General features: G+C 32.3%; 2 pseudogenes; both read right to left on the bottom strand.

Annotated features, from left to right (window-relative positions):
- Positions 1 to 48,070: 48,070 nt before the first annotated feature.
- Positions 48,071 to 49,162, bottom strand: LOC150037752 (uncharacterized; annotated as a pseudogene).
- Positions 49,163 to 49,852: 690 nt separating this feature from the next.
- Positions 49,853 to 50,988, bottom strand: LOC150037751 (uncharacterized; annotated as a pseudogene).
- Between the last annotated feature and the right edge of the window lie 21,101 nt (positions 50,989 to 72,089).

The following is a 72,089-nucleotide window of genomic DNA, read 5'->3' as shown; positions in this document are numbered from 1 at the left end:
CTACCTCAGTGGCATTGGAAATATTCTTCTCATACAAGGCTCTAAATGCATTAACCATTAGACTAAGTTGATCTCCTAAATGTTTCAAGGCTGTCTCATTCTCTACCACTTAGGCTACTATGCTATCCAACCTCCTCCTCTATTCCATACAAAACCACCTAAATTAGGGCTCTAACATAAACTCCTTTATTGGTCCTCAAAGAAAGTTTCTCCTCTACTGAGGTTGGATAAATATAAAAACTCCTATACTTTCTGGGATGGATAACTGATGGTATATGAGGATGGGTTGAAAAACATTGGTGTTGGTGGTGGTGTTGGACCTAAATTAGGTTGGTAAAACCCATAAGGCCACCCAAAATTATAATAAGGCATGATAAAGTAAATACCACAAGAAATCACACAAGAGAAGACTTAAATAAAAAAATTGAAACAAAATAAAATGAAAAAAAATAATCTATAACCTAAATTAAGATCAGTCAAATCTCTTAAATATTAAAAGATATCAAAACACAATTCTCCGACAATGGCGCCAAAAACTTGATGAAGCGCAAGCATATGTGTCAAATTATAATGTAGTAAAACGGCCAAAAGACCGAGTATCGTCCTCTGGGAAATTGGTTTGACTCTTTTAGCTATTCAGAGATCCTTCTAATTTTATTTTAAGGGACCAGACTGTGATGAGAATCTAATTAATCTACTCCTAAAAAGCAAATAAAAGATAACACCGAGGAGATACTAGACAAAGACACGTTATAGGGTATGATTTCGTTAAATGGATTAACCAAATTAATTATTTTGACTTTAGATTGATTTCATGCAAATTATAGACCTAGGAGTCTTATGTCCAAGCATCCTCTCTCGAGCTTAAGTTTTTCTAATAACTAACCATCGATCCGAATCTCTTCTATTACTTGATTAGTTACAACATTAAATTCCTCCATTAACAATCTCTATTAATCTCCTATCACTCTTATGCATACTTGATTAACAGTTTAACATGCTAGATCTAACCCAACACCCTCTCTCTCAAGCAAGACATTAAGTAAAGAACATTCAAACAGTGGCTAATTGTTCGCAAGTATTAAGAACAAGCATGCTAAAATAATTATGCAGAAATCCAATCCAAGAAATAACCAATTTAGTTTGAGCAATCCATAAAACTAGGTCAACACCCTAGAATAAAAAATAAGTCACTCATGATTACAACACAAACATAGACCATTCATGAAGTTTCCAAACCAAAGGAACAGAAAATAAAAGAAGGAAGAAGATGCAAGCCATGTTCTTGACTCTCGTCTTTGAATCCAGAATTGCAACCCAACGAACTCTTCAAATCTTCGATCCTTTAAAGCTCCAAGATGCCACCTCTGTCCAAAATTACACTCCACAAGGAGGCCTCGCCGCAATATCAATTGAAGCTCTCAAAACCAGACCTAAAATCGCCTTCTCTCCTTAGTTCGACTCAACACTGCATTTATAGGCATTAAAACGCTGCGAACTAGTGTTGCAACGCTGGCGTTAATTTATACGCCTCAGCCATCGTAGCACCGCAATGTTGCAAGGTAGTGTTGCGATGTTGCCCTATTTCATGCTCTCGAGTTTGCAACGTTAGGGGGGGCAACATTGCAACGGTCGCTTGACGCTGCCTTGCTCTAGTCTTCACCCTTTACTTCACTTTTTCACCCTTTAATCATCGCCTTAGGTCAAAGTTTTGACCTTATTGGGGTATTTTGGTCATTAATCCTCAAAATATGTTTGTTTCGATCAAATTGCTCGATTTTCTATAATTAAACATAAAAAGCATCAAAGATCTCATATTATGCATAAAACTAAAAAAAATCTAATCCTAAAGAATGCACTTTTGGGGTGTGTATCATACAACTAGGCCAAAATTTCAGTTTGCCCCTACATTACATCTAACTCTTTAAGTACAATTGATCCCCCTAATGAACAATAAGTTATAGTTCAACTATGACCAAACCCCTCCCGAGCCAAGAGAGGGTGTGGTGTCACATTGTTCAAGTCCTGGATTCAGACTTTAAGGGAGCAATTTATCTACTTACCCCGACATTAGGGAATGAGTGAATTTCGTCTTGTGTAGCTGTGTTCCCAGCTCCTTAATCAGATGAATCCCCAAAATGGTTCATATTGAGTCGGCGATCTGGCACTCTCACCCATGCAAATCAAAGGACCGCCTTCATAGACAAAAGTTCTGAACACACTCAGGATTCAGGTCATGTCATTTATGGTCATCCTGGTGAAATTTACATCTCTATTATTAAGGGCGTTATATAATAAGACTATTCATTTCTTGATCTGATCTTATACAAACCCTTTTGCATAAAACACCCCCGGTCACATATGTCTACATGAATGATCAGGATCAGATCATTTATAGAATTTACAACAATTGTAGTGTCACCAAGATAAGGTATCCAACCTTATCCACCTACTATAGACCATTTGGGTTATCACTTACACATGATCCACATATATGTCTCTACATACATATTTAAGCAACAGAAGATAACCCTGGATGTTAGTTTATTTGTTTTGTGGGTTAATGCTACTAAATGTCGAATAAAATACCTCATATTTTATTAAATAAATAAATTATTTGTACATTACAATTACAAACTACAGGACCCAAGAGATTTAGGACATCAACAACAACAGTATTCACAATGTTTGACATTCTTTGATGTCTAGACTACTAGTCCTCACAATTTAAAAAATGAGTTTATTTATATTGGATTGCTTCTTTCCACATAAGTCAATCTTTTCTATGTCGATATTTTTCATACTCATTTTCATAAATAATATTGTGAGTAACATTGTATGCAAAAATATTGTCAACTTATATGGTTCCATAGTTTATTGAGATCTCAATGTTATCCTCATTTACTTCAATATCCTTCTGAGTACTCGTATCTAGGATTTATTCTAGAACATCCATATTCTTAACTGAGTCATTTATTGACTATTTCTTTTTCAAGGATTTTTATCTTTGAATGGTCTATCATGCTTTTGACATGTCCCTGACTCATTAATGACAACTCATCGCATTTTATGGAGCATTTGCAGCCATTTTCTTAGCATTTATAAATGGATCTGATAACTGATTTGCTATTAGCAAATGAATTATTTTCTAAACTTCAGGTTCAATTTGATCTATATGGGGACCTAAATGAGATAATAACGATGCATTCCATGTAATTTCTTTTCCCAACTTTTTAATTCCTCCCCCTAATGTTGAAAATTTTGTCTCATTAAAATGACATTCAACAAATCGTGCAATAAATACATTACTCATTAGAGGTTCAAGATATTTAGCATATATTTCTAACCTTCTTTAAGGACCCATCTTAGTACATTGTGGTGGAGCAATTGATATACTGCACATTAAAAAATTCTTAGATGGGAAATATCTGGCTCGTGGCCATAAACCAATTATTATGGTGTGTACTTATGATAAGTTACTGGCCTAATGCGTATAAGTGATGCTGCATGCAAAATAAAATATCTACATGTAAATGTAGGAAGCTTAACTTTTATAAGCAATGGAATAGCAATTAACTGCAAACGTTTTATGAATGATTCTGTTAAACCATTTTGTGTATGAACATGAGCTACAGGATGTGCAACATATTAAAGTTAGAAAACACGCAACGGAAGAAAAAAGGATCATTAAGCATTCTAATTCATTAATTTTGGATTTAAATTAAGCATACTCATAAACTAATAAGAGGGTTTCATAACATACCTTTGAAGAAATACTTGAATCTTGATTCTAGCTGCAAATTTTCTCTAAATCACTTGTAAACCATCGCAAGGCCTTCCCTACTATCCTCTTGGTGCCTTAGATTGAGTTATGAGACTCAAAATAAGCTTGAATTGAGGGAAAAGGAGAAGAGGTTTGGGTTTATTAGCTGAAGACTCTTCTTCAACCTTTTGAAGTTTTTTCCAGCTTAATCCATTTAAATGCATGCTAAATTCTACTGAGATTCTTCAGTATTCATTGCATGACTTTCATGCAAAGGAATTGTTGCATGAATTGCAATTCATGCTTGGTTTAATGATTGAAAAGTATGGTGGAGTGTGTGTGAGCTAGTTGAATAGAAAGTGGAAAAATCCACTTTTTGGGATTTTTCATTTTCTATTCTTTACAATTTTGATTTTGTAATTGATTTCTAAACAATTTTAGTATCAAAAAATAAAATCTTTATTAATTTTACAAAATTAATTCAATAATTAATTTTCTAATAAAATTAATAATATATAATTAATTAAAAAATTTAATTAATTCTTATTAATTCAATATCAAATACTAAATTAATTTAACACTAATTCTACCATCACGAATCCCTATTCATGAATTTAATATTGAATTCATATTCAAATCTTAATTGATTCTCCAATTTCGTTTAATTCCAAAATTAAACGCGTAATATATCACATGTAGTTACTAATTCCCTTTCTAAGTTGAATGTTTCAAATTAACTTATCACGCTACTCTAAGGTTAATACATTTGTGAGTGTAGGAGGGCCTCGTGGACCTACATATCATGGACTCCAACAATCCGAGATTAATTGGCTAAACTCTTTACATTGAATTAACCTCCATTCGTTAACTAGTGGGTCACTCCATTAAAGACTGGAGTTGCACTCCCCTCATTATAGATATATTATGTCTGCTCGATATAACCATGATTAGTAAGTTAATCCTTCACAGATTGTTCGTAATAACGGCTGGGTCAAATGGCTATTTTACCCCAGAGATTACCTCTTGTTCCTTAAGTTCTACTGATCCTCTAATGAATAATTGGTTTGTGATTCGATCAACAATCCGAGTCCCTCCCGGGCCAATGAGAGGGTTGGGCCCCTTGTTCAAGACCTGGAGTCAGCATTTAAGGGAACAACCTCTCTACTATCCTTAAAAGTGGGTAGAAGCGAACTCCATCTTGCACCCTATGTCCCCAGCTATCTACCCAATCTTACCCTTGAAATGGAGGTTTATTGAACTGGCGCTGTTGAGCCAATCCTCACCTATGAAAATCTAGGGATAATCCCGAATAAACAGAGATTCATAGTTAGCTCAGGATTAAGGTCAAGTTACCTAGGTCATCGTTTTGAAATAGTCAGTCTTAAATAGTAAACAACATTATAAAGTAAAAGTGACTTATTTTGTGATCCGATCTTGTGCAAACTCATTGCACAGGACGCCCTCACTACTCATGTCATTACATATATGAATTAGCATCACTTCGTCTGTAGCACTTTACAACTCCTTGTAACAACTACATAGTGGGCTGCAACCAATAGTGTTACCAAAATAAGGAACCCAACCTTATTCATATATTATAGATCATTTTGACTATTTACTCGAACCTGATCCACTTTTATGTCTCCACATAAAGTTCAAGTATTCATGTAATAGTTATGGATCTATTAGTTTATTGGATTTATTTCTTAAACGAAATAAACAATTCTTATATTCAATAACAACTTATTGAATTTTCAGAATAAGTTTAATTATTCACAAACCACAAGTATTATAACATAACATTTATCCCAATTGACATACAATAATTATCGAAAGATCTAGGATATGAATTCACCAGCATTATCAAGACAAATGGTCTTAAATGTATAATTAGAAAATTGTGTTCTTAACTTAATTATTTGAGCAAGTAATCTTTGCAAATGCAAGATTTCGACTTGATAATAAGCACACAAGTGACCATCCGTTGGATGCATCTATTAATACCATAAAATATCTACATGGTCCACTTGGTGGGTTAATAGGTCCACATATATCACTATAAATTCGTTCTAAAAATGTAGGGGTTTCAATTCCCACTTTAGCTAGTGATGGTTTAATTATTAATTTTCTTTGAGAGCAAGAATCACATGATAATGCATTAGATTAAATAATCTTCTGGCTCTTCAATGAGTGTCTATTTGAATTCTCAATAATTCTTTTCATCATTATAGACCCTGGATGACTAAATCTGTCATACCAAATTGTAAATATGTCTGGATTCATGAACTTCAGGTTCATTATTGCATATGTTTCAATTACTCGTATATGAGTATAATATAATCCAGAAGATAAAACAAACAACTCTTCTAATATACGTTTTTCATATGAGATTGTAGATATGATATAAAGATACTCCATACTATTCTTTCTATCAGTCTCAATATGATAACCATTACAACATATATCTTTAAAACTAAGTAGATTTCTCTTTGGAGAACAATGTATTGTCAATTGTAAATTTTGTTCCTCTAGGAAAAATAATATTTTTTTTTCCAAATTCTTCAATCAGGTTCACCTGATATTGTATTGAATTTTGCTTCCACCATTGTTTGTTTGAAAAAATATTTTCTACTTATAAGTATTGTATGTGTAGTTGCACTGTCTGCCAGACATAGATCTTCTTTACTCTTTTTTAGTCACCCAACATATAAAAATTATCCAGGTTTCTTCATTAAAAGAAAATAATTACAATAAGAAAAACAATTTTGGAATATACAAAGTTTAACATCTTTTAAGAGGAAAAAAACATGGAGATGAATAAAAAAAGCAACATTAAGTCTAGATATTTTCAAAGTCAAATCTTGATGTTCCATCAATTCTACTGATTTTCTCTTAAGAAGATTCAAAAAAGTCTGTCATATCCAAATTTTTCATATGGATGGGTCAAATATGTCATTATCTTGGTATGCAAAATTTGCTTCCACATTTTTCTCTTTTTCCTTTGCTTGATCAACTAGTGTTTTGTCATACGACAGGTAATATAGTATTAAAAAAAATATAATATAATATAATAATAAAATAAATTAAAAATAATATATTAATAAACAAAATAAAATTAAATAGCAAAATATAAAATAAGAAATTTCTCTAAATTCTCCACTTTCTTCAAGTTTCATGGAATTTGACCAATGTGTCTTCAAAAACCCATCAAATGTCACTATATATAGGCAATTTGGCAAGTAAAAGGTGGATTACATGGACACTAATAATGTGTAATGTTGAGACACATGGCCTTTGGTAAATGGAGCATGACACATGGTCAATGGATACTAAGCATGAGCATCTAATGGACATCTATTTTTATAATATTTATAATAAATTTAATCAAATTTGAAAAAAAAACTAAGGCCGCGTTAAAAAAAAAAAAACTGTTTAGTAACAATTTAGGCCGCGTTCTATAATATTGGAGTTTTTTTTTTTTTTTAGAATTTATGATTTTGGCAAAGTTATTTAAGGGTTAATTTGTGCCTGGATCAAACTTATTTTGTACTATCCTATTGGAATTAATGAGTCTGGAATGATTTTTACACTATTTTTGGTTAAAATTAGAGCCAAATTAGTGAGAATTGAATGTAATGTATATATATATATATACACACATATATATATTTACACTATTTTTGGTTAAAATTAGGAGCCAAATTAGTGAACAATGAATGTAAAAATATTTTTACATTCAACCTCTTATTAATGTGTAAATAACATTTTTTTTTTAATTTCAAATAACTCTTTCAGCATAATTACCATATTTTTATAATCTTAAAAAACCTATGATTTTATTTTAAAAAGTCCAATGATGAAAATGGAATTATTGAGAGGTCACGTGCTAGACCTTAGTGGTTTGATAACCATTTATCATTTTTTGGACTTCTTATAGATTTGACAAAATAAGTTTAAAAAATTAGGTCATACCTTGGACTTTCACAATTTGTTCATTTTGTAGGTTTTGTTTTATTGACGACTGTCATTCGAGCTAATCGATTGCTATCCTCTTTTGTCCATCGGGGCATCCGTTTCCAGGAGTCATTTCCAACAGTGGCACCATGGTACCGAACGTAATAAGTCTTTTGTAATGACTTAGCCAATGCACTCACAAATGGCTCCCAAATATTGAGCCATAATGTAAAACAAAGCTCTGATTAGAGAGATTTTTTGAGCTAACAACATCCCAAACATCACCGCCAGATGAATATGCCCACCTGCATTGATGAATAAACAAGAGTAATTTGACAAATTTAAAAGAGAGAGAAACAGAGCAATATAAGAAAACTAAACTCACCAGAAATTCCAATGGTGCAGTAAATAAAGACGAAGATCATGCCATCGACAGCCCAGAAAATGCCCAAAGTGCCGATGTCGCCGCAGATATTGGCGACGGAGTGGCTGAAATTGCCAATGACAGTAAGAAGAAAAATGTACAAGAGCAAAAACAAAATTGAATATTCAGATTTTTAAATCTTATCATATCTGCAAAATAAAAAACGATAGTGACACGCTTGCTAAATAATATTTTTAAATTGATAGCTATTACAATTTTTTTTTGTTAATGTTAATTTATAAACATAATTTCTACCTCTAAAATTCTTGCTTTGTTATATCATTTCTATCAGCGTTTTAAAAAACCAAACCAAGTTCTGAAACTAAAAATGTAGCCCCGTTTGCTTATCGATTTTTGGTTTTTGAGAATTAAGTCTATTTTCCTCCCTATTTCTTATAATGGTTATCATCTTTGTCAAGTAAATGTTGAATTCTTAGCCAAATTCCAAAAATACAAAAACTAATTTTTTAGACTTTATTTGATAATTATTTTATTTATTATTTTTTGTTTTTAAAAATTAAGTCTATTTCTTTTTTATTTCTTACTATGATTTACCTCCTTTTTAAATATAATGGTTGAATTCTTTTAACTCGTAACTTACATTTTTGCCAAATAACCATATTCAGATTACTCCCAGAGATATGATTGCAAAATTAACTTTAGAAAAATGCACCAATCTAAGTATAGCAAAGTGTTGCACATTTAATTATATTTCTGTTTAAGTCAGTCTCTCGTGTACAACGTTTATTATAAAAAGTGAATTCTAATGTCCAAGTTGAAAAAATGAACTCTCTTGTTATTATTAAAATGAAAATTAAAGAAAAGTTGTTAAACACTTAAGCAATTATATGTGTACATTAATTATAGTAGTTATATAGTTTGGAATCGATAATTTTATTATTTTTTTTTTAAGTATAATTTAGGATAGTAGAGCCACAGATCTCGTGATTATTAGCACACTTGAATGTTAATTAAACCATGCTTGATTTGACAATAATAATTTTATTTATTAAATCGGTAAATACTAAAACATAGATTCAAATTTTCAACCTAACAAAAAAAGTACCTATCCTTTGAAAATTGCCATTGTTTTATATTTTATTTTGATATATATGCAATCAAAACAAGAAGAACAAATCTAGAGGATTTTAGAAATTAAGAATAAAATTCTTCTTAGTATAGGATGGAAGAATTCAAACCACAAACTTTTAAGTCGTTAATACATATTAAATACTAATTGAGTTTTGTTTGATTTGAATCCCAGATCTTGTACTTACTAACACACTCGTATGCTAATTGAACTATGTTCGTTTTTAATGGGTATATACATGTATAAGTATCTTGAATGATTTTTCAATTAAGGAAAAAAAAAAAAAACATCGATCTATAAATTATTTTGGTAGACCTTCGGACCAATAATGCACACCAGATCGTCAGACTGATTTATAAATTATTTAGAATTTATCTAATAGAAAACGTACGTATAATTTTAAAATATAAAATAATAAATATTTTACAAAAAAATATTCAAACGATCTTAACAAATCTCATATATTTATGACTTTTTCTTGATTTCATTTTCATATATTTCTTCTTTAGAGAAAACTGCATGTGTTGCACGCATGCCCATGCATTTTTTTCAATGTTTTTAAATATTTTGTAAGCAATAATAGAAATTTAACAATTTTTTTTATATAGTTATATTAAATTTAATGTTGATACTTATAAATAATGTCACATTTTGAGCACGTTCAATATTTAACCTATGACAAGTTGAATTTTAATGAAAAGTATTCTAGGTGTTTAAATAAATGTTTATGAATATATAAAAAAAAATGTTTAAAAATACTTAGAAAGTCAATCCAAATGGACCCTTAAATCATCTGAAAAAAGAAAAATATTTGGCAAGTTTGAAATTATTTAAAGTGTTACAATATTTTAATTTCATGTTTACACTTGGTTATAATCCATGCCTAATTTTCAATTGAGAAAGTATATTTCCAAAATTTAAAAAAAAAATGTAAAATGGGTAGAAAATATAATATGTTGTGAACTTGAAGAGTCCAACGAGAATAAAATGCAAATAAAATATAATGTTAAAATAAATATAATATAATAAAATAATAAATTATTAAATATTAAAATAAACTAAACATAATATAAATAAATAACATAAAATAAAATAGCAAAATATAAAATAAGAAATTTCTCTAAATTCTCCATTTTCTCTAATTTTCATGGAATTTATCTAATGTGTATTTTAAAACCCACCAAATGACATTATTTATAGGCAATTTGGCAAGTAGAAGGTGGATTATATGGACACTAATAATATGTAATGTAGAAAACACTTTGGGAAATGAGGCATGATACATGGTTAAGGGACACTAACCATGAGCATCTATGAAGTATCTATTATCATAATATTTACAATACTCCCCCTTAAATGCCCATTATATATATGAAATATGTCTCATTAAAATCTTACTAGGAAAAAACCCATAGGGAAAAAAGTCCTAGTGAAGAAAAAAGAGTACATATTTCATATAATCTAATACTCTTAAAAGAATACAATATATTTTCTCCACTCATGAAACATCACTTGAAATCTCTTAATCGTCACATTCCAATATTATGCACAATTTCTCAAAGGTTGCAGTTGGTAATGATTTTGTAAATAAGTCTGCTAGGTTATCCTTCGAACAAATTTGTTGTAGAGTGATGTCATCATTTCCTCCAGGATCATGAGTGTAGAAAAACTTTGATGAAATATGCTTTATTCTATCAACTTTAATAAATCCTCCTCTGATTCGGGATATGCATGTTGTGTTGCCTTCATATAATATCGTTGGAAGATTTTTACTAGAAGACAAATCACATGTTCCATGAATGTGTCGAGTTATTGATCTTAGCCATACACATTCTCAACTAGATTCGTGAATTGCAAGAATTTCAGCATGATTTGAGAAAGTGTCGTTATGGTTTGTCGTCATGGTATAAAAATTATTCTCCATGTACTAAGTAACTTGTTTAAGATCTAGCTTGTATGGGTTAGATAGCTAACATGTATCTTCGCAACCAACTAGATCATAATTAGATTTATTAGAATAAAATAAATCAATGTAAACTAATTCTCAAAGAAAACGTACCATATGTTTAACTCTACTCCAATATCCTCCTTTTGTAGGAATATCATATATATGTAACAAAATTACTGAAAAATAATACAAAGTGCAGTGTATAAACTAGTCAAGCTATATAAATGCACTTATTTCTCAAAATTTATGGTTCTTCAGGACCTAACATTCTTCATCATCTTTCTAAGATCAGATGATATATCCTTTTCATATCGAGTGAATGAACCACCATAAGAGTATTCAATGATGTACATAATCCACAAAAGAACTTTAATGTATAAATTGATGCAATTCCATTTGCTCTATGCTTTATTTGCAAGCTACGGGAAAATTTATCATCTCAATTTCTTTCTTCAGAAATTATACTGTCTTTGAAATCTCTTCAAGAGTTTCTGCTCAAATCATCAACATATAGTAAATCTCAAGTTGTGATTACTTTATAAAATGATATGGACAAATAGGGGTATTTTGTACCCTTATACCAACAAATATTTAATAAGATGATTATATCACATTCATCAGGAATATTTTATAAGAATCATTGTTAAGAGATTCATATAAATGTGATATGATTGCATCTGTAAGATGTATATTATGTTGGGGTTAATGCCTTAAACTCTCGTTGGGTTCTATAGGTTGTAAACACCTGTATTGAACAAATGCTTGTGAGGTAATAATATATGATATTTTCTTCACTATTGTCTTTGAAATGTGAGATGTTTTATTTAGTTTACTACAAACTAATAAACTAAGATCCCTAGTTGTCGTTGTAACTTAGGCATGTATGTGGAGACATACAGGTAGATCATGCCTTAGGTGAAAATGGTTTGTAGTATATGGATAAAGGAGGGAAACCTTATCTTGGTGATACTACGGATGCGACCCGCTTTGTAGATTATTACAAGTGTTGTACATGCTACAGGTGGTCTGATCTTGATCATTCATATTGAGAAATGCGAGTGGGGGCGTCTTATACAAAGGAGTTTGTATAAGATCGGACCATGAAGTTTTTAGTCTCGTTATATAACGTCGTCCATGACAGAGACTTCACCTCACTAGGATGACCATAGGTAATATGACCTCAATCCTGAGTGATTTGGGAACGCCTACCTTTGAGGGCGGTCCTTTGATTTGCATGGGTGCAAGTAACCAGATTTCCGACTCAAACCTACCACTTTGGGAATTCATCTGATTTGGGAGTTGGGAACTCAGCTACACAAGATGGAATTCACTCCTTCCTCGAAGTAGGGGTAAGTAGATAGATTGCTCCCTTAAGAGCTGATTACGGAGCTTGAACGATGTGGAGCCACACATCTTCTCATGGCCCGAGAGCTGTCCACTCATAGTAGGACTATAAGATATTGTTCATTAGAGGGATCAGTGGTACTTAAGAAGTTAGATGTAACTACAGGGGCAAAATGGTAAATTGGCCCAATTGTACTTACGAGCATCTATGAAGGGTTATCGTACTATTGATTGGTTATATCCGATGGACACAAAAATATATCTGTGGTGAGAAGAGTGCAGTTATCGGTCTTTAGTGGAGTACTCGACAGTTAACAGATGGTGGATCTCGTGGCTAAAGAGTTTAGTCCGCTATTCACGTATCGTTGGAGCTTTAAGCTACAGGTCTATAAGGTCCCCTTGGTAGCTCAATGGATTGAAGTTGAGATTTAGTTTTTGGGTCAGTGTGTTTAAATTAACAAGAGGGAGTTTGATTATATATGATATGATTAAACTTGTCAATTACATATGATATAGTTGACATGTCGTATGAGATACATTAATTGGAGGAAAATGATATAAATATGATTTATACCAAGTAAAAAAGAAAAGAACCATGGTTTAAATGTTGCATATGATATGATATTAAAACTATAGGTTATAAATATAATATGATAAGTTATTTATTATATTTATTTATAATTTGAGATAATTGTTGGTGGTTTTCTCCATAATCGTACATGAAAGTGGGAGTTTACATTCAGTTTTCATAACTGAAGGATAAAATGAAAAATATTTTCATTTTGGATGGGATCGTGGTATTGCTTAAAAAGTAGGACATTGCCCATCGTTTAGCTCACGAGAGCCTATACGACAGCCTCAAGTGTTTCCTAAACGATCGTGAAAACGCATGATGTTGTCTAAACGATCGTGTTGTTTTTACTAAACGATTGCGCGCCTACGCGAGATTTACTAAATGATCAAACCTGTTTTCTAAACGATTGTGTACCTTTTTCTAAACGATCAAGCACCGGTCTATACGATAAGCTCTAAACTTCTCCCACTTGCTTGGTCGTTGAATACGATCGTTCTTTCTTCCTTCCTTATACCAAATTCATCAGAGCCCACACATCTTGGATTCTCACTTCAAGAATACCAAGATCATTAAGTGGTGGTGTCCAAGTTGCTGCATGTTCGTGGAGAAGTTTATTCGTGTTTGAAGCGACAGAGAGAGATTTGGATTGTCATTGGAGCAACAGCAAGAGGGGTCGTTCTTGACGAGAGCGAGAGATAAAGAGAAGAAAAGTTCTTCAAAGGTGAGTCTCTTGTTCTTTTGTATTTAATTTGTTGAAAGCATGCCGTAGTTTATTCTGTGATGCATAACTTATATGTATGTTTGTGAATGCTTGTATTTCCGTCACAGTGGTTTGGAATGATCTTGCTTTCGCTCATAGGTACTCTTTGATAAGAGTTCTTTCAATTGGTATCAAAGTCAGGTTCTAATATTCCAAATCCATTGTTGTATAAAATAACATTTACATTCTTGGTGGGTAAAGCATGTCTGCATTCTGTTTAAGTGTTAAATAGTTTTGTGGATGTAGATTAATGGAGTTTTTTGGGATGATGCCTTTGGTTATTAAATTCTTTTTCATTCAAAGTTAATTGTAAGGGCCCAGTGTTTTTTGGGCATATTAACTTGCTATCAAGTCTGTAAATTCAAAGTGTTTGAGTTTCTGTGAGTCGTTTTGATGAAGCTTCAAGGCAAGGAGTTGCACTATACTTCGAGGATGAAGACGACCAAACATTGGTCAGGTTGTGTAAACGATGGGGCGATTGTTGAGTATGAGATACTCAGTAGCAAGGTGAACGCGTGCACACTAAACGATCGTGTAGCTTAATAAGCTTCATTATTTAGTCATTGACTACACAATCGCAGAATAAATGTTACTTAAGAATTTTTTTCTATGATCATCTAGACGATCGTGCTTCACAGCAACGTTGTCGTCTAAATGATCGTTTAGACTTGCGTGTTTGAATTTGGTGCACTAAACGATCGAGTGCCTCATGCTTCATCGCATTGTAAATTGTTCTCGATCGTAGCTAAACGATCGTGGATACTTGGCCAGCTTACTAATCGATCAGGGAGGCTTCGCCCAGGCGGTTCAAGACCCAATTCACCTGTGAACCCTTTTACTCGATGGAGTTATTTAATGGATAGAATTTTATTTCTAGTTTTGATACTGATCATCCTGGTTTATTAGTCTTTAGTGAATGTACATAAAATGTATGTTTGACTATATGTCATATGGTATGTCATATAGTTGAAATCCTACCTTAGGTTATGCATTAGTCATGCATCATCTTTATATTGTAAGAGTTATGATATAGTAGTTTGTATGACTTAAATTACATAAGAGTATGCTCATGCATCATATAATATAAGAGTTATATTTATGCATGCATTAAGCATAGACATGCATCATTTTTATATTAAAAGTGTTATAGTATAAGGGTGTATGGAAGCATGTTTGCCTAGTTCATTACAAGTATATAAGATTTATATATAGTAATGAATGGACATTGCATGAAGCATGACACATAGGTTAAATTTATAAGAGTTATAAATACCTAGTTATGCATGGCAATGTGAATGAGTTTTGGTTATTTCTTTTATAAGTGTTATAAGGGAAATTATAACTAAAATCAATAAGAAAGACATGTATGTGAACTTAGGATTGAATCATGGTTTTAAAAGAGTTTTAAAACTTGGTGGAGATAGACCTAAGATCACGGTTCTAATGGGATTAGCAACCTAAGGTTTAATCTTTTAATCAGTATAATAGGATTAAATTGACTAATAAAAGATTAAATATGTAGCAAATCTATCTATACGGGATCTTTTGTCTAAGGCGGGTTCTGTCTAGGCTGGGATATTTAAGTTGACGGAAATGGAGCACCCCTACTTGGGAACCTATGATGAATTAGATAGATTTGATGCATGCATGCAAATTTGAGGATAGACGGTTAAAGAGTTTAATGGGACTACTTAAACTTGTTTAATTTAAAAGACAAGAGTTGTTTTTTAGCAAATTAAACTGACTTAGATAAAATCAGTAGCCGGATGGTCTAAGTTAATGAACCCCTAGGTAGAACATTCAGTGGGAGGTACTTGGGGTATATGATACTTCATTTAAACCTCTTCGTATTTCTCCCTATATGTTCACACCGTGAGATCTATCCTCGACCTCGTGGTACCCTGGGAATGTCCCCCTAAAGGATGGTGTTTAGGTAGGTCAATATCAAGGTGAATGGAGAGAATGTTCATAGTAAGTGGGACAGGGACATGCAACAACATATCCCATTGTCTCTCTCGTTAGGTTGGATAATGTTTCTATGCATCGCCTCGAGGCACCCTAGGAGTGTCCCTCTATAGGATGAAAATTCTGCACGACTCTTTATCTGATCTCCTGTATAGGATAAGGTCACTTTAGTCTCTTGTCCTAATCTGCTTTTTCCCTTCGGTGGCCACATTAGGGCGGGACTCTAGAGCCGAAAATGAGGGGTTACACTTCGGAATTGTTAAAGGTTAATAGTTTTGGACCAAAAAATGGTGACTGTTAGGGTCAGTTACAAGAGTTTTTTCTGCCTAATGGTTGAGAGTGTCTCATCTCAGTGAAGGGGCATTTGATCATCCCACTAGTGACGTTTGTCCTTCCTCGTTGGAGCATCATTGCAGAATAGATATCTTTTCACTTAGGGTACTTGGAAACTATTTTGCTAAAATTAAAATTGGTGTTAAAATGTGGTATTGCATAGACTTATTAAGTTTGTTAGTTTTTCAGCAACATAAATATGGCTACAGCCACATTAGCTTTTTTAAGTGCTGATAAATTGACTAGCGAGAACTACGCTGGTTGGAAACACATGATCACAATAATTTTAATCATCAATGATTTATGGTTCGTCCTTACGGAGGAGTGTCCTCCTATTCCACCTCAAAACGCCACTCAAAACGTTCGAGAGGCTTATGAGCATTGGACACGAGTGAACGAAAGGCTCGAGCTTACATTTTGGTCAATTTTAACAACGTTTTGGCCAAGAAGCATGAGTCTATGGTCTAAGCGCGTGAAATCATGGAGTCTCTGTGAGGGATATTCGGACAACCGTCTGAACAGCTCAAGCATGAAGCTCTCAAATGCATCTTCAACTCTAAAATGGAGGAAGACACCTCTGTTTGTGAACATGTGCTTAACATGATAGTCCACTTCAATGTGGCAGAGATGAATGGGTCACGCATCGATGAGGGCAGCCAGGTTAGCATCATCCTGCACTTGTTGCCGAATAGCTTCCTGCACTTTGTTAGTAATACGATACTGAAGAAAGTGAAATATACCCTTACAAATCTCCTCAACGAGTTGCAGACATTCCAATCCTTGCTGAAAAATAAGAAGAAGAAGGTATGTGAGCAAACGTTGCTTCATCTTCAAAGAAGTTCCATATAGGTTTAACCTTAGGAACAAAGTCTACACATTCTACTTCTAACATTTCCAAGTCGAAGAAGAAGAAGGGTGGTAAGGGGAAGGGGAAGACACCTGCTAACTTACAGCTTGTCGTCCAGCGGGGAAGGTGACCAGCGCTTATTGAGAAAGGAAAATATTTCCATTGCAATCAAGATGGGCATTGGAAGAGGAATTGTCCTTGCTGGGTCAAGGAGAAGAAGAAGGCTAAGGCCAAGGAAAAACAAGGTAAATATGATTTACTAGTTTTGGAAACTTGTTTAGTGAAGAATCATGATTCTGCTTGGATTATTGACTCTGGGGCCACTAATAATGTTTGTTCTTCTTTTCAGGGGGATTAGAGCCTGGTGGTAGCTTGAAGCTGGTGAGATGACGATGCGAGTAGGCATCGGGCACGTTGTCTCAGCTTTGGTAGTGGAAGGGCTCCAGTTGACTTTACAGAAGAAGTTTATCATTCTGAATGATGTTTATGTAGTTCTCGAGTTAAAGAGGAACTTGATTTCTGTAAAGTGTCTGATTCAGTGTAAATATACTCTAAATTTTAATTTGAATAAAGTTATTCATAAAGATGGAGTTGAAATCTGTTCAACAAATCTGGAAAACAACTTGTATGTGCTAAGGCCGTTAGCAACAAGTTCCCTCCATAACATAGAGATGTTTAAAACTGTCATAACTCAAAATAAACGATAAAAAGTTTCTCCTAAGGAAAATTCTCAACTTTGGCACCTTCGATTAAGGCACATTAATCTCAATAGCATTGAGAGGTTGGTGAAGAATGGACTTCTAAGCTAGAGGAAAATTCTTTACCGGTGTGTGAATCTTGCCTTGAAGGCAAGATGAATAAAAGACCTTTTACTGGAAAATGTTATCGAGCCTAAGAGTCTTTAGAGTCAGTGCATTCTGACCTTTGTGGTTCGATGATGTGCAAGCCAAGGGAGACTATGAGTATTTCATCACTTTTACTGATGATTACTCTCGGTAGGGGTATGTTTATTTGATGCAACGAAAGTATGTATCCTTTGAAAAGTTCAGAGATTTCAAGGCTAAAGTTGAAAACGCATTGGATACACGGATTAAAACACTTTGATCGGATCGGAGTGGAGAGTTTTTGGATTTAGAGTTCCAGAACTATATGATAGAACATGGAACCGTTTTCCAACTCTCAGCATTGGGTACACCTCAACAGAATAGTGTAGTGGAGAAAAGAAACAGAACCTTGTTGGACATGGTTCGATCGATGATGAGTTATGATTCCTTACCGGACTCATTTTGGGGTTTTGCAATGGAGACTGCAGTGTATATCCTCAACTGTGTTCCTTCCAAGAATGTAGCGAGAACACCCCCAGCAGATGTGCTTGAGGCTAATCCAAAGAAATTGGAACTACGTACCCAGGTACACGAGGGGATTACTTTTATGATCCTACGGAAAACAGAGTGTTTGTGTCTACGAATACTACCTTCCTTGAGGAGGATCATATGAGGGAGCACAATCCACATGGTAAGATCATGTTGCATGAGCTTTCCAACGAAATTATTGAAACTTCAACAACAGTTGTTGAAGGGTCTGCTCCATCAGCAAGAGTTTTTTATGATAGTTCATCTGGTAGGTCAGTTCCACCTCAAGAGTTGAGGGGACCTCAATGTAGTAGGAGAATTGCAAACCTACCTGTTCGCTATATGGGTTTCACGGAAATCCTAGCTATGGTAGCTGATGGCGAGGTTGAGAATCCATTGTCTTATCAGAAGACAATGAAGGATATTGACCGGGATGAATGCGTCAAAGTCATGGATCTCGAGATGGAGTCGATGTACTTCAACTCAGTATGGGATCTTGTAGATCAACCTGATGGGGTAAAACTTATAGGTTGTAAATGGATCTACAAGAGGAAATGGGGTGCGGATGGGAAGGTGCAAACCTTCAAGGCTAGACTTGTGGCAAAGAGTTATACCCAGGTGGAGGGAGTCAACTATGAGGAGACTTTCTTGCCTGTTGCCATGTTGAAGTCTATCCGCATCCTTCTGTCTATTGCCGCTTATTATTACTATGAGATATGGCAAATAGACATCAAGACTGCCTTTCAGAATGTTAATCTTGAAGAGACCATTTATATGGTGCAACCCAAAGGATTCATTGCCCAAGGTCAAGAGCAAAAGGTTTGTAAACTGAATCGATCCATTTATGGGTTGAAACAGGCGTCTCAATCTTGGAACATTCAGTTTGATACTGCGATCAAATCATACGGCTTTGACTAGAATGTTTATGAGCCTTGTGTCTACAAGAAAATCATCAATAGTTAAGTAGTTTTCTTAGTGTTGTATGTAGGAGATACCCTACTCATTGGGAATGATGTAGGTCTACTGATTGTAGTTAAGAACTGGCTAGCGACCCAATTCCAAATGAAAGATTTGGGAGAGACTCAGTTTTTTCTTGGTATTCAGATCTTTCGAGATCGGAAGAACAGAGTGCTAGCGTTGTCTCAGGCATCGTATATTGGCAAGATGTTGCTAAAGTACTCGATACAGAACTCTAAAAAGGGCCTACTGCCTTTTAGGCACGGAGTTATACTGTCTAAGGAAATATGTCCTAAGACACCTCAAGAGGTTAAGAAGATGAAACGGTCCCCTATGCTTCTGTCGTTGGCAGTTTGATATATGCGATATTGTATATTGGACCATACATCTGCTACGCTGTGGGGATAGTAAGTAGGTATCAGTCTAATTTAGGACAAGGTCACTGGACTGTAGTCAAGAACATCCCCAAGTATCTTCAGAGAATGAGGGACTACATGCTCGTGTATGAAACTAAGGATTTGATCCTTACTGATAGACTCTGACTTTCAGACTGATAAAGATTTTCGGAAATCAACTTTAGGGCCAATTTTCACTCTTAACGGAGGAGTTGTAGTGTGGTGAAGCACTAAACAAGGGTGCATCGCCGACTCCATGATGAAGGCCGTGTATGTAGCGACTTGTGAAGCTGCTAAGGAAGTCGTTTGACTCAGGAAGTTTCTGATTGATTTGGAAGTTGTTTCAGACATGTCTAAGCCCATCACCCTCTATTGTGATAATAGTGGAGCTGTGGCGAACTCTAGGGAGCCCAGGAATCATAAGCGCGACAAACATATAGAGCGGAAGTATCATCTCATTTGCGAGATAGTGCATCAAGGGGACATGATAGTCACGAAGATCGCTTTAGAGCACAATGTTGCTGACCCATTTATGAAGGCTCTCACGACTACAATTTTTTAGGGTCACCTTTAAAGGATGGGTTTGTGGCACCGCCTGCGGCTGGACTAGGACAAGTGAGAGATTTTTGTATTGGGCCTTAGTACCCTAGTTTATTGTTTTATACTTGTTGTTTTGTACACCCCACTCTCTTTAAGACAAGTGGGAGATTGTTGGGGTTAATACCCTAAACTCTCGTTGGGTCCTATAGTTTGTAAACACCCATTTTGAACAAATGCTTGATGTAATAATATATGATATTTTTTCACTGTTGTCTATGAAATATGAGATGTTTTATTTTCTTTACCACAAACTAATAAACAGAGATCCCTAGTTGTCATTGTAACTTAAGCATGTATGTGGAGACATACAAGTGGATCATGCCTTAAGTTATAACCAAAATAGTCTGTAGTATATGGATAAAGGAGGGAAACCTTATTCTGGTGACACACAGATGCAGCCCGCTTTGTAGATTGTTACAAGTGTTATGACGTGCTACAGATGGTCTGATCCTAATCATTCATGTGGAGACATACGAGCGGGGGCGTCTTATACAAAGGAGTTTGTATAAGACCGGACCACGAAGTGTTTAGTCTCATTATATAACGTCGTTCATGACAGAGACTTCACTTCACTAGGATGACCATAGATAACATGACCTTAATCTTGAGTGAGTTGGGAACTTCTGCCTTTGAGGGTGGTCCTTTGATTTGCATGGGTGTGAGTGGCCAGATTACTGACTCGAACCTACCACTTTGGAGATTCGTCTGATTTGAGAGGTGGGAACTCAATTACACAAGATAGAATTCGCTCCATTCTCAAAGTAGGGGTAAGTAGATAGATTGATCGCTTAAGAACTGATTCCAGGGCTTGAACGATGTGGCGTCACACACCTTCTCATGTCCTGAGAGGTGTCCACTCATATTAGGACTATGAGATATTGTTCATTAGAGGGATCAGCTGTACTTAAGGAGTTAAATGTAACTACAAGGGCAAAACGATAAATTGGCTCAGTTATACTTACGAGCATTTGTGAAGGGTTATCGTATAGTTGATTGGTTATATCCGATGGACATAGAAATATATTTGTGGTGAGAAGAGTGCAGCTTTCGGTCTTTAGTGGAATGCCCGGCAGTTAACGGATTGTGGATCTTATGGCTCAAGAGTTTAGTTAGCTATTCACATATCGTTGGAGCTTCAAGCTATAGGTCCATAAGATCCCCTTGGTAGCTCACTGGATTCAAGTTGGGATTCAGTTTTTGGATCAGTTTGAAGTGTTCAAATTGACAAGAGAGAGTTTGATTATATATGATATGATTAAACTTGTCAATTATATATTATATAGTTGATATGATGTATGAGATACATTAATTGGAGGAAAATGATATAAATATGATTTATATTAAGTAAAGGAGAAAATGACCATGGTTTAAATGCTGCATATGATGTAATATTAAAGCTATAGGTTATAAATATAATATGATAAGTTAGTTATTATATTTATTTATAATTAAACAATTATCAGATAATTGTTGATGGTTTTCTCCATAACCGTACGTGAAAGTGGAAGTTTGCATTCAGTTTTCTTAACTGAAGGATAAAATAAAAAATGTTTTCATTTTCAACGGGATCGTGGTATCGCTTGAAAAGTAGTACACTACCCATCGTTTAGCTCATGAGAGCTTACACGATAGCCTCAAGTGTTTCCTAAACGATCATGTACACACACGCTGTTGTCTAAACGATCATGTTGCTTTTACTAAACAATTGCGCGCCTGAGCGAGATTTACTAAACGATCAAATCCGTTTCCTAAACGATCATGTACCTTTTTTCTAAATGATCACGCACCAGTCATACGATAGACTCTAAACTTCTTCCACTTGCTTGGTCGTTGAATACGATCGTTCTTTCATCCTTCCCTCTACCAAATCCAACATAGCCCACACCTCCTGGATTCTCACTCTGAGAATACCAAAGTCACTAAGTGGTGGTGTCCAAGTTGCTTCTTGTTCGTGGAGAAGTTTGTTCATGTGCAAAGCGACAGCGAGAGATTTGGATTGCTGTTGGAGCAACAACTAGAGAGGTTGTTCTTGAAGAGAGCGGGAGATAAAGAGAAGAAAAGTTCTTTAAAGGCGAGTCTCTTGTTCTTTTGTATTTAATTTGTTGAAAGCATGCCGTAATTTATTCTGTGATGCATAACTTATATGTATGTTTGTGAATGCTTGTATTTCTGTCACAATGAAATTGGAATGATCTTACTTCCGCTCATAGGTACTCTTTGATATGAGTTCCTTCATATTAAACTTTTCATACATAATCAGATAAATTGAATATCTCCTGGTATTGTATATCGACCGTTAGAGAGTATGTTTTCTCATAATTAATAATAATCTATTGCGAGAATTATTTTTGGATTTGTCTCGCTTTATATCTTGTGACTTCACTCTATTTGTTTTACAAATACTCTACCTGTATCTCACATGTTTGACATTCTCTGATGTTTGGACTGCTAGTTCTCACGATTTGAAAAATGAGTTTATTTATATTGGATTATTTCTTTTCACATAAGTCAATCATTTCTATTTTGATATTTTTCATACCCACTTTCATAAATAATATCGTGAACAATATTGTATGCAAAAATATTGTGTACTTGTATGGTACCATAATTTATTGAGATCTCATTATCATCCTCATTTACTTCAATATCCTTATGAGTACTCATATCTAGGATTTCTTCTAAAACATCCATATTTTTAACTGAGTCATTTATTGGCTATTTCTTTTTCGAGGATTTTTATCTTTGGAACTGAATGGTTTATCATGCTTCTGACGTGTCTCAAACTCATTAGCGACACCTTATTGCATCTAATGGAGAATTTATAGTTGGTATATGTGACTTAGTCACTTTCTTAACATTTATAAATGCATCTAACTGATTTGCAATATTTGCAAATAAATTATTTTCTGAACTTCAGGTTCATATTGATTTGTACGGGTATCTAAATGAGACAATAACGATGCATTCCATGTCATTTCTTTTTCCAATTTTTTAATCTTTCCCCTAATGTTGGAAAATTTGTCTCATTAAAATGATACTCATCAAATCATGCAGTAGATAAATCACCCGTCAGGGATTTAAGATATTTAATCATTGATTGAGAATCATATCCAACATATGTTCTTAACCTCTTTTGAGGACCCATTTTAGTACGTTGTGGTGGAGCAATTGACACATATATTACACATCCAAAGAATTTCATATGGAAAATATCTGGCTCATGGCTATAAGCTAATTGTAATGGCAAGTACTTGTCATAAGCTACTAACTAATGTGTACAAGTGACGTTGCATGCAAAATAGCATGTCCCCATACAGATATAGGAAGCTTAGCTCTTATAAGCAATGGTCTAGCAATTAACTGCAAATATTTTATGAATGATTATGCTAAACCATTTTGTGTATGAACATGAGCTACAGGATGTTCAACATTTATCCCAATTGACATACAATAATTATCAAAAGCTTGAGATGTAGATTAACCAGCATTATCAAGAAAAATGGTCTTAATTGTATAATAAGGAAATTGTGCTCTTAACTTAATTATTTGAGCAAGTAATCTTACAAATGCAAGATTTCGACTTGATATAAGCATATATGTGACCATATGTTGGATGCATCTATTAATACCATAAAATATCTAAATGGTTCACTTGGTAGGTTAATAGGTCCATATATATCACCATGAATTCCTTTTAAAAATGTAGGAGATTCAATTCCCACTTTAGTTGGAAATGGTCTAATTATTCATTGAGAGCAAGCATCACATGATAATGCATTAGATTGAATAATCTTCGGGATCTTCAATGGGTGTCTATTTGAGTTCTCAATAATTCTTCTCATCGTCATAGACCTTGAATGACCAAATTGTCATGTCAAATTACAAATATGTCTGAATTCATGAACATCAGTTCATTGTTGCATATGTTTCAATTACTTGTATATGAGTATAATATAATCCAGAAGATAAAGCATGCAACTCTTTTAATATATGATTGTCATATGAGACAGTAGATATGATATAAAAATGCTCTGTATCATTCTTTCTATTAGTCTCAATATGATAACCATTGCAACGTATATCTTTAAAACTAAGTTGATTGCTCTTTGATTGACTAGAGAACAATGCATTGTCTATTGTAATTTTTGTTTCTCTAGACAAAATAATATTTGATTTTCTAAAGCCTTCAATCAGATTTGTAGAACCTGATATCGTATTGATTTTTTTTAGCATTGTCAGTTTGGAAAAATATTTTTTATTTATAAGTATTGTATGTGTAGTTGCATTGTCTGTCAGACATAGATCTTTTTTACTCATCTTTTAGTCAACCAACATATGAAAATGATCAAAATTTCTTTATTAAAGGAAATTAATAACAATAAGAAAAATAACATTTGGAATATACAAAGGTTAATAGTAATAGATAAAATTAGATAATATAAAAAGTTTCATTATTTTAAGTTATGAAGATATAATTATAATATGAAAATATTTTAGTTTATTTTTATTTAACTAATTAAATTTTTGTGACATTTTAAAAAAACTGTGACCTGTACCTCTTTTTTCTTTTTTCTTTTTTTCTTTTTTTTTTGTGTGTGTTGAGGTTAAACTTATACCATTTAAGATGGTTCGAAAATTTTCAATTTATTTTTTATAACAATTATGGAGATGTGATTGAAACTTCAACCTTGAAGATATAGACAATACTATTTGTTATAAATATATTTCAATTTTAATAATAAATTTCGTTTTTTAATTCAGCTTCAGAACATTGGAGAAGGCGAGGGCAACTTGCCCATGTTGGGAAATATGAATACATTTTTCTCCACTTGGTTTTAGAAATTCAAGAGTCCAAGACACGGTGTATTAAAGAAATAAATTAATGGATTAAAAAATATGTATTCTTTTTAAAGTTATAATATCATATTTTTTAGATAAAATATAATTTTATTAAAGAGAGGTAGTTGGTATGAATAATCCCTTATGGTCCCGTTTGGGTCATGGAGATGAGATGGGAATGAGAAATGATATTCTATCAACATGTTTAGTATAAGTTTTTAATCTTGAAAATGAGAATATCTTTATTACAAGATATTTTATATTCTCATCTATTGAGGTTTTTCATAACCATTCAAATAGATGGATTTTCTCCATTACTTTTTATCTTTTCATTTTATCTTTTTTCTTCTTTGTTGATATTAGTTAATTTATTTAATATTTATAAATATGTTTAAATTAAATTTATAATTGGTATATATAATTAATTTTATTAATAATAATGCTAATATAATAAGATATTCTATTATTATGAATTAATATGAAAAAACATAATCTTTTTTAAAAAATATAAATAACCATAATTATATTTGCTTAAATTTCTTTTTATTGGTAATATATTAACGTCATAAATTATTTATTAAAATTATTAATTAATCTTTCAAAAATATTAATTAATTGACTAATAATAAAATAAGTTAATTTTTTCAATTAAATAATCTTGGACATTTGTACTTCTAGTTTTAATCTATAATCATATGTATTTTTTAAAAACTTAAAAACACTATTTGATGATTTAAAATCAATTAATTTATATCAACTTCTTATATATATATATATAAGCCTTATAATTGACATTAAACAATTAGTTAATTAACTCTTCAATTAACAAAATTACAAAAAAATATAATAATAATAAAATAAATATTAAAATTATCTAGCAATATTTTTTAATAAAAATTGATAATATAAATGTGCAATAAAAAATTTTACTTGATAATAAATATATTAAATTAGAGAGTGGGTCGGTAAATTTAGTTAAATTTTAATGACCTAAAATTTATTTAATAACTTAATGTGATAAAATAAATTAACAAATAAAAATTAATTATTGAAATTAATTTTATACTTTATAATTACATAAAAAAGTATAATACATTCTCATTTCATATTCCTATTTCCATATCTAACTAAACACAATTATTTTTTATTTTCAAAGATCTTATTTCTAGATATCCTATTTCTAAGTATTTTATTCCTAGATATCTTATTTCCAAGTATCCTTATTCGCAAATATCTACAAAACTTTAATCCAAACTAACGCTTTTGAAATAAGGTCAAGAGGAAAGGAGTTTCGCCAAATAAGGGGGGGCAACATGAGCAGTTTGTGAAGCAATAAGATGCGCAAGAGTATTGTGAGGCTCATTACTTCAACTAGTCTCCATGTTCCTCGAATGGATATGATTCATCCGGGGGAGAGATCGAGCTTCAAGAAATAGTAAATGGTCTTCTCAATACACAAATGTATAACTTCCCAGGAATTTCAATTGTGCTTATATTCAGCACAGCAATTGAGTTCGAGAAAGTTAGAGAAAAAGATGTGAATTTAGTTAGAAGATTTTTAACTTCAGAGGTCGAGATACTGATTTCATTGGAGTAAGTTGTAGATCCTTTTATAGCGGCAATTGCCAAATTAAATTCAACGATAATGTTTCTTATTTCACATTCAATTGTAAGGGCAAGTCCATCACAAATAGTAGCAAGTTCTACTACAATAATAGATCATTGTGAATTGTGAATAACAATTGTCAATCTATGAGACTTTCTTCGAGATTGGAGAGTGAGGTAGTCCTACATATAAATGTAATTTTAGGTGTATTAATATATGATATTATAGATTAAGTCGTGTTAATTAAAAAATTATTATAAATATTTATAGAATTATTCACCTAAATATATAAGTAAAAAATCATTCAATCAATTTTCACAAATCAACTTAATAAAGATTCAAAATTATTTATATATTTCTACATGTATATCCAAGAAAATTCAAAATTAAATTAAGTTTTTCTTAATCTGGTTCGAAAATTGAAATATTATATATATTTTTCAAAATTTAAAATTGAAGATTTATAAATACATATGGTGAATCGTGTGTTCATGTGCGTGTGAATATTGTATATAGTTTTAAAAAAATTAAAATAATATATAAATAAATATATGGATTGTGAATAATTCATATATATATATATATATATTGAAGATTAAAATCAATCAAAACTAATGTCAAACCAGCCTTAAGATTCGATCTTCAGTTTCCGACCACTAAAGCGTACTTCTAGTATTAGTTTAATAAAACAAAATAATACGTATAAAATATAATTATAATCTCTTTATATTTAATAAAAATTACGTATATATAAAACCAGAGCTAATTAATAGATCCGCCCCTGAATTGGATGATCATGATTATGATTTTCTGGTGTAGTATTCAATTATATATTGTTGTAAATAAGATTTTTCAGTAAATGGGAAAGCAATACTTGATTTTAACATGGGCCATCTGAATCCCAAAAGAAATGAGTTTCAGAACTTTTCTTTTAAAAAAAAAAGAAAGAGAAAAAAAAAATTAGATAAAATAATAAGAATTCGAGTTCATTTGGATTTTTGGTGAATTTCGAAAATAATAAGATTTTTGACTAGAGGTGTGCCACTCACATGAGATTATTTGTTTTTATAATACTATAATACTTGATTTGCACTTCATGTGGTCTTCCATCACAAATATTGAATAGTGTAATTGTTATAGCGTGGTTCAATCTGGAATAAAAATACAGTAAAATTATGAGATTTTAATCATCATTTTTTTCATGATTCGTTAATATAACATAATTTTATATCTCCTGATTTTTCTTTATGAATATCTATATAAATATATCTTTTGTTATCCAGTTCGATTTTATCTTATTCTTTTTCGATTTATTTATACATTTTCGTATCAAATTCGGGTTTTCAATTTTTTTTATACATTTAGAGATTTGTATTATTATCACGATTTATCTATTTTTTTTATTTCATGCATTTTTTTAATTTGTATTATTGCTATTTATATAATTTAATTTTTTTAAATATATAAAATAATAAAATAATATATTATTGGTGTATAAAATAAAATATTTTTGAGATCTTGTGAATTTAAATTAATTGTCTCAAATTATTGAATATTCCTTTCTTTTTAATTTTATATTCTAGATTTTGTTTTAAAATCCAATTTTAATATAATTCAAGTCAATAAAAAGCTTGAAAAAAGAAAAAAGAAAAAATATAACCCTACGGGTTACAACTTCTTTCTCTCTTCCACTTTTGTCGGTCTACTATTGTTGTAGTTGTATACCATATCATCGGCATGTTAAGGTGTGTTTTTTTTTCTTTCACTTTTTTTTGTTCGTTTATGAGTCTCTAATCGGCAGTCATACATCTTTCATCTATAATTTTCTTTTCTTCAATCGGGTTTCTTCTCTGTAATGTTGTCACCAATTATCAAATGCCAACAACATCCATCTCCTCCTCTTCTTATTGCACTCTCTAATTCAACTACAAACTACTATGCTAATCTTGTTTTCTATTGTAATCCTCCACCAATTGGTTGCTTGCCTTAAAATGTGCCCGACTCAATCCATTTTTGTAACCGTATATTTTTCTATTCTTTTTTGTGTATCTGTATTTGCATGTAATTAGTGACTTATAAATATTTAAATACAATATATTTATGTTGGTTTAGCTCTCTTTGGATTTGTTTAGGTTGTCATGTGGACTTTTATCAATTTTACTCTGCATGTTTAGTTTGGACATTTGCATTAGTATTATTTATTCAAAAAAATTGTTTTACTATTATGAAAATTTTTTACTATTTTTTCAAACAAAATTTTAAGAATTTTTATTTATCTTATCAGTCCAAAATTAAAAAATACTTCAATTAATAAAAAAATTAAGAGTTTGATTTTGAATGTGAATGAAGAGAATGGGCCGTTTTAGAGTTATTTAAATCCTACCGCTTAGAAGAAGACCGTTACAAAGAGTGGTATCTTTGGTAGCAAGTAACCGTTGGATACATTTTTTAATTAATTTAATTGGAATTAAGTTTCTAATACTTTTCTATTAATTTTTATTAATATTTTTGCAACGTATTTTTTTTAAAAAAAATATTTAAAAAAATATATTTTTAATTCATGAGTTTTGAGGAATAGGTACGTTTAGTCCTTATGTTTTCAATTTAGATATTTTAATCCCTCAATTTTGAGTAATAGGTTTAAAAGGTCTCTCATTTCATAAATAACATATTTGTATTATTATTTTAAATAAAATAACAATAATTAAAATAGTAATTAAAAGAAAACAAATTTCCTCTCCCCCACTCAGCCAGCATCTCTTCTTCTCTCTTCTCCTCCTTCATCCTCTTCTTCCCTACCATGCCAAGTCATGGACACAGCTACCACTCTGCTACAAAAGTTCAGGAAAAACTTTTTCTCACTCTCTCCCTAACCCAGTCCCATAGTCAATGATATAATATTTTCTCTTCCTCTTCTTCCTCATTCTTCGATCCTACTAACATAATTTTCAATTAGAAAACAATTGGGTTAATTCGAAGATTCAAGCTAGGTTAATTCTAGTGCTGATATTACAAAGCGGCTAAATTCACTACGATCATGACAAATCAAGAGCAACGCCTATTAATGAGGGGATTTTTAATTGTCCTCTCACTTTTATAAAAATGGGCCATACCCATATATATACGAGAGTGGACCTGAAAACAATTAGTTACATGGGGTTAACAAACTAACAACCCAAATATATTGGTTATATTCTTATAACTATCTAACAACCTAAGTGCAAAATTGTAGTAATCTCTGATACTCCCCTCAAGATGGGCAAAAAATATCTTGTAATCCCATCTTGTTAAGTAACGGGACTAAAATAACTGCAGGTAAAGGCTTCGTCAACACATTAGCCCGTTGATCACGAAAGAAGTACTGACAGAAGCTTGATGGATCCATTAGCTACTTGATCTCAAACAAAATGGTAGTCTAGTTCTATGTGTTTTGTTCTTTCATGAAACATGAGATTGGCTGCAATGTAAATGGCTGCCTGATTATCACAAAAAAGAAGAGTTGGTGATGGTGAAGTATATACATTTCAGTAAGGAGGCTTTGAAGCCATATGATTTCACAACTGGCGACTGCTAGTGATCGATATTCAACTTCAGCTGATGAACGAGATACCTTGTGTCAATACTAAAGAAACCGTTGAAGGTCCTTGAGCGGAACACGGGATCGGACCTAAACCCAACATTTACAGAATTATAATTTTACAACAATCATACAGAATTATACATCTAATTAAAAATAACATGCTTGGAAGAAAATAAAGGAAAAAATAAAGTTTGGGTTTCGGAAACCCTCACCTTTGAAGATAGTTCTTCAATGGAATCTCTTCGAATCGAAAGACACCATCATGAAAGAAACCATTGTATTCTCTGAGTGAGAATCAGGAGTATGTGCTCTGACAAAGATAAGAGGAGATGAAGATCAAAACTGTTCTGTATCTCTCTATATTCTTTTTTTGGTTTTCTTTTATCAAAAGAAGGGAAAAAAAAACAACAATAAAAAATCTCACTCTCACAACTGTACGTGGGTTGAGAGAAAAATGGGGAGGGAAGTTATTTCCCCCTCACAATAATTCAAAAATAAAATTAAAATTAAAAAAATTAATTTTAATTTATGATAAAACTATTATATATATATATAACCATAGGTTATATGACATAAAACATATAACTTATGGTTTAATATTGTATCAGATACAATATAACTTATAGTTTTACTTCTCTCATCAATAACATATAATATAAATCCCATTTATATTAAATTTAATTATATGAATCAAATTCATATAATTTTTATTTGAATCATATTCAAATTTTTATTTCCTCTCAAATAAACTTTATATTATAATATATTAAATATATTATAGTAATTATATCATATATAATTAGTTTAATTAATTATATCATATATAATTAATTCCTTCAATTAATTTGAACAATTCAAGTTAATTCAAAAATGGATTCTCATTAATTCCCATTAAGCTATAGAGGGGACCTCATAGACCTGTAGCTTGAAGCTCAAATGGTACTTGAATAATTAATTACACTCTTTTAATTAAATTATTCACTATCCGATAACTGTCGGACACTTCACGAAAGATCGACAACTGCACTTTTCGATATATTTTTGTATCCATTAGATATAACCAATCAATAGTATGATGACCCTTCACAAATCGCTCGTAATTACAGCTGGGCCAAAATTATCATTTTGTCCCTATAGTTACACCTAACTCCTTAAGTACCACTAATCCCTCTAATGAATAATAAATCATAGTCCAACTATGACCATACCCCTCTCGGGCCAGGAGAGGGTGTGACACCACATTGTTAAACCCCAAAATCAGCCCTCAATGGAGCAATTTATCTACTTACTCCGACGTTGAGGAAGAAGGGAATTTCTTTTTGTGTAGTTGTGTTTCTAGCTCCCCAATTAGACAAATCCTTAAAATGATGGGTTTGTTGAGTCGACGATCTGGCCATTTTCACCCTACAAATCAAAGGACCGCCATCATAGGTAGAAGTTCACAACTCGCTCAAGATTTAGGTCATGTCACTTATGGTCATCCTGGTGAAATGTAAATCTATTATGAACGACTTTATATAATGAGATTAGTTATTTCGTGATCCAGTCTTATACAAACTTCTTTATATAGAATATCTCCACTCATATGTCTCCACATGAATGATTAGGATCAGATCACTTGTAGAACTTTACAACAATTGTAACATCTACAAAGCGGGTCATACTCGTAGTATCACCAAGATAAGGTATCCAACCTTATCCATCTACTACAAACTATTTAGGTTATCACTTAAACATGATCTACCCGTATGTCTCTACATATATGTTTAAGCTACAAGATAACATTGGATGTTAGTTTATTGCTTTGTAGATTAATGCAACTAAATGTCAATAAAAAATCACATATTTTATTAGATAAATAAGATATTTGTACAATACAATTACAAACTATAGAGTCCTATGAGATTTACAGCACCAACCTTAACAGATACATGTTTCCTAATCTGCATCAACAAAGGCATAGATAGAGAAATATGAAGTTTTAGACATAAAAATACCTTTGCCAGGAGAGCCTTTGAGGTACTTGATTAAATGGTGAGCTGCATTGAGATGAGCTCGAGTTAGTTTGCTCATGAGTTGACTTAACTTGTGGACTGCAAAGGCAATATCAGGCCTCGAAACTATCAAGTACAAGAGCTTTTTAACTAGTGTTCTGTAGACAGATGCATCTTTGAGGAGGTCACGATCATCATGTTGTAATTTTATGTTTGGATCCATCAGTAGATTGGTTAGTTTGTCTCCACGTAAAATAGAGTCTTCGAAAAGTTGTAAGACATAATGTCTTTGGGATAAGAAAATGGCAGACTATAAACGATCTAGTTCAAGACCAAGGAAGAACTTCAATGAGCCTAAGTCTTTCAATTTGAAAGCTTTATTTAGAGAAGTCTTGAGATGATTGGCATGAAAAGGGTTAGCTCTGGTTATTATTATGTCATCTACATAAACAAGGAGAGTAAGAAAAGTTTCATCTTTGCCTCTAATAAAAAGAGAATAATCTACTTTTGACTGTTGGAATCCTAAAGACAGTTAGAGAGCAAAAAAATTGGCAAACCATTGCCTTGAAGTTTGTTTTAATTTGTTGTTTGTATCTGAGAGATAGATCCATGTATACTTCTTCAAAAAAATCACCATGTAAGAAGACATTGTTGACATCAAGTTGGAGAAGTGACCATTGTTTTGAGACTGCAATGGTAAGAACAGTCTTTACGGTGATCATTTTGGCAATTGGAGAAAATGTCTCAAAGTAGTCAAGGCCTTCTTCTTGAGTGTATTCTTTAGCTACAAGTATGTCTTATATCTTTCAATGGATCCATCTGCCTTGTGTTTGATTTTATAAACCCAACGACATCCAACAGAGTTTTTGCCTTTTGGTAAAGGTACAATACTCCATGTGTGATTAACTTCCATGGCATTTAGTTCTGCTTTCATTGCTTTTCTCCGATGATCACATTTGACAGCCTCATGATAAAAGTTTGGTTCTTGGGTTATAGAAATTTATAAGGTAAAATTTCTATGTTGAGGTGAGAGTTTGTGATAGGAGAGGTATTAGTTAATGGGATGTTTGGTAGAGGATTTTGGATAGAGTGACATGGTAAGTAGATTGCAATAATATGCTTGTAGATATGAGGATGGTTTAGAAACTCTGATAGATTTTCTTGGTAGGGGTTGTATAAGTAGATTTGAGGGATTTTTAGGGTTTAGTTGGGAAGATGTTTGTAAAACCTGTGAGAGAGAAGGTTGGGACTGAAGTTAAGGTGAGGTTGTGTTGGAGGATTTAATTCTTTGAGGTGATGTAGTGGTTTGTGGTGAGATATGTAGGTTAGAGGCTGTTGGGTTGTTATCACTATTGGCAACAGAGTTTGAGGTTGTTGGGTTGTTTTTATTTTGCTCTGTTGGGAAGAAGTCTGCATTGTCAACAAAAGACTTAGGTAAAATACCCAAGAAAAGGATCAATTACATTCTCATGGTTTGAGACGTATGTAAAGGGAATACTTCTTCATGAAAGATAACATCCCGTGAATAAAAGAATCTTTTGTGTTGAAGATCATATAGTTTGTATGCTTTCATACCAGGGGGATAGTCAACAAAGATAGCTTGTATGGCCCTTGGTTGAAATTTGTGTCTCCCTTGAGCTTATGTGGAAGCAAAACATAAAGAATAAAAAACTTTCAACATTTGATAGTCTGGTATGGAATCAATGATTACCTGAAAAAGAGACTTCCAGCTGTGTAGCTTGGATGTGTCCTATTGATGAGAAATACTACAGTTAAGACACATTTTTTCTAAAATGATAGTGGGACCCGAGACTGAAAAAATAGTGCTCTAGCAATGTTGAGGATGTACTGATGTTTTCTTTCTACCACAAAGTTTTGTTGGGGGTAAGCTACACATGAAAACTGATGTATAACTCTATTTTCCTTAAAAGTTCAATGAACATCAATTCAGGAGCATCTAATCTGAACTGCTTTATTTTCTTACCATATTGAGTTGCAAAAAGTTTAAAAAACTGAGGAATAACAATAGTGACATTAGATTTGTGTTTGAGTAAGAAGACCCAAGTGAAATGAGTTGCATCATCAATAATAGTTAGAAAGAAAGACTGTCCAACATGAGTAACAGTTGAAAACGGGCCCCAAATATCCACATGAATTAAATAAAAAACGTTTAGGGATAGATGATTATTGGAAACAAAAGGTAAATGTTTTTAGTTTGCTAAAGGACACACATTGTTTTTTAAGTAAGCTAGGATTCAAACTCAAAACATTATGCAAAGTAGTAATGCATTCAGTAAAGGGATGACCCAATCTTTGGTGCCAGAGAGCATCATTTTTATCAGTTACAACACATACGTAGTTCAATGAAATATCAAGACTTTGTGTATTCAATAAATATAAGCCTCGCACAAAATTAGCATTGCCAATATTCTTTGAAGTGTACTTGTTCTGAATTGTGCAACCATTAGTATCAAATTCAACAATGATTGATGGTAAGTTCTTTATAAGAGCACTTACTAATAAGAGGTTGAATGAAAAATCAGGTAAGTAGAATACATTTCTGAGGATTAAAGTAGATGAGAGGCAAACAATGCCAATATTTTTAACTAAGAGAGTCTGTTTATCAGGTAATGTGACAAAATTTTAGCAAGTAGTCATGGTAGTAAAGAATTCTTTGAACAACATACATGTGCAGACGCTCCTGAATCAACTATCCAAGGAAGTATAGGATTAGTACCTATGACATGTGATTTTGTTGAAGATGTGGTTGGAAGATGTGATAAAGATCCAGATGAAGATGTTGTTGATAGTTGAGACTGCATCTGATGAAGAATATTTTCGCATTGTAGAATTGCATCAACAGTGTTTGTATTCATATAACTAATTGGTTGAGTAGTGACTGAATTGACGGAATTGGTATTGATAGCATTGTTAGGGTTGCATTGTTGTTCCTTAGTTTTGTATCCAGGTGGATAGCCATGAACTTTGTAGCATTTATCAACTGTATGGCCAACAATGTTGTAATGAGAACATATAGGTCGATTTTTTTGTTGTTTTGATGAAGAGTTGTTCTTCAAATTATTGGCAGAAATGACAAGGGCAACAGTAGGAAGGATGACTGGAAAAGATCCAATAGCTCTATGTTGTTCTTCTTGGAGAAGTAAAGAAAAGGCACGAGTAACTGAAGGAGTAGGATCCATAAGAAGAATTTGAGAACAGGCATGAGAAAGCGATTTATTAAGCCCCATTAGAAGATCCATCAGATACTCAATTTGAAGGAAGTTGGTCATATCACGGAGTCCTCCACAATGATATGATCCACAGTACAAGAGGGACGATAAGTATTGAGTTCATCAATGAGAGTTTTAAATTTGGTGAAATACATACTCATTGAATCATGATTCCAAGATAGAGTCGCAAGAGTCCTCTTGAGTTGGAAATTCGTGGAGCATTTTTCTTCTGAAAATGTTCTTGTAGATCAAGCCAGATTGTTCGTGCGAAATCAACAAAGAGTATGCTGGCGAATATGAGCTTCAAGACTGAGTTCAAGATCCATGAAATAACAATGTTGTTATTTTGAATCCATACTGGAAGAAGTTCACTGCTTGGACGAGGAAGAGTGTCGTCGATGAAGCAAAGTTTATTTTTAACAGAAAGACCAATCACCATGGCTCGACTCCAAGAAACATAGCTATCTTCAGTCAAAGGTTTGGATACTAGAACAAGACTGGTATTGTCATTCTGGTGAAGGTTATATGGATTGAGATAAGTTTCGGATTGATTCTGAGAAATTGAAGATGTGAAAGAATTGTTTGGAGGAACAGTTTCAGGATTGACTGGTTCTTCAGTGTTGAATGGAAGGTTTTCGTTGGACATGGCGGGAGGTTGAAGATGATGAAGAGAAGAAAATGCAGAAAGGTGGGAAAAAGGAAAAAAAAATAGAGGAAAAAGTCTTCTATACCATATTAACAAGGGAATTTTTGAATTGTCCTGTCACTTTTTTTAAAATGGGCCGTACCCATATTATATACAAGAGTGGACCTGAAAATAATTAGTTACATGGGCCTAACAAACTAACAACCCAAATATATCAGTTATATTCTTATAACTATCTAACCGTCTAAGTACAAAATTGTAATAATCTTTGATAACATAGAATCTTGAAATTGATTTTTTAATTAAAACATTGTTATACATAATTGAGTGATATTTTTTTTTAATTTGTTCTGAAATATTGAAGTTCTGATACTTACTTAAAAAGACAAAATTCAAGAGAAATCACAGAGCTAATTTGAGAAGGAAATATGCAAAGATTCAAGGAAATAAAAATGCAAAACAAATTAATAATACAGACCATCAATAATTTGTTCATGAGTTAAAAGTTTTGGAAGACAATAATCTACAAAAATGAAAAAGAGAGGCGAAAATTGAAAAGATCCTAGCGGAGGAGGAAGAATATTGGCAGTATAACTCATCGAATCCTCTGAATTTGATTTCTTTTAATTACTATTTTAATATTTGGGGGAGAGGAGAGAGAAATTTGTTTTCTTTTAATTAATATTTTAATTATTGTTATTTTATTTAAAATAATAATAAAAATATCTTATGTATGTAATTGAGGACTAAAATAGTTAAATTGAAAATCTACAACTAAATGCACGTATTCTTTAAACTCTGGGACTAAAAATATTTTTTTTTTTCAAAAATATTTAACCTTTTCTTTTATATCCAAATGCTTTTATATTTAAATTTGTTATTTTAAAATTCTTTTGTCCTAAAGGGTTTTCTGTCTTCAAAATTATTATTTTTTTCACTGCCAAGATTCACTGTCATTTCTTTTTATAAAAACCCTCATACGTTACTTTCTCACTGTCATTTCTTTTTCTCTTCGTTTTTGTTTAATAACTCTTTTCCAAGTTTTCTTCTTTTCTTCTTTTTTTTTAGTATTCTCTTCAAAACTTGGATTTTTTTTTAAAAAAATAATATTATTTTAATAATTATTAACAAAAATAGGGTTGGGTTGATAATATTGACAAAAATAGATTTTTTTAATCGTGTACTCGAACGAAATAGTGTATCCAGTACACGAATCCCTATGATCTGGCATGTGCAGACTGCCAATGTGGTAGTCATGAAGCATTGATCGAGGTAATCATGGACCGGGTCCACGATTACCCTAAGTCATGTACGTGGTCCCTTAATTCTTCTTCCCCCATCTGAGAGCTTTTTCTCTTTTCTTCCTCCCCATTACCGCCGATCGCGAAATCCACCGTCGTTCGCCATCTTCACGATTACCTTTTTCTCCTCTCTTGTTACTGTCGCCGTGAACCGATCTACCACCCGCTATCTCCAATCTTTGTCGTCGTCCGCCTTAGATAAAGTTTTTTCTTTATTTTTTCTAATATATATATATATATATATATATATATATATATTTGTTTATAGAAATGAGGATCAAGTTCGAAAATGAAGATTGCTTCATATATATATCATTTTGTTTGCATTTGGGCTGAATTAAATGTATAGTTTATGGACCTTAGATTTGGATTTTTTAAACATATAATCTTTATATATGTTGAACTTAGAAATTTGATTTTGTTGGGCTATTTGTTGGGTTGATTTAAGAAAATATATGTATTTGTTTATAAAAATGAGGATTGCTTCATATATCATTTTGTTTGCATTTGGGCTGAATTAAATGTATGATTCATGGATATACTATTCATTCCTAGGAAATAGATTTTGTTATGTGATGGATTTTGTTATGTAATGTAATTCGAACTTTTTAGGTAATGGAGTCTGGTATTCTAATCCTGTACAACCATATGAACAAAATAAGCATCATTCACAATCGATATGGGATAGTTCTTCTACCATAGTTTTGAGTTGTCGGAGAAGGGAGGCCTCTGCACAACATACTATCCCATTTGATCAATGTATTATTCCCTACGTTGAACAGGCAGGTTTTCTTGGGGTTGCACAGATCAGATTTATCCAACTTGATTGGCACCTCATTACTAATTTATTTGAGCGGTGGAGACCAGAAACCCACACATTTCACCTGCCTTACGGGGAATGTAAAATTACATTGCAGGATGTTGCCATTCAGTTTGGGTTCCGAGTGGACGGAGAACCATTGACAGGTTCATTATAGTATGATTGGAAGAATGTTTGTGACGAGCTCTTAGGTGTTCTACCAAATGATTTGAAAGGCTTAAAATTGAGTATCCCGTGGTTGGTGTCCCAATTTCCAGAATTACCTCCCGATGCGGATGACATCACCATATGTAGGTATACACGAGTATACATTATGCAGCTTATTGGAGGTTTTTTTTGGCTAACAAGTCGAACACTTTAGATATCTCATGTTTCTCTTGCTATTGTTTGATTTCGAGCATGTTGGTACGTACTCGTGGGGTGGTGCCTGTCTTGCATGGCTTTATAGAGAACTTTTTCGTGCTACCAATAGACAAGCATTGGAAAGAGTGGGGCCGCCGATACTACTACAGGTATGGGCTTATGATAGATTTCAAATTATAGCACCACAAGTCCAGTTACAGGCCCAAGTCATCGTCCACTTAGTGTCAGGTATTTTTTCATTTATATATTTATTTCGTTGTCATTTTATGTAAGAATATAAATTAATTGTATTTTTTCTAAGATGGTGTATTAGTTGCCTGAACAGTCAGCAAATATGTTACTAGTATATCGAAAAATATTGGATAGACTGATGCACAATTAGGTAACAAATGTATATATAAATGAATATTTAAAACATTTTGGGTGTATAATTATCTTCTTTTTTTTGTCAGATTAATTGGATGCCATACACACAAGATATTTGGTCATCACTACCTGATTACTGTCATGATAGTGAAGACATTTGGTTGACCGCTAGCCCTCTTATATGCTTCCCTATAGTAGAGTGACATCATCCAGATCGTGTGTTGAGACCATTCAGTCTGCAACAAACGATACATTTGTTGTGCTATACACTCCCAGTACTACACCAGATTGATTTAAGAGGTAAGCACGACCAAGACTGGCGTCGAATTCAAATGAAATATATATCCTACTAGTATGGACGACATGATCGTTGTGCACATGGAGAAATAACAAATGGGCCAGCTGTATCAGATGACTACTTTCCCTGGTACGATTCAATCACGAGGTGATTTATCACACCTGATGGCGCTTACTATTACTATATGGTAAGAGATTTAAAATCAGACAGTTTTCAAATATATGATATGAATATTGTTTAATATTTATTTTTTTCATCGTACATAATAATTTATTGGAGATTACAACAATATTCAATACAACACAATTTACCAGATTTGGGTTCAATGCGTCACCAAACATTGGTCAACATAAAAAATATTATTCAACAAACAAGATGACTCAATGTTGCTGATACTGATCGAAGACGTATTCGTCGTATATGACAATGACAACAGGGTGAAGCTAATTTAGAGACACGAAGACAACTCCATTGGGGGTAAGAGCCAGGGGTCGTCTTTAAATTTCATGTAAACTTCTATTTTCAAATTAAAAAATTAATTGTAAATCTTCTTTAGTATCATGACATTTTTTTTAATATGAGTGCATAATAATTATGTTTTCATTGTAGATTAAATATATAATTAAGTTTAATAATGAAGAAATTTGTTGACCCTGTCCACGAGTCTTAATATTATTGTACATCTCTGATTAAAAAAAAATAACTAGTCAATTAGTGATTTAAAATGGTATCAGAGCAGGTGGTCCATGGAGGTTCTAAGTGTTAGATGATATACATTAAATTTGTCTTCACCTATTAACTTAAAACTTTTGAGCCAATCAATAATTTAGGCTTTACTCCCTAAAATATTTTTGATGTTTTTTTTTAGAGTTTGTTTTTGTTTCTACCTTCTTTTATCTCTAAAAACAATATTTTATGTTTCAGTATTTCAATATTGTTTTTGAAGGATTTACTCAATGTTGGTAGGGATTTTTTTAGTCTCTTTCTGAATTCTTATCTTGTTATTAGTTTATAATATGTTTTATTTTATTTGATTTTCTGTATTTTATAAGAATAAGTGTCTTCTATGAACCTTCCACTAGTTTTACTCTCTTTTTTTTCTTTTTTCTTTTTATAATTATTTTGCTTAGCTCAACTACAACGTGGAAGATTGGTTTTCAATTGTTTTGTTAGTTTTATATGTTACTTTTTTTGTACTTTTTATTATTTTTGGTTTTCAACTGATTTATTAGTTTTATATGTTACTTTTTTTTGTACTTTTTATTATTTTATTTTCAATGTTTTATTGTTATTGATGATTTTTTCTTATACTCATTTGGCCAGTTTTTTAAAATTGATAATTATGTTGTGAATTTGAAGAGTACAATAAAAATACGGATATAGAGAAAATATAATATAATAATATTAAATATATAAAATATCATATAACATAAAATAATTAAAATTATAAAATTGGATAATATGAAAATTATAGAATTCTCACCAATGTATGTGCGATTTTAAGATATACCAAATGCCACTATTTATAGGTAAAGTGACAAGTAGGATGTAGACTTACATGGATACCAAACATAAATAATTATAAGGCACATGGACAACATGAAGGGTGACATATGGCTTTTGGGACAATAAGCAATGAGCTCTATTTATTATTAGAATTTTCATAATATTCCCTCTTAGATGCATATATATATATGAAATATGTCTCGTTAAAACCTTACTAGGAAAAACCCAATGGGAAAAAACCCTAGTGAAGGAAAAATAGTACATATTTCATATAATATATACTACTAAAGAATACAATATATTTACTCCCCCTCATGAAAACATCACTTAAGATCTCTGAGTTGCTGCATTCTAATGTTGTGCACAAATTTTTCAAAAGTTCCAGTTGATAATACCTTTGTAAATAAGTCTGCCAGGTTATCCTTCGAAAAAATTTGTTGTACAGTGATTCACCATTTTCTTCAAAATCATGAGTGTAGAAAAGCTTCGGTGATATATGTTTTATCCTTTAATATATTCTACTTTGATTTAGGCTATGCAAGCTGTGTTGTCTTCGTATAATATTGTTGGAAGATTTTTATTAGAAGACAGACCACACGTTTCATGAATATGTTAAGTCATTGACCTTAGCCATACACATTCTCGACTAGCCCGTGAATTGCAAGAATTTCAGCATGATTTGAAGAAGTGACCGTTATAGTCTATTTCACCGATCGCCATGATATAGCAGTTCCTCCACATGTGAACAGATAACCTGTTTGAGATTTAACTTTGTGTGGATCAAATAAATATCTAGAATCTGCATAACCAACTAGATTAAAAATTGATTTATTTGAATAAAACAAACTCGTATCGATTGTTCCTCGTAGATAACGGAGTATATGCTTAATTTCGTTCCAATGTGTTTTTGTAGGAGAAGAACTATATCTAGTTAATAAATTTACTGAAAATTCAATATCTGGTCTTGTATTATTAGCAAGATACAGAAGTGCATCAATTGCACTAAGATATGATACTTTAGGACCAAGAAGTTCTTCATTATCTTCTTGAGGTCGAAATATATCTTTTTTTATATCCAACGAACGGATTTCCATTGGAATATTTAATGGATGTGCTTTGCCTATATAAAATATTTTCAAATTTTTTCCTGTATAAGTTGATTGATGAATAAATATTCCATTTGCTAAATGCTCAATTTGCAATCCAAGGCAAAATTTTGTTTTTCCGAGATCTTTCATCTCATTTTTTTCTTAAGATATTCTATTGCCTTTGAAAGTTTTTCAGGAGTTGCAATTATATTTAAGTCATCAACATATACAGTTATAATAGCAAATCTTGATTGTGATTTCTTTATAAAAATACACGAACATATTGGATTATTTGATATCATTCTTTCAATAAATATCCACTCTGACGACTGTACCACATCTGTCCTGATTGTTTCAATCCATATGATCTTTGTAACTTTATTGAATACCATTTCCGGGAATTTGATGTATCTGTTTCAGGTACTTTAAATCCTTCTGGGATTCTCATATAAATATCATTATCAAGAGATCCATATAAATATGTTGTGACTACATCCATAAGGTGGATATTAAGACTTTTATACACAGTCAAGCCAATTAAATATCTTAATGTAATTGCATCTACCATCGGAGAATAAGTCTTTTCAGAATCAATACCAAGTCTTTGTGAAAAACTTTGTGCAACTAGTCTTGCTTTATATCTTGTGACCTGATTATTTTCATTTCTTTTCCTCACAAATGCCCATTTGTATCCAACAAATTTAACACCTTCTAGTGTTTGGACTACTTGTCCAAAAACCCGACGTTTTGAAAGTGAGTTTAATTCTACCTCGATTGCTTCTTTCCGCTGAAGCCAATCTTTTCTATGTCGACATTCTTCAATAGATTTTGGTTCAAGATCATCATTTTCAGATAAAATATCAAGAGCAACATTATACGTAAAAATGTTGTCAATAAATATATTAGTTCGATTCCATATTTTCCCTGTCATGACATAGTTTATTGAAAGTTCATTATTATCTTTAGGTATTTCACCTTCCTCACTAGTCATGTTGAAGGTTTCTTTATAGGTATTACATCCTCAACCAAGTTTTCTATTAATTATTTTTCGTTTTCAAGGATTTTTATCTTTGGAATTCATTGGTCTACCACACTTCTGGCGTGTTCCAGATTCATTAATAACAACTTGTTGTATTGGGATATCAATTTTTGTTGGAATATTTGGAGCTTGTATATGTGACTTAGTTACTTTCTTTGCATCTATAAATGCATCGAGTAATTGATTTTATATTTTCTAAATATGAATTATTTTCTGAACTTCAAGTTCACGTTGATCTGTACGGGAATCTAAATGAGATAATAACGATGCATTTCATGTAATTTCTTTTTCCAACTTCTTAATTCCTCCCCCTAATGTTAGAAAATTTGTCTCATTAAAATGACAATCAACAAGTCATGCAGTAAATACATCACTCGTCAGGGGCTCAAGATATTTAATAATTGATGGGGAATCATATCCAACATGTATTCTTAGCTCAAGATATTTAATAATTGATGGAGAATCATATCCAACATGTATTCTTAACCTCTTTTGAAGACCCATCTTAGTGCGTTGTGGTGGAGCAATTGGAATACATACTGCACATCCAAAAGTTCTTAGATGGGAAATATTTGGCTCATGATCATAAGCTAATTGGAATAGCTATGATAAGCTACTGGCCTAATGCGTACAAGTGATGCTACATGTAAAATAGCATGTCTCCATACAGATGAAGGAAGCTTAACTTTCATAAGTAATGGTGTTGCAATTAATTGCAAACGTTTTATAAATGATTCTGCTAAACTATTTTGTGTATGAACATGAGCTATAGGATGTTCAACACTTATCCCAATTGACATACAATAATTATCAAAAGCTTAGGATGTAAATTCACCAGCATTATCAAGACGATCTTAATTGTATAATCGGGAAATTGTGCTCTTCACTTAATTATTTGAACAAGTAATCTTGCAAATGCAAGATTTCGAAGTACATGTGTGACCATCTACTGGATACATCTATTAATACAATAAAATATCTAAATGGTCCATTTGGTGGGTTAATGGGTCTACATATACCACCATAAATTTGTTCTAAAAATACAAGTGATTCAATCCCTACTTTAGCTCGTGATTCGTTCGGAAATGAGTCCACATCGTCAATGATACTTACTTTATGGGAACATTGTTATGCTAATTTTTATAGTATTTTATTAATTGTTGCTTTATTTTGTATATGTTAAATTCTTTCCTTACTTTGTATCATATAGTTTTATTTTTTTAAAATTTTTTTATAGAGTATATAGAATTTAGTTTTTTTTTTTTCTTTTTTGTTGTTATGTTTGTTGATTATTCATTTTTAATAGTTATCTCTCCTATCAAATCGAGCATAGCTCAATTGACATCTGAGTATATTAAAAACTACGAACTTCGTAGTTTGAATCCCTTCACTCAAATGTGCTCTCTCTCTATATATATATTTGTCTCTCTTTGGTTGCAGATAACTTTTCATATTATTTGATATTCTATGTTTTCTTTGTTATTATTATCACTAATGGTTGACAACTTCCTTGTGTGTGTTCCTTTTTTATTGGCATGTTCCACTATGATCTTAGATTATGCATCGTTCTATTTTTTCTTCAATTATGAATTGAATTTCATGGAGAATGTAGGTGTATTTTTTCTTTTTTATTATTATTTTTTAAATTGTCTTCCTTGACATTTTCGACTTCAATCATGCTTTTTCAAAGCATGAACGGTTCAACTAATCGTTTTTTTTTTTTTTTTAGTTTTAAATTTTGAAGTTTTGTCCTTTTTATGTGATCGTCTTCCAGATTTTTTTATTTTAATATTATTTTGCTTGGATTTGAAGATAGTAGAATTTAGTTTTTTGTGTTGGCTTTGATGCAATTGCACAATGCTCTTAAATTAAAATTTATATTTTCATTTTTCTCTAGAAAAAAAAATCGGTTTGTTTGATTGATTTCCATTTTATTTGATATCTACAGGTACTAGTTATTTTATTTTATTTTATTTTTACATACGGAAGATTTTATGACAAGCTTCTTGTTTGGATCTTTTAGTGTTTTTTTTTTTTTCTATTTATGTAAATAGTTTGACATTTTTTTTTTATTGGTAAAAATTTTGCATATTATAATTATCTCATTTGATAGTATTATTTTTTTCCCTTTCTTTCTTTGGGTTTGAGATTGTTGGTTATTTGCATAAACCCCTAAATCTATTTTACTAGTTAATCATGTTTAAATTCCCATAATTACATGTTTAATTACCCTAGTATGTGTTTTACTCTTTGTAAGCATGTAGCTTTAATGCCTGTAATCACTACAAGAATTTTGGGCTTTAATGTTGGTTGTCTTTAATGTTGGTTTTAAACCGACATTGAAGAGGGTGTACAATGTCGGTTTAAAACCGACAATAAAGACAACCGACATTAAAGGCTTTAATAACACTATCTTTAATGTTGATTGTCAACCAACATTAAAACCCTTTAATGTCAGTTATCAACCAACATTAAAACCTTTTAATGTCGGTTCTAAACCGACATTGAAGCCTAGAATCCATGTCCGTTTTTTCAATTATTGTCCGTTTTTTAAATTCCATTGTCGAATCCAATTTTATTGTCGGTCAAAAAGTTAAAAACGACATTATATGTCTCGTGTTGGGTCAAAAAAAGTCCGTCATTTTTTTTATTAAAAAATATAAAAAATTGTTTATTGTAATGCTTGCTTGTTATATTCTGCATGGCAAGCAAACAATGTTTGTCTTCTACCTATGAATTCACTGAACTCAAAGCTGAAATATAACAATAGACAGAACAATACACTTTTAGGATTGTATCAGCAACAATGGAAGCACAAGGATCATCTAAGCATTCAAATTCACTAATTTTGGTAAAATATAAAGCATGCTCTTGCAGAAAAACAAGTGAGTTTCAAGACATACCTCTTGTAAAACTTCTTCAAAGCTCTTTCTTCAGTTGCTATCTTCTCCGAATCTTATTGCAGACCACCTCAAGATCTTCCCCATTATTCTCTTGGTGCTCGAGATTGAGTTGTGGGACTCAAAACAAGCTTGAATCAAGGGATGAAGAAAAAAAGCTCACTACAGCAACCTTGTTGAAGAACCCTTTCTTCAACCCGAATTTTCTCTAAAATTCTCTATTGATTCCATACCTGATTTTTACTCCAATCTTTTCATTATCTTGTAGATCAACATGCAAAGAAAAGAGTTGCATGAGTTGCAGCTCATGCTTGGAGAAGACAAGGTAAGAAGATGCAATATGTGTGAGCTATTTCAAAGATGGATAATGGAAAAACTTCATTTTCCATTTAAGTGTTTTTTTTTTCCTTTTCCTTTTTCACTTTTATTTCAAAAATCAAAATTTGATTTTATAAAATCTATTTTGATTTTAAAAAAGAAAAATTAATTAATTTCATAAATTAATTATTAAATAAAACTTAACTAATTTAATATCAAATATTAAATTAATTTTAACACATATCTATCTTTATATATTTAAATCATATTTAAATATATAAATTCTCCTATTCCGTTTAATTCTAAAATTAAACATGTAATTATATTCCCTTAATTCTAATTTGAACGATTCAAATTAACTTATCTTGCTATTCTAGAGCTAGTCCATTACGAGCTAGTAGGGGACCTCGCGGACCTACAGATCATGGGCTCCAACGATTTGAAGTTAAATGGCTAAACTCATTAGATCAAATTAATCCCCATTCATTAACTAATGGGTCACTCCACTAAAACCCATAGTTGCACTCCCTTCACTGTAGATATATTATGTCCACATGATTTAACCATAATCAGCAAGTTGACTCTTCACAGGTTGTTCGTAATAACGACTGGGTGAAATATCTATATTACCCCTGAGATTATATCTTATTCCTCAAATCCCTACTAATCCTCTAATGAACAACTGGTTGTGATCTAATCACTAAACCAAATTCTTTTAGCCCAGTGTGAGAGGGTAGGGCCCCTTATTCAAGACCTGGATTCAGTACTTGAGAGAACAACCTTTCTCATATCCCTAAATTGGATAGGCTTGAACTCCATCTTGCAAGGCTATGTGCCCAACTATTCATCCGGTCTTATCCCCAAAATGGTAAGCTTATTGAGCAGTGCTGTTGGACTACTCTCACTGTTTGCAGATCAAAGGATAATCCCGAACAAACAGGAGTTCATAGCTAGCTCATGATTAAGATTGAGTTACCTAGGTCATCTAGGTGAAATAGTCAATTTTAAACAGTAAACAACGTTATAAAATAAGAGTGACTTATTTCTTGGTCCCGATCTTATGTAAACTCATTGCATAGGACGCCCCCACTCTTCATGTCATAACATGTACAAATTAGTATCACATCGTATGTAGCACTTTACAACTCTTTGTAACAACTATAGAGTAGGCCGCATCCAATGTTGTTACTAGAATAAGGTAGCCAACCTCATTCATGTACTATAGATCATTTTGACTGTTTACTCGAATCTGATTCACTCTTATGTCTCCACATAAAGTTCAAGTACTCATACAATAGTTATAGGTCTTAGTTTATTGGATTTAGACTTTCATGAAATCAATAAAGTTTATTGATTATAGAAAATGTTTATCATTTTACAAACTGCGAGTTTTTAGGACATAAAACCCAACAACACTCTACCACAAACTAAATACAGAATTATCTGCAATGAAGCACACTTCTATAATTAATTTATCCGTAAACAAGAATTAATATTTCTAATCCATTCTATAAGTACTCATCAAATATGAAATAAACATACTAACCAACATTTGTATATCGATAACACACTTTCATAGAACAAGAATTATAATTATCAACCACCTCTAAATATTAATAATCATTTCTCCCAATCACAAATATCAATTAATACTTCCATGAATACTTACAACAAATACCCCATAAAACAAAATTATACATAAATCTTCCAATAAACTGATCATAGTTAGATAACAATTCGTCTATCCACAAACCAATGATTAGTACTTCAGATTCGTTATAATCTTGCATATTTTACTCAAAACTCATCAAGATTCATTCTAAGCTAGCATTTATATTCCATTGAGATAAAAAAAAAAAGAAGTACATTCTTACACAAATCGACCAACAAAACTTGTCCATTGGGTTCGAATTATGTCAATCTCTCATTGGGTAGATGCATTTTTTGTATTGAACTACAAAAATAAAAAAAATATATAAACTCATTGAACTACAAAAAGGAAAAAAAAGATAAACTCTACAAGTTTACATCATTTATTAAATTAAAGCTAGTATATAAAAAATAAATAATTTACGTACGAGGCTAGTAATGGGAGTAGTAGGATTATGCACTATTTCGTGTATATATTTTTGCACATAGTACCCACATCCTACAGAATCTAATTGACGGGGGCACTGTATATAAAGAAGTTGAAAATAATCATTCTTATGTTTGAATGAACATAAATTGTTAAAAAATGAATGCAAATTTACCTTTTCAAGTTTTCATTTTGGAGAAGACCGATGGTATTGGAGATCGTGCTTGGCTTGTCATTTTTTCAATCCACTAAATAGTTCGAAAACATTAGTTAAACATAAATACTTCACTTAAGAGCTAAGAAAGTTCAGTTACACTTACATATTTATAACTCCATGAAAATCCTCTTGAACCTTACTTCGAATAGAGACCAAAACATAAACACAATTTTCTTGTAGATTGATTACCATCAATATCTAGTGATAACTATAATAAGCAACAATTTTGAAATATTAGTATGCGTAAAATGGAAATTAAAAATAACAAAAGAACTTGTATTTACTTACCTTGTTTTATATGGAATAAGAACTAATTAGTTCAAGTTAGCCAATTCTAGTTGGTTGGCTAAATTTCTAGATCGAAGATCTAGAGACTTCACGTTTGGCGATATTTTTGCTTGATCAATTATAAAAAAAAAAAAACTTTTCGTAATATCATGGCCACATTCATCCTAAAGATACCTAAATAAAGTAAAAGTTATTATTTAAACATGAAGATTGTGAATCTAGATGAGTAATACTTATGCAATATATGCCAAAATACACATGTTACCAATTTCAACTATATTGCAATATTGGATCAGATCATCGTGGCCTAAATAAACAAATTTGTCTCTTTCAAATATATGCTCGTTCAAATTGATACATATCATGTCTACATCGTTCATGTTGTGTATGACATGTCCGTTCAAGAGTTTGATGGTGCCATTGGTGTCCGTATATTTGGAGGAGTGGCCGACACTCTTAATTGTTAAATGGTCCTACCATAAACAAAGTTACAAAAATTCAAAGTATGAAAATAATAAATAACCAAACTCATATATAAAAAAAAGAGGCATACTTTTTTCTCATCAACCATAATTAAAAGTTCACGAGGCCATGTTATGAAGTTCCCATTACTTGATTTAAAGACTCTATTTTTACCTTCACAGGAATTGGTATTAGTAAATCTTCTCCCATGACAATGTCAATCAATACTTTGATCGTTAAGCATGACACATCATCATCAAACGTTGTGGCTACTGCAACAATATTATCTAGAGTTCCTATAGCCAAGTGGCATGGTGTCCCCTTAACAAATTTGAAAGTACTAATGTCATGCATGGTTAAGCACAATATGATTAAAATTTAAAAATCACAACAAATAGATTACCTCCAAATCTTCTTTAGGCATCTTTTCAGTATCCTATTCTTCAGATGCACTAAGTGCGACACTTCCAACAGATGATTTGCTTTGATGAGATTGTTTGCTATGAGTTTCTTCTCTTGACACTTTAACATGTCGAACATTTTTTTTCATTAGAGCCTCCTTCAATTTCTTGGCTCATTGTGGACTTTGGTTTTACTAATTTGAAATATTAGGAATGGGAAACAAAATCACCCACTCCTCTAACATGTCCCCAATGTTCATCTGTACCCAATACTTTGGTCAAAACATCTTCACTTTCATAGACTTTAGCTAATTTATCCTGTAAAACATATTACAATTTTCACATAATATCTATGTTATCAAAAGTTTCAGACATTATATATATGTCATCTTAAACTTTGCATAATATAAACTTACAATTCGACTGACACATTCTCGAATGGCTTCATCAAAATATTTATTATTTTTTCCTTTTCGTGCTTCTTTTCATAAAGTCGCTCGAAAAGAAGGATCACTCGATATATTCTACATGAACATATATATTTAATTAGCATAAACATATTAAAATAAAAGATTTAATTTAAGTCGAAAAACTTACTAGATCTTGGGCAAGATTTGCATAACCCTTACGAGAAATGTGATAATTATAAACACATTTCGACCTTCTTTCTTTTTGAAGACGACTGATTTCCTGTACAACCAATCTAGTTGAAGTTACCTATGAAAACAATGATAATATTGAAACTTATTTAGAATGTCTTACATCCCATTCTTCACTTAATCATTCATTAACAAACGATGTCCACTGATCTTGATCTATATGAGAATATTATTGAGAAGGAAATTGCATGACTGAGGATTCATCTTTAAATGGAAGTATGAACTTTTGAGTCAATGTGGTCTTGAAATTCCGAAACTTCCTAGATGCAGAAATGAGTATACTATGTTTGGACTTAAGAGTCCACATCGAACGACATTTACACAATGAAAAAAGTAGTAAACAATAAACTAATCAACTACTATGCACATGAATTAAAGTTTTAGAAAACATACCACTATACAATCAAAAAGTTTATCTTTAAGATGGTTTGGAACTTTTTTCCAAGAATTATATGTTAAAGGTATTTTTTGTCGTACACAAACTCCGATATATCTTTACATTTTATTTGAACCGAATCCAATTGGTTGTCCATGTTCATTATAATCAATGGCCAACTGTTGCCCGAATGTTCTTATTTGTGCCAACTCAGACATAGTAGTTGGGCCACGTGGAATACTTATTCTGCTATTTTTTTGTGGGATCATATTTCTATCGTCCTCGCTGTTACTTGCTGAATTTTCCATATGAATCTGCAAAAAAAAAAAAAAAAAAAAAAAAAAAAAACATTACTCACACACAAAACATATAATCTTAATATTCAATACATATAACCATAGTAAATGACATACCATGTTTAATACATTATTTATCAACCCATCTATCCTCACAATCATTTCTAATATATGCGGATATTGTATCATCAATCTCAATAGATGTATCAACATTGGGCATTCTTTACATACCTCCGTAACCACACTCTTGTAGCATATCTCCTATTTCATCTTCATAAAAATCATCTTCAATTTTTTGTTGTGGAGATGTTAAAACAATTGACCAACCCGAATTTGTGGGGTCTTTTACATAGAAGACTTGTTTTCCTTGAGAGGCTAAAATAAATTGGTCTGATTTATGTCCAATACGATGGAGGTCTACAACGTTTGTTTTGACTCCATTTATATTCTTAACCCAATTACATTTGAATAAAATAAATGATAATCCATGATAGTCAAGCTCCCATATTTCTTGTATTACACCATAAAAGGTCATATCTGACATGACAGAGCTTTTGTCCTTAGCACTAGCAACTTTCATTGTGGTAGCCGTTATACTAACTCCACTATTTTGAACCCTCCTAATATCATCACGATTCTTTGCGTGATAGTAGTAACCATTGACCACATAACCAGAATATTTTGCCACAATTGGACAAGGTCCATTTGCTATCCATATTAAAGAAGGCAATATAGATTTTTTGGGAACTTCGAGAGCTAGTGCAACCTATGATATATTTTATAATAGTTTAGTAGTTAACATTTAATTATACATAAAATAGTAGGTCTCTAGAGATTACCCGTGTAGACAACCATCGACTGAATGTACGATTATGCTCTTCTTGATGCCACTTTCTACTTTTACTTTTACCAGAATTGAGCTTAGACAAAATATTCATATGTTGCCTATTATAAATGACAAAGTTAGTAGATCACTGAATAATCAAGTAACCTAAAACGAGAATAAAATGGAGATCTACATACTCGACGTAAGGAAGCACATCATTTACATTTTGAGTGACAAAAAAATGAGCTTGATCCAACTCATCCTTACTCGGTCTGATAAAAAAAGCAGCTAATAGTGCTCTATCAATGTTTAAGTTCGCTTTCTTTGTTGATGAGTTTAGCCCAATAGAATTAACACTAGATACAAATTCAGAACAAAGCTCTATAGTCTCTTTGACAATATAATTTTCTCCAACACATCCTTCTCGTCGATTTTTATTTTATACATAAGTTTTCAACAATTTCATGTATCGTTCAAAAGGATATATCGACCTCAAATAAACAAGTTCACAAAACTCAACTTCTTTTACGAGATGTACTACAAGGTGTACCATTATCGTGAAGAATGATGGTGAAAAATATTTCTCTAAGAGGCATAGAGTGACAACCATATCCTCTTCCATACTCTTTAACTGAGATAAATCGATCGCTTTTCAATATATTGCATTAAAGAAGAAGCATAGGCAAGTAATTGCAAGTATTACATATTTGGATAAAATATCACGAATGGCTACAGGTAATAATTGTTGCATAAGAACGTGATGGTCATGCGATTTAAGTCCGTAAAGTTTCAAATCTATGAGCGACACTAAACTTTGAATGTTTGATGAATAGCCTTCAGGTACTTTAATTTATGATAGTATCTTACAAAAGCTCAATTTCTCAGCTCGTGTTAATGTATAACATGCGGGAGGTAGTAAAAAGACTTTTTTCTCTCCTACTTGAGGGGTTAACTTTGATCTAATGTTCAATTCCACAAAATCTAATCGAGTTTTTATTCCATCCTTCGTTTTACTAGGAATATCAAGCAACGTGCCAATAAGATTTGCACATACATTCTTTTCAATGTGCATCACGTCTAAACAATGTCGCACGTCAAGATACTTCCAGTATTCTAACTAAAAAAGAATAGATTTTTTCTTCCAATAAGTTGAAGGACTATCTCCATTGTTCTTTTCCTTGATAGTTTTCTTACCAAATGAATATTGATACTTACTTGTTTCTGCAAGAATTTCTTCCCCACTTAATGGTTCTAGAGCAAATTCTAATTCTTGTGCGCCATTAAAAGCTTTCTTTTGTTTCCTATATTGATGATAGCATGGTAGAAACTTGCAATGCCCGAGATATTCCATCTTCTTCCCTTTTGGTAATTAACTGGATAAAGTTTTTTCTCCACAAATTGGACATGCATGATATCCTTTAACCGTACAACCACACAAGTTACCATATGCAGGAAAATCATTAATGGTCCATAATAAAATAGCTTTAAGCATGAAACGTTGTTCTTCATATGTATCGTAACATTCTACCCCATCTTTCCAAAGTTTTTTCAAATCATCTACTAACGGATCTAAATAAACATCTACGTCATTTCCCTGTTGTTTAAAACTAGATATTAGTGCAGTCAACATAAAAAATTTTCACTTCATACACAACATGGAGGTAGATTGTATGTCACTAATATCACTAGCCAACAACTATATCTACTACTAAGATCTCCATGTACCTTATCTGTCGAAAGAGTAAAACGAAGATTTTTAGGTTCTGTCCCAAACTCTGGCTATAAATTGTCTATTTTTTTTCCATGATAGGGCATCTTGGGGATGTTTTAATAAACCATCTATTTCTTTTTTTTTTTTAGCATGTCACATCAATAAACTTGATGTTTCTTTGCTTCAAAACATTCTTTCAAATCTTGGAATTGGGAAGAAATACCACAAGACTTTTGCTGGGATATTTTCTAGCATCTTCTCGTACTTCATTCCAAGAGTACCCAACATCTTTTTTGCTTCATAAGTAGAAGTTGGAATTTCCATAGGACTAGGTAATATGTCATGAATTAATTCCAACAACTCAATGAAACTCTTATCGCTCCATCCAATTTTAGCTTTCAAATTATATAACTTTACCGATGTAGATATTTTGGTAAAAGTTTTACAATTTGGGTACAATGGTTTCTTCGCATCATCTAATAATTCTTCAAAATTATTGGATTTTTCATTAAAATAGTTGTATACAGCCTCAAACATTCCAATTGTGTCATCAACATCAACATCATCCCCATCAACTTTGTCTCCTTCACTAGTAGACACATTTTCATTGTTTCTCTTAATCGGTAATGATTCACCAAGAAAAATAAATTTTGATCTATATCATTAAAAAATAAGTGATCTCTTATTGTGTTCACATTTAGAGTCTTTGCATTCACATACTTCAAACATGGATAACTCATGATATTCAGTATATTTAAATGTTGTAGATCATTTTTAATAAACATCTCAACTCCTAAACTCTCACACCCCACTCCAGATTACCCTCTTAACCTGGATGGAATGGTGACTGCAGCAGCTAACAATCATTTTGCTCAATCCCTCGACGTTATATTATTTACATGCACGTGGTTATAACTGAGTACCATCGTACCTTAGGTACTTAATTAGGATACCTTCTCATTGTCCTTCAATATCCGTTATATAACTAGTCATAAACATTTAGTTGAACACTAAGGCTTAGTGCTCAAATCATCATACTAGTTCATCCATCAAACTAGTTAATCATAGAAATGGAGTTACTTAAACATGCTGAAAGTATTTGGACAAGATAACATATTTAAATCATGTCAATTTCATGGAAAACATGCTTTACTTAGCATGTGAAATAGCTTTAAACATATGTTGCTTGACACTTCATTTAAACATTTAGCATGAGAAATAACTTCAAAGAAATCATAGTTTCTAAACCATTAAAACATTAAATCATCACATAGTCTCTCATAGCTCGTTGGGGCTCTTAACGGGTTATACGCCTCTCCTAGCTCTTCTTGGCCTGAAAGGACATAATTCCCGATTAAACTACTTAGAATTCTTAGCAAAATACCTCAAATAGTTCATTTACTAATGGAACTTTTATCAACAAAGACAACTTTACTAGCGAGATAATCTCATGAATGAATTCATCCTCATGAGTGAGATCCTTCTCATGAGCAAGATCCTCGTGAGCGAGATCAAGCATTTCTTTAACAAATTGTCTTCCTAGTGATGCTCACCTTACCAACGAGATTCAGCCCACATTTCTAGCGAGATTTCCTTCTTGAGCGAGATCCTCAGTACAAAATTAGCGAGATTTCCTTCATAAGCGAGATCCTCATTCTACATATCTAGCTATAATTCTCCACGATGAGCCGTTTTCTTATTCTTCCCAAGCAGCTATCTGCTTATGCACAGATTCTCTGTTACAATTTCAAAAATTCATAACTCAAAATCCAGACCTCTTTTGAAGAAACTTTCTTCTACAAACATGTTTAAAATTGAGTTACTTTTTTACTTTAAAATTTCAGCCAAAAATTTCTTATATTTTGGACTAGAGATTCCAATTTTCACCTTGGACCCTGATTAATCCGAGATTCTACATTTTCTACAAATTCCTCACTTTTTGTTCTTCTTCTCTTGCAATCTTTCTCCGGTAAGACATCATCGAAAACTAGATTCTCCCAACTTTTAAATGGCACCAATTTCACTAAATTTGCTCATGTAGATTGCTGAAACCAAACTTTTGAAGTTTCTCTTTCTTTTAATCTTCCTGCCACCTCCCGAGTTCAAGGGTTAACCGCCACGTCACCCCATATTTAGTGCCTTCAGCCAAACCAATAAGTGAGCTTCCTTATTTAATATGTTTTTCTTTTCCTTTCTCCATAACTTCTATAAATAACATGAATTTTCAGTTATTAGATTTTTAATATATTATTCCTTTGGCTAAACATGCTTGTTTAGAAAACTTAGAATTCGGGTTTTATACTTAGCTATACAAGAGCTTATTTCTTCTTGTTTCCATCCTTTATCCCTTTTAAAATATGGCTTCATTTAACTCATTAGAAGACATCACATTACTTATTCTTACTTAAAGTAATTAGGGTTCAAGTTTTACATAAACCATACTCAGTTGATATTCTATTCATTTTCATCCATGACTTATCCATAGTTGTAAAATATGCAACTTAATCTACAAAAAAGACAAATAATAACAAGGAAAAATTTCGTAACCATAAGCTTGTAAATTTAACCATAATCAATAATAAGACCACAATATTAACAAATTGGTTCTGATATACACTTAAACCACACCAAGCAAGACTATCAACCAAATACATGTTTTTGAACAAATTTCATTCCAACATTAACAAATTTTAAGAAGCTTAATCATTGGAACAAAACATAAAATTAATGAAATAAAACTTGAACCACATCAATGAAGCTTAATCAACCAAGTAAGACCAAATTAGTTTATATATAATTTAAAAAAAAAAGATTTTGATATACACTTGAACCACACCAAGCAAGAGTATCAACCGAGTACATATTTTTGAACTAATTTCATTCCAACATTAACAAATTTCAAGAAGCTTAATCATTGGAACAAAACATAAAATTAATGAAATAACACTTGAACCACATCAATGAAACTTAATCAACCAAGTAAGACCAAATTAGTTTATATATAATTGAAAGAAAAGGATTTTGATATACACTTGAACCACACCAAGCAAGACTATCAACCAAGTACATATTTTTGAACTAATTTCATTCCAACATTAACAAATTTCAAGAAACTTAATCATTGAAACAAAACATAAAATTAATAAAACAACACTTGAACCACACCAATCAAGCTTAATCAACTAAGTAAGACCAAGATAGTTTATATATAATTTAAAAAAAAAAGATTTTGATATACACTTGAACCACACCAAGCAAGAGTATCAACCGAGTACATATTTTTGAACTAATTTCATTCCAACATTAACAAATTTCAAGAAGCTTAATCATTGGAACAAAACATAAAATTAATGAAATAACACTTGAACCACATCAATGAAGCTTAATCAACCAAGTGAGACCAAATTAGTTTATATATAATTGAAAGAAAAGGATTTTGATATACATTTAAACCACACCAAGCAAGACTATCAACCAAGAACATATTTTTGAACTAATTTCATTCCAACATCAACAAATTTCAAGAAACTTAATCATTAAAACAAAACATAAACTTAATGAAATAACACCTGTACCACACCAATCAAGCTTAATCAACTAAGTAAGACCAAGTTAGTTTATATATAATTTAAAGAAAAGAATTTTGATATACATTTGAACCACACCAAGCAAGAGTATCAACCGAGTACATATTTTTGAACTAATTTCATTCCAACATTAACAAATTTCAAGCATTGGAACAAAACATAAAATTAATGAAATAATGCTTGAACCACACCATTCAATCTTAATCAACCAAGTAAGACTAACTTAGTTTATATATTATTGAAAGAAAGGGATATATAAACTTGAACCACACCAAGCAAGACTATCAAGCAAGTACATATTTTTTAACTAATTTCATTCCAACATTAACGAATTTCAAGAAGCTTAATCATTGGAACAAAACATAAAATTAATGAAATAACACTTGAACCACATCATTGAAGCTTAATCAACCAAGTAAGACCAAATTAGTTTATATAAAATTGAAAAAAAATGATTTTGATATATACTTGAACCACACCAAGGAATACTATCAACCGAGTACATATTTTTAACTAATTTCATTCTAACATTAACAAATTTCAAGAAGCTTAATCATTGGAACAAAACATAAAATTAATGAAATAACACTTGACCCACACCAATCAAGCTTAATAAACCAAGTAAGACCGAGTTAGTTTATATATAATTGAAAGAAAAGGATTTTGATATACACTTAAACTACACCAAGCATGACTACAAACCAAGTATATATTCTTCAACTAATTTAATTCCAACATTTCAAAATTTCAATAAGCTTATTATTAAAATAAAAATAAAATGAATGAAATAACTTTAAATTACTAAATTAAAAATTCATATGAAAATAAAATTTTACCTTTCCAAGCAAACAACTTAAACAATCCACAAACTTGAAGAGATCCGAACCTAAGCTTGAAGATTGGAACGCCAGCGAGCACTAGACCTTGTGATTAGAGTTGAGACGACAGATTTGACAAAAGTACAATGTCGACGATCGGACTGAAAGACCCACGAGTAGATCGGGCAAATAGACGACTAGATCGGAAAAACCCACAACTAAATTTACAGATCGACACTGACGACCCACCTCCACGACCGGAATAAGCTGGACAAACGGCAAGCTGATCGGAAGAACAACCATGACAAACAACCACGAGAAGAACAACCACGGGAAGAACAACCAGAAGAATGCCCACGAGACGACGAAAAACAACCGGAGAATGCCTACGCGACGACGAAAAACAATCGGAGAACACCTACGATGATGAACCACCACCAGAAGATTGCCCACGACGACGGAGATCCAAACAACATCGGTGACGACGACGATCGAAGTGATTCGCACGGCCAAGATAAGGAGAAGAGAGGGTTTGGTAAGAAAGAAGTGAAAGGAGAGAGAAGATTTGATATGAAATGAGGAAGATATTTTTTTAATAAAGTTAAAAAAAATAAAAAAATAAATGAGAGGTCTTTAATGTCGGTTTTAAATCGACATTGTAGGTCATCTTCAATGTCGATTTAAAACCAACGTTAAAGATCCATTTTTTTAAACCGATATTATACATCCGATTTCACTTTTTCAACCGAAATTAAAGCCTAAAATTCTTGTCGTGAATAGTTGAAATATGGAAGTTATAATGATGTATGCGTGTGAGGTAGAGATGATGAAAAATTTTCTAAATCTTGAATTGGGGTGTTCTCGGGTAGTAAAGGACAACCTACACTTAGGCAGAATTTGGGAAAGCTAAGACTGATGAAGGTAGGCATGATGCCAGGTTAAAAGAGAAGTAGGAATTTGTCTAAGTGCTGGAAATTGTGCTCCCGGGTAAGATAAGAGAGCTAACACTTAGAAGAAAATTAGAAACGTAGAAGTAAAGAACACATGAGCGTCTGTAGACTTAATAGCCTAAGAGTGAAAATTGGCTAAGTGTAACAGGAGGTATGCATCAAGGGCCTTAGAGGCCAGTGAAGGCCTAGAATGGATAGTATGTGGGCAGTTAAGTCTACCTAGGTGAACGCATTGTAGATGCTCAGGCGTATTAGGAGTTAAGGGAGGCATTTATGAGTAGTAAGCCTAAGCACGAGTGTCTAAGGGTAAAGCTAGCGTATGCATTGGTTAGGGATGCATGAGGAAGGGGATACAGTGTTAGTCGGGGTACGCATTGGCCGAGAAGAAAGACAAGATGGGATGCAAACTTGGGCGTTGATGAAGGACTTAAGCATTCAACTTAATCACCCAATTAGTGAGGTAAGTGACGTGCTTAGAGACCATAAAGATGGACTAGTGCGCCCACTATCATTTTAAGAAAGCCCTATAAACATACAACCTTAGTATAAAAGGAGAGTTTAAATTGAGGTACTTGGTTTTGGCATTATACTCGAGCTAAGAAAGAAGAACTTCTGCCAACTTGAAGCTTGAATGTTGCAGGAGTTGAAATAGGACTGCTAGAGAAAAAAGTTTCCATGGAATTGAGCTGAAGGTTGAGGAATTTCTTTAAGTGTTCAAGAATCTTAGACTGCACAGACGAGTCGAAAAGATTGATAAGTTCCAGGCTCGTAAAGAAGAATCAGGGGTTGTGATTATAAGGTAAGCTAATTAAGACATCTAGGAATAAGTTCTTAGAAGAAAATCTCATGAGATTAAGTTTAGAATTTAATTTATTCAAGCTGAAAGTGAAATCTAGAATTTTGGTTGAATGAACAAGTAGGCAGCTACAACCCACACATAAGCAAGAAGCTGACCAATAGACGCTAAGTGTGGGCGAGTACCTTCACATAGGTGAAACCAACAGTTCTAATGCCTAGGAGCCTCTTGTGTGAAAGCTGCCACCCATCAAGTTGGTTGCAATGTAAAAATTTGGTTAAATGTGGTAATGCGTTAAGTACCAATATTCTGAGGATGCGTCGAGTAGAAAAGAATTAAGGTGATGCGTCGAGCTAGATTTAAGGCTTAGTATATGCTAGCTTGAATAATAATTAAGCTCGAGAGGAAGCTAAGGCATTAATCAAGGCTCTTATTATTCTTATAAGGCAGACACATATAGGAGAGGCTTACAATCCTTTAAGGAAGTAACCCAAAGACATTGAGTGACTAGTTTTCAAAATATTTACTAAGTGTTTTACTTATAAATTTCCAATGCATAGTTACTTTTATCTTAATGTTCCAACACATGTTTTAAGTAATAAGAGTGAAATATGAACACATGTCGATTATTTAAAGATAGTTTTTACTTGTAACTTTCATGCATTCCAATTAAGTATTATGCCATGTTTAATATTAGAATGAACTATTTACTGATTCCCTTAAGCACGATAAGTATGTTGTTTTATGATGTTAACATGTATGCTTGATATGTAAAACCTACTCTTGAGCATTGGTACCAAAAGTATGGTAAGGTATCCAGCTATATGACGATCCTTGCAACTGAAGGTATGGTAAAGTAAGCAAGATCCTACTCAGTTCTACGTGCATGTAAGATCTATATTATTGACGTTGATGAGATTGAGCAAAAGTGATTTCTCTTCACTAAGGCTATTAGGGATTGAGCAAAATGACTCTCTCGTATGTTTAGGCAAAGGAGTAGAGCAATTTTTACAGGAAATGTTGATGGGCTTTAATCCAGGGTTTTCCATTCTATGAATTTATATTTTTAAATTTTTATTTCCGAACCCTAGAATGTGAATGTAAATGTTTTGTTCTAAACATATTTATATCATAAGTTATGAAATGATTTATTTAAAAGAGGTCACTCATTATGCATTTTAAGCTCACCATTTTTAATGTTTTCCTCTCCAGGTAGCGGTTGACGTCTCGAGGCCAAGCAATTCTGCTAGTCAGTCACTTCTCAAGAACATTAGGAACTTGAAGTTTAGGTAGCTCATCACGTCTTTGTTAAACTTGAGTCTTATATTCAAACTGTGAGATGTCAAGTTAGAGTTTTTATGGTTGTTGTAAATAGACTTATTGGACCCTTTAACTATGATATATGTGAATAAGTATTTTGCTATACGAGAATCTATATGTTTAAGTTGTGTTGACTATGTGGTAATGGTTTGTTATAAGATATAAACTATTATCAGTTACTAAGGGCATTGGTTCATGGAAGTACGTTGGTAATAATTGTCGTAAGAGGGTTGACAATGACTATCTTCACACTTCTTCTCGAATTAGGAGGGTAATTCGGAAAGAAGTGTGACATTTGATTTTCATTTATTGAATGATGAATTTAGTCTTTTTATTTGATGTTATATATATTTTCTAGTTTTTGTTGTTAAACATAATTTTCTTTGTTTGCATGTTCTTTATCGCACTATGCTTTAAAAGTGTATTGATCATAAATAATTTAAATGATAAAATTGTTGAAAATATTTTTAAATATAGTAAAATGTCTATATCTATCAATAATGATAGATATCTATTAATGTGTAGACAAACTTGACCTGCAACTTATAATTGACTACTTAAATAGACGGCACAAAAGATACATGAAATACTCAAGAATTTTTCTTCTTAGATGGTGTATTTTTCAAATTTTCTCTCTCTTGCCCTCCGTTGGCTTATCGTGGATTGTCTCGTTTTCATTTTATTTGGTAATTTTTATTTCTTTGTTTTAATATAGTACTTATTTTTCTTTGTTGGCGTTTTCATTGATTTATATATAGAATATTGTTCATTATATATTTTCTTTCCGCACTTGATTATTTAATTTTTATTTTATATTTGCCTTTTCTATGTGACAGTCTTTTGAGTTTAGCTTTTCAATCGTATATTTTTATTTCGCTCGGTTTTGTTTTAAACTTTTTAAAAACAGAACATGCTTTAACGGGTTTGGTCATATATTTTTAAAATATTCATTTTTATCTTTATACTTTTAATTTTGACTCATTTTGGTTCCTGTATTTTTTAAATAGTCGTTTTAATCCTTGTACTTTAAAAAAAGTAACCATTTTGGTCCTTTCATTTTAAGGTTGGCAATGGGGCTGGAGGGAGATAGGGAGGGTTCCCTTGTCCTCGTCTTCGTTCTCGATGGGGAAATTTACCCTCATCTCCGCCTCCGTTCCCACTATTTGAAGGCGGAGATTCCTTGTCGGAAAAACGAATCTCCACGGGGACCCATTCCTCATTTCTCCTTTTGTTCCCCATGGGACATTTTTTTAAAAAAAAATTCCCTAAAATTCTCTTTGTTTTGGACTTGGACACTTTAATTGAGTTTATATTGGGCTAAATTAAAAACTAGGTTAAATTTAAAAAGTTAAATATTATATATAGAAAAGTACATTTAAAAATTTAATCAGGGGGTCGGGGTCGGGGATGGGGCGAGGATACCCTCCCCATCCCAGTCCCATCCCCGGTTTAGAGACCCTAAAGAGGTCTTTGGTTTGACCCCATTCCCGGTCAAATTGGGGATTCCCCATTCCCGATTGGAGCGGGGCCCGTGGGGACCCGACCTCGCGAGGAATTTTGGCAATCCTACTTCATTTATATTTTTATTTCATTTTAAAGGGATCAAAATTGTTAGTTTTTTAGAGTTTAAGGACCAAAATGAACGAAAGTTAAAGATACAAGGACCAAAGTGAACATTTTGAAAGTACATGGACCAAAATAAACTAAAATTAAAAGGATAGGACTAAAATGAATATTTTAAAAGTACGATAATCAAAATGAATAAAAATCAAAAGTATAGAACCAAAATAGTATTTCAACCTTGTTTTGTCATGATTATTGATTCTCTATATCTTTTGTTGGATGTTTTAATTTTATTCTCAGAATTTTGCACCTCCAAGCTCCTTTTCAGGAAAATGAAAAATTTTGCATTTTTCAGATTATGTAGTTCAATTTTTTTTTTCTTAATTATCAATTATAGGTGGTTTACTTAAGTTTTGTTTGACATATTCTAATATTTTCTATATCTTTTCATAGCATGCTTTTCAAAGCATGTTCAGTTTTTTTTTTTTTCTTTGTTGATATTTTGAGTGTTTATTCTTTGTTATATGATGGCTTCTTCTACATTTGTCTTTATTTTGTTTGGTTTCTAAATATTTTGTATTTTTCTTCATTGATTTGGTCAACCAGTGCAGGTAGAAATTAGTTTATATCAATGATAATTATTGATATACTGGATATCAAGTATCCCATACTAATATATTATTAAGATATGCTACTGTTACACACTTTATTATATTTGAGGTGTATAATGAATACATCGATATCATAGATGAATTATTTTATATGATATACTATTAATGCGTACTAACTAATATTATACTTGATATATTGATGTTTTTCGTATTATGAAAAACATAATTATACTATGTGACTATCATTTATATGCTTTAGAGTGAATAAAAATCAATTATGACATAGGCATATCAAATGATGCACAACCTTACATGTTTTTTATATGCTTTTCTATAATTAATAGATTTTTTAATACATAATATAGAATCCTTTGCATTTTCCTCTCTCTATATGTTTTTCAAAATATAGTTAATGGTATATTAATATATGAAGATGAGAGATCGAATTTCAAATCTCGAAATTGATGGTAGGCTGATAATATTTTAGCTTTGCTTTTTCATGAACGCATTGGTACTCAAAAGATTATCATGTGCGGTTTTATAAATATTTTCTTTTCCATTTCTCTAAGCTGAAAATTGTGCGTTCTTTGGTTTTTATTTATTGCATGCAGAATTTAGCTTTTTATAATTTGATGTTATATATTTTTTCTAGTGGGTTGTTATATAGAAAATGTAGAACTTATCACTAATCTAAAAATGGTTTTTAATATCGGTTTAAAATTATCATTATAAGGATATACCGTCGGTTAAAAATTGATATTGAAGATCATATTATAAAAGGTCTTCAATGTCGGTTGTTTTTAGTGTCAGTTATCTTCAATGTCAGTTTTCAATGGACATTGAATATTAACTTCAATGTCAATTTTCAACCGACATTGAACATCATCTTCAATGTCAGTTTTCACATACTTTTTTGTCATTAACTGTCCGATATTAAATGTTTGTCATGAGAAAATAAAAAATATATACATATTATTTTTGCTTATGCACATGCAAATCAATATAATATATATATATATAGATTTAAAAAAACACTAATATTTCTCTTTTACATGTACATGTAAAAAATAAAATCTTAATTACTTTTGTATGTATAACTCAACTTTCAACAAACACAAAAATTAACTAATTCACAAGAAAGAAAGTGACCAAATTTTTTAATTAAATAACGTATCAACAAGTTACATTGATAAATATATACATAAAGGTCTAAGGTCTAAAGAATGAGACTGAAACCTAATAAACAATATATCTTATAGACTTACAAACACAAACTAAAAAGTTATCAAACCTAGTAACTCAACTCAACAATGTAAAGAAATTCAACTCAATGATTTTGCTTCCAGTAAATCTTGTGGGTCTCATGCCTAGATATGCGTATGAATTGGCTTTAAGGATTGTAGAGAATGCATCGATGTTGAAATCAGCCCACTTTGAGCAATGTTCTCTCAAGAAACAAACTAAAACAGTAGGAGGAACATTCTAGCAAGAAAGAGAAAAATGAAAAATGAACAAACTGAGAGGTTTTCTGATAAACAACTAGGAAATGGGCAGTAAAATACCAATTAGAAACAACAAAGTAAGAGGGAAAATGGGTAATAACATACCATTTAGAAACAATAAAATAAGAGGTTGTATTCAGAAAATACAAGTAATATCTAATGTGCACTAACCTATTTATTTGCAAAACTAAGGCAATTGCACCTTGCAATTCTTCTTACTAAACAAATACAAAAAAACTATTGAAACTGCCTAATAAACTTTACTCATAAACAACTTAAACGACTATTACCAATACCAATACCTTATCCAAAAAATTGTGAGAATGAAATACAAAAAGTGAGCAAGAGAAAGCATAAATATTGGTAGTCCTCTTTGACCAATGTTGATTTTGACAAACCTGTATAAGGAACTCCTTTGGCATCTAACAAAGATTGAAGCGTGACATCTTCATCAATGCCTCCATGCATTATAATTTTCACAATAACAGTCATAAATGCAAAGTAAACTTCAAAGCTATGATTTTCTGACTTAGCTGCATTATTATTCAAATCTCAAGGTTCTATTACGAACATTCAACAGAATGGATCGAAGTCGTGAAAGTAGAAATCAAATACTAGTACAGTTATATGTTACTAACTAGGCTATAACGGATCATTATCGAAAATGTCAAGTCAAGAAGAGCAGTTTGATTGCTGCCAAATTTTGTGAAAAGTAGGCCACCAGGATGCGACTGCAGTGAAAGGAAGAAAAAAGACTGAACAACAGATAAAAGAAGCTGCTGACTGGGAGAAGAAAGACTTTCCATGTAAGAATTTCATTTTAAATGGTTTGACTGATGATCTGTATGACTACTACAGTACAATGAAGACAGCGAATGAGGTCTGGGATGCCCTGCAAAAGAAGTATGACATCGAGGAGGCTGGGCGGAAGAAATATGCGGTTAGCCATTATCTCAAGTTCCAGATGACGGATGACAAATCCGTGGAGGCTCAATCCCATGAACTCCAGAAGATAGCCCACGAGATAATTACTGAAGGTATGCCTCTAGACGAACAATTCCAAGTTGCTATTATTATTGATAAACTGCCCCCCTTGTGGAAGGACTTTAAGAACACTTTGAGGCAGAAGACCAAGGAGTTCTCCTTGGAGACTCTTATAACCTGACTAAGAATCGAGGAGGAAGCCCGGAAGTAAGACCAGAGGGAGGAAGTGAACGCAGTATCTAGGAAACCCGCATCTGCCGTGGCACCTGACAAAAAACCTAAGGGAACAAAGAGGAAAGGTCAGAACCGTGGCTCCAGCAACCAGAACCAGCAGAAAAAACAGAAGTCCCCTTCAAGAGAAATGGTACAGTTCTTCTACTTTAATTGTAATAAACCTGGACACATGGCTAGAAACTAGAGGAATAGATGTCGTCCTGCTGGTCAGGCGAACCTGACAGAAGAACCGTTAGTCGCCATGATCACAGAAGTAAATGTGATTGATGGTTGTGAAGGGTGGTGGATAAACACTGGCGCGACGCACCATGTCTGTCACGACCTTAGTCTATTTAAAAATTATACTGAAACTAAGGATAAGAATATTCTGTTGAGAGATCACCACTCCACAAAAGTTGTTGGAACCGGCGAGGTGGAACTAAAGTTTACCTCTGGGAAGACCCTCACGTTAAAGGACGTTCTGCACACTCCGGAGATACAAAAGAATTTGGTTTCGGGCTATCTCCTCAATAAAGCCGGGTTTACTCAAACTATAGGGGCAGGCCTATATACCCTTATAAAAAATAATGTATTTATAGGAAAGGGTATGCAACTGAGGGAATGTTCAAATTAAATCTAGACCTTAATAAAATGAAATCTTCTATGTATATGCTATGTTCTATGAATATTTGGCATGCTAGACTCTGTCATGTGAATAAGAATTTAATTAGTAACATGATTAGGCTAGAAATGATACCTAAGTTATCCACAAATGATTTTGATAAATGCAAGTATTGTAGTCAGGCTAAAATTACTAAAACTCCACATAAATCTGTACTTGGGAATTCTGAGCCTCTAGATTTGATTCATTCTGATGTCTGAATTTGATGGCATATGTACTAGAAACAGTAAAAGATATTTCTTAGGGAGGATCACTTAAGGAGGAGATGCAATCTGTCCAATCTTCTGAGGACAAGAGCCCTATTGGAAAGGGCGAGAAGGTTTGGATATAGGTCTTAGCAAAGGAAAAGAAAGAAGATGTCAAACAGGAGGTTGTACTCCTAGGTAATTTGCTTGTAAACCAAGGCGACCCAGGTACGTTTTCTGTACCCTATCTGATAGGCACTAGAAAATTTGAGTATGTCATGCTAGATTTAGGGTCTGCTATTAATATAATGTCTACTTCTGTTTTTGTTGAGTTTCAGTCTCATATTTTGCATCATTATGATATTTGGTTGAAGTTAGTTGACCACTCTTTGGTTCGACCATTAACGCTAGTTAAAAATGTACATATTAGGATAAATGGCCTAAAATTTCCTACTGACTTATATGTTGTTGATGTGAATGCTCATTTCCCTCCCACTGATTTATCTATTGTGCTAGGTCGACCATTTCTTTAGAGTGGTAAAGCTATGATTGATGTTGATAAATGCCCCTAACCATTGAGCATGGAAGGAAAATTTTAAAGTTTATTATTATTATTATTATTATTATTATTATTATGAATGATATCCCTATTGTCTTTAATCCTGTTTGTTTCAAATCTTTGATTTTTTAGGATAGTGAGCAACCACCTAAGTTGAGGGTGACAAAGGGAAAGAAGATGATCAACTCCGGATACGGATGATCAAGTCGAGTCTAGTCGAGCATAACAACCTTAAAAATTTGTGCCACATGGAGGCAACCGGGATTTACATTTTCTTTGCTTTCTTAGTATATGTTTGTTTTCAGTTATTTTTATTTTTTATTGAACATAATTATCTCTATATTTCTTGATTATTAGGTTTTTGGTAGCCCAATGAGAAGATGGAGAGAATTATTTTTAGATGAGCCAGATATTACCGCCATCCATTGTGCCAAATTCTGGGAAGATTTACGTTTCTCTTTCATTTTGTCCCTTGTTTTCATCTCTTTATCACATTGGTGATAATATTAGATTTTAAGTTGGGGTAGGGGATGTTTGTGTTCTGGCTGGAGTCTTTAAGCATTTTAGCTCAGAATATTTTTATTTTGTGTCTTTTATATGCATGTTTACTCATTTTAGTTGGTTTTTATTTTGACAAGTTCATAATGTACTCTCCTGTGATTTTACTTTCTTAAGATGATGTTTGAAATGAATAATCATATTCTTTAGCCCTTTTTTATTTAAAAAAAAAACTTCTTATCTTTCATACACGTTTAAGTTCTTTGTCTGTCTACATTAGGTCTTATGTGTTTAGAATTGTAACTTAGCTTATATTTTTGTTGTCACTCCAAAAGGCCTCATTGATTAGATAGTGTCTTGCATGGTAGGTTGTAATGTAATATTGAAGAGTAAAAATGATTTATATGCCTACTTAAAAGATTCAGATGATAAAATGTTGCACTGAAAATAAAATATCATGAAAAAATGAACTTATCAGGTTTATGCATGATTAAAGGTAGAAAGAGCTACCTTGCTGTGATTAGTTAGGACAATCCTGAGAAAAGAGTGAGTATAGTTCCTTGTAGTGATGTGTGAAAGCTAATGCCTTTAATTACAAAGAATGCAAGTTTAGGATATCCTTAATGTTTAAGTTTAGGTGCCTCAATTGACATATTACTATCTTGATTTTTTTTCTTTTGACCTTGATAGTTAGTGCTTAGCCAGATTCAGCGAAAACGAATTGAGAGCCATTTAAAGCCATTCTGGGTTGCTAGGACTTAATTAAAAGGGCTTTGAACTCACTCATGCATGAATAGGTCTAAAATTAATTTTAAATTGTGCTTCATTGATTGATTATGAATTGATTTCATTGTTGATTGCAAGTTAAATCCTAGGAGACTGTTGAGATTTGAGTAACAAACCATACAAATTGAGTGAACATATCATCATGTGATTGTTTGTTTTATTCTACCTTGCTCGAGGACAATCAAGAATTAAGTTGGGAGTGTTTGATAGTACAAAAACTGTGCTATCTTGCTCCACTTAATTTGAGGTTGTCCCTAAATTTTATGTGCTCATTTCATGATTTTATAGGTTTCGAGCATCTGAGAAGTAGAGTTAGGTGTTAGTGATGAAATGAGGCTAAAACAAACTAAAACGGAACTCAAATGTTGAAGGAGTTAGATAACATGCAACAGAAGAATTCAAAATCATTAAACACTCTAACTAATCTTAATTTTAGATTTAAACATGCTGCTCATAACAAGTTTACAAGAGGGTTTGAGTTACACATTACCTTTAAGAAACCTCCACGAATTTAGCAAGATATCCACCAATTTGAGCTTGAATCTTCAAGTAGACCACCATCAAGATCTTTTCTACTAATCTCAAGGAGGATTGTGTGGTGGAAACACTCAAATTAAGTTGGATTTGGATGAATTTGAGAGAGGGAAAAGGGTTTTCACTTCAGCAGAGTTTTGGTTCAAAATCACAGCATGGCCTCTCATTTCTCAGCCTTGAGCTTTAATTTATAAGTCCAGATCATGCATGGAGATGGTCTACATGCAGGCCGACTCCTACTTCAATATTTAAGAGAGAATCAAAATGAAATATGATTGAGCAAGGTGCTTGGCACCATACTGGGTTTTTCCAATTTTTGGAAAACCTCATTTTGCTCAATTTTAAAATTATTTTATAAAATCAATCAAAATTCATTTTTAAATAAAACAATTTTATATTTAAATAAACTCATTTTTTTATAACATTAATTCAATTAATTAATTTTAAATAAAAGTAATTTTAATTCAACCTTTTAATTAATTTATTAATTTAATTTCTTAATATCAAATTAATAAAACATCAATTTCACTATTATGAATTCAAATATTTAAATCACAATTTAAATGTTAATTGATTCTCCAATTTCGTTTAATTTTGATAAAATTAAATGTTTCAATTGTATCGTATACAATTAATTGAAACCCTAAATTGAATTTGAACGTTTCAAACTTCAACCAATAATATTCAATTTATTATCCAATTTACGAGCTAGTAGAGGGACCTAATAGACCTACAAATCATGAGCTCCAACAATTTGTAATTAATTGGTTAAACTTTTTAAACCGAATTAATTACTATTCGTTAACTATCAAGACATACCACTATAGCTCGATCGTTGCAGTCTCCTCACTACAGATGTATTTTTATCCATTTTAACCTTAATCGGTAAGTCAGTCCTTCGTAGGTCATTCATATTTACAGTTGGGTCAAAATTATCGTTTTACCCCTGTAAGTGAATCTTGCTTTGTAAGCTCCCACTGACCTTCTATTGAACAACTGATTCATAGTACCATTTATGAATCATGTTCCTCTCTACTAAGAGAGGGCAGGGCCCCATTGTTTAATACTAGGAATCAGCTCTTAAGGGAACAACCTATATGTTAACCCTAAGACGAGTAAGAGTGAATTCAATCTTGCAAGGCTATGTCCTCAGCTATCTATCCGGTCTTACCTAAAATGGGAGGCTTATTGAGTAGTGTTGTTGGACTACTCTCACATATGCAGATCAAAGGATAATCCCGAATAAACAAGAGTTCATAGTTAGCTCAGGATTAAGATCGAGTTAACCCAGGTCATTTTAATTTGAAATAGTAAATTTTAATGGTAAACGGTCGTTATAAAGAAAAGTGACTATTTCGAAGTCCAGTCTTATGAAAACTCATTGCATAGGATGCCCCTACTCACATATCTCTACATGAATAATCTGTGGATCACATCATTTGTATCAGTATACAAAATGAGTCAAATCCAATAGTGTTACCATGATGAGATACCCAATTTCATCTATATACTTATAGACCATTCAGGCTATATACTATAACTTGATCCTATTTATGTCACCATATAAACTTAAAGTATTCATACTATAGCCATGGATTTGTTTATTGGATTTTCATAATAGAATGCAATATCAACAATTTTATTGAATAAAATACTTCATAATATTTTATTGATAAATAGAATGTTTAACACGAAATTTATGAACTGCGAGTATTAGAACATTCCCAATAATCTCCCACTTGGACTAAAACTTCAGTGAGAATAAACATACAAATATATACAATGTTTACAATGTTGAGAAACACAGAGGGAAAATGCAATAAACTAGGACATCTAAAATACCATAGCATTCTCCCACTTGCCCTAGATTATGTTGCTCGTAGTCCTAGTCTGATCAGGTGGCTCTCGAACACTTTTGTAACACCCCGCACATTTTTTAGTAATAATGTAATTTCAGTAACTTTATTATTTGCAATTTTAGTAATTGTTATAGTTGGAGGGTATTTTTGAAATTTTGGACTTCAAGTGTAAGTGCGGGAATTTAATTATTGGCGTGAAATTATTCAATTTAAAAATTAATGACAAGAGATAATTTTGAAAAGGAAATGAATTTAATAGTATAAAATGGAATAAGGAAAGGAATAAAATATAATTATACTTATTTCCTTTTTTAGTTTATTATTATTATTTTTAAAAACCCACATTCCCTTTCTTCCTCACGCATCTGACACCTCCCCCCCCCCCCCCCCCCCAATTTCTTCTTCCTTCATTGAGCCCTACCTCCAGTCGCCATCGACGCCGCACCTGCACCACGTTGCTCCGCCGATGTCAGCCGCTAAGCCGTTCGTCCACGCCGTCGAACGCCTCGGTGTCGGTAGCCGTGCCGCGCCAAATCGAAAGGATTTTCACCGCTCATTGTTCGCCGCTGACCATCGAGCTGCCCGTCCCGTCATCCAGCCCGATCCGTCCAGCCTAGGTTTGCTTCATTTCACCGTCAGATCTGCGTCGTCACGTCGAATTCGCTGCCTAGCGGTCGGATTTCTTCTGTCGTCGCCACCGTTGTTTGTGCCAGATTCTCGGAGTCTTTGGGTAAGATAAAAGTTTTTAGAATTTTCTTTGGGGATTTTAGAGTACTCGATTGATTTTGGCTAAAATTGTGAATGACCATCATGTTTGGGCCATAGATTTGAGTGTTGGAAGAGTTTCAAGGTCGAAAGCGGATCGTGCGGCGTTGCAAAAGTTGTTTCTAGTTGGTCAATCAAACTTTTGGTTGTGGATTTGATCTTGGACCAAGCCACAACTTTGGTAAGTTAAATTGGGGTTTGTTGGATTAAATGTGGTATGTTTTGGTTTTGGCTCCAAAGATTGAATTCTAGTGTTTGTGTTTTGTGCTAGAGGATCTAATTCGAGAGTTACTTTGTTGGAGATTAATTGCTTGGATTAATTTTGGATTTAAATTTGAGGCAAGTAATCTTACAACTGGAACTG

The sequence above is a fragment of the Benincasa hispida genome, chromosome 2 (assembly GCF_027475165.1).
Source record: "Benincasa hispida cultivar pf3 chromosome 2, pf3_genome.v1.1, whole genome shotgun sequence".
NCBI lineage: Eukaryota > Viridiplantae > Streptophyta > Magnoliopsida > Cucurbitales > Cucurbitaceae > Benincasa > Benincasa hispida.
Note: the sequence above shows the minus strand (reverse complement) of the source record. Positions and strands in the feature narration are given on the sequence as shown.